The sequence below is a fragment of the Erpetoichthys calabaricus genome, chromosome 4 (genome assembly GCF_900747795.2).
Source record: "Erpetoichthys calabaricus chromosome 4, fErpCal1.3, whole genome shotgun sequence".
NCBI classification, from domain to species: domain Eukaryota; kingdom Metazoa; phylum Chordata; class Cladistia; order Polypteriformes; family Polypteridae; genus Erpetoichthys; species Erpetoichthys calabaricus.
In genome coordinates this window covers 253,790,440-253,847,453 of record NC_041397.2, presented here as the reverse complement: position 1 = coordinate 253,847,453, position 57,014 = coordinate 253,790,440, and the positions used below count along the sequence as shown (strand labels likewise).

Sequence of the window (57,014 nt, the reverse complement as noted above, 5' to 3'; positions counted from 1 at the left end):
TTCACGTCTCCGTTCATTTATTCTGTCTCTTCGCTCCCTTTTTTGTATGTCTGATACGCGAGCTCTTTCGGTTTGAAATCATGCTTCTTTCGATGCAGCACTTTGACACGCGTGCTGAATGCGTCAACGTTCATTGTGTCTGTCCATTTGGGCACGTCTCTGTAACGGTGTCACTTGTGCTTTGCGTTTTTTGATCCGAGACATTTTTTCTCCCCACTGTTTCAGAAGCGCGTTTTATGCGCCGCCGTCTATTTTCTTGTTTCTTTCGTGTTCGTGTGTTTGTTCCCGTTATCCTTTCCGAATCGTTTTGTACCCGTGACCGTGTATTCATGACTTGTTTCTTTCTCAGCATGCGAAATATGGATAAGTAATAAGGAGGATCGCACTCACTGTTAATATGTATCCTTTTCTGCAGTTGAACGGTTAATAGTGCTTTATTGAAAGGACATCCACCTATGCTGACACCTATGCCGACACCTATGCTGCCTAGTGTGAAGGTGTCGACGTTCACTTTAGAATATGTGGCTTTGGGTGTCACTTCTTATGGATGTGTGGGGGGGATTGTTGTTGCGCGAGCGTCTTCTTTCTTTTTGTGTTCCTGTGTCTTGTTTGAATCCCCCTCTTTGTGTGTGTCCCGTCCCTTGCTTGTAGGGTCTGTGGGGCGGTTTTGTGTTCTTTTTTTTTGTCTTCCATGGGCTTGTTGAATCCCCCTCTTGGTGTGTGTCCCGTCCCGTGCCTGTAGGGTGGGGGGGGGGGGGGGGTGTGGTCGTGCCTTGCTGTTGTGCGCTCGTCTGTTCTTTTTTCGGTGCTTGTTGCGCCTCATTTCTGTGACTCCTTTTTGTATGTGCTCACTCCTTTTTTCTGTGGTCTTGTCCGCCTCTCGCGGCCCCTCATCCGCCTTTGTCGCCCTCTTTTGTCCGCCTTTCTCCGACTCTCGCGGACTCTTTTTGCGCCTGCGCCTCTCGCGGACCCTCATCCGCCTCTCTCGCCCTCTTTTGTCCGCCTTTCTCCTCATCCGCCTCTCTCGCCCTCTTTTGTCCGCCTTTCTCGGCTCCTCAGCCGACTCTCGCGGACTCTTTTTGCGCCTGCGCAGTACGTCTTTTTGCAGCTACGGCCCATTGCCGGATGTGCCTGCGTCCATCATCCGGTTTAGCATTCTCGGTTAGTAATATGGATATGTTAATGGTTAAATCTCTTGGCAATCTTGGTTAAGTCTTGTCTCGCGGGACAGGTGTTCTTGATATTTTTTAGTTTGTATTTTAAAAAACCAAATAAGAATCTGAAAATCTAACAACATCACATTAAAGTTCGATAAATTCCGAAAAGAATGATACCAAACATATACAGTATATGTAGGTATTAAAATAATCCCAATTTAAAGCGTGACAAAAAACATGACTTAAAAAAGTCACATAAAACCATTGCACAAAATCATTGCACTTTTAGGCTTAGGATTTTATATATATAACATATATATATGCCGTATATATGTACCATTATGATAAGAGAGGTTCCTGGCTTAAGAAAGTCCAGGTGTGTTTAGACTCCAGGCCCATGAAAACATGCACATGCCACTCAGGGGTTGATTGAGGTACTTGACTGATCATGTATTCAAGTCCAGATGCAAGTGGTTCAGTCAGGGGCCTTATTCACACCTTCGAAGATTGTGGCACCTGCACCCAGCCACAGTTTAAAAAGCCTGGGCAAGAGACACGAAGGATGAAAATGAAAAGGAAAGGAGAAAAAGGGGTCAGGGAATCTACTCAAAGTGGGCTCCCATGTAAGGCTGAGGAATGGCAGAGGGACAGGTGGAGCATGGCTCGGTGTGGTGCCCAGCAGATGCCAAACTAATGGGGCCTGAGCCAGGAATAGCAGTTGACTACGCCTGTTGGTGGATGTCTCCTCTTGCGACAAGGATCCCATCAGAGGTATGCAGAGGAGATGTCGGCTTGAAAAGGAAGCACTGTGGCTCACAACTGTTTTTAAAAAGACAGATTCTGCATGGGATTAAAAACCTAGTTTTAAGCACTATTTGCTATATTAATGGATTTTAACCTCCACATTTCACCATGCTTTTATTAGATTATTTATTTGTTTATAAAGGATTGGCTGTGTAATTTTTGAACAATGATTTGCAACTTTGTTTGGATGTTAATTAAAGGCACGAAGCACTTTCACCTAACTCTTGACTGTGTGTATCTTCATTTGCCCTGGCTCATCTCAGTTATGACTATCGATGGGTCTGTGTTCAAGCTGCCAAGGAGTGTGAAGCCAACCCAGAATGTCACAACCATGTACTATACTGTACTGCAATAGTAACATACAAGGTGTTTGAAGTTGTAACAGCGCATTCATGGATTTCCTGCTTCTTTCTTGTTATACTTTACTGTCAAGTTGTTAAAGGAATACTCCACCCAAAAATGATAGTTTGTTGTGTTTTTTTTAGAGAAAGTACATCTTGAATATTCAAATTCAATTCAAATCGTATTGACTAATTCTGGACAATGGCAAACGATGAGAAAAACATCCATGAAAAAAGGAAAAAACTCTTGCTGCATAATCCACATGTCCAAAATCCATTCACATAGTCACAATGTGCAAAATGTGTGCATTTCTTTGCTAAAATATTATTAACAGTTACTTCCTGGAAAGTCAGCATTCACAGTAAACAGGAAAGATGTTGTTTCTGCAGTGCTGTGCGTTTCACTTCAAGATTTGCTTCTCCCACTTATTCATTTATTGAGGGTCCTCTCTTCAAACACACAACACTGTGGGAATGACATCTCTTCTGTATAATACTCACAAAATTTCCATTTAATTATTGAAGATAAATCCGCAAATAGGCAGATCCATGAATCGCAATGGCCGATTGTATACATATTTTACACACAAACACACCTACACACATATATATTTAACAGGCAAAAGGACAAAGAAAAGATTTTCAGTGTTTTCACTGACAAACTTGATTCTATTTGTTAAACAAAAAAAATTTGAGACTGATGCCTGTAACACATTCCAAAACATTGGGACAGAGGCAAAGTAAGACTGTAAAGATTATACAAGTAACATTTTGTAAGGTTCTTCAATTAGCAGGTTAACTGGCAAGAGGTGAGGGTATCAAGATTGCATATAAAAGGAGCATCCACCAATGTCTTAGTCATTGCAAGCAAAGATGGATCGTAGCTCACAACTTTGTGCTGAACTTCATAAGAGAATTATCGATCAGTTTAAAAACAATGTTTCTCAGCACAGGATAGCAAAGAATTTAGGTCTGTCACCATCTACAATTAATAACATTGTGAAAAGATTCAGGGAGTAATTCTGTGAATTTACGCACAGTATTCTGTGCGTAAAGCCCAAGGGCGGAAACCACTGCTGAATGTGCATGACCTCGAGCCCTTAGGCCTTGCTAACCGTCATGCTACCACAAGGAATGGGAGTAATTTGGGAAATCATTGCTACTTAACACATTCAAATGCTGCATCAAGAAATGCTCCCTGAAACTGTATTATGCAAAGAGGAAGCCATACATCAATTTTGTGCAGGAACATCGGTGAGTTCTCTGGGCCCAAGCTCATCTGAGATGGACCAAAAAACAATGGAAAAGTGTTCTGTGGTCAGATGAGTCCATGTTTCAGCTTGTTTTTGGGAAAAATGGACGTTGGATTCTACGTGCCAAAGATGAAAATGACCAGGCTGTTACCAACAAAAGGAGTAAAAAATAGCATCTGTGATGGTATGGGGGTGCATCAGTGCCCATGGCATGGGGGATCTGTATTATATGAAGGCACCATTGATGCAGAGGCTTACATTGGAATTTTATAGAGACGTATGCTCCCATCAAGTTGATGTCTTTTCCCAGGAACTCCATGTATATTTCAGCAGAACAATGCCAGGCCTCATTCTGCACAAATTACAAAAGTGTGGCTTCGTAGACATAGAGTCTGTGTGCTTGATTGGCCAGCCTGCAGTCCAGATCTGTCTCCTATTGAAAATGTCTGGCACATCATAAAGAGGAGAATCAGACAACGGCAGCCACAGACTCTTGTGCAGCAATAATGGGTAAAAATTCCACTTACTTTCTTCAGTTCCCAAACGATTAAAAAGTGTAATTAAAAAAAAAGGGGATGTGACCCAATGGTAAACTTGCCTCTGTTCCAACTTTTTTGAAGTGCGTTGCAGGCATCAATTTCTAAATTTGTTTATGTTTAACACATAGAACTAAGTTTGATTGGTGAAAACACTGAAAATATTTTCTTTGCTCTTTTGCCTGTTAAATAAAGGTTCAAATTTACCAAATTATAGATTTTAGTTTTTATCGCATTTTTAGAAAGTGTTGCAGTATATGCAGTATATATACAGTTAGGTCCATAAATATTTGGACAGAGACAACTTTTTTCTCATTTTGGTTCTGTACATTACCACAATGAATTTTAAATGAAACAACTCAGATGCAGTTGAAGTGCAGACTTTCAGCTTTAATTCAATGTGAGGCAACTAAAGCATTTTTTAACACAATCCCTTCATTTCAGGGGTTCAAAAGTAATTGGACAATTGACTCAAAGTCTATTTCATGGGCAGGTGTGGGCAAGTCTGTCATTATGTCATTATCAATTAAGCAGATAAAAGGCCTGGAGTTGATTTGAGGTGTGGTGCTTGCATGTGGAAAATTTTGCTGTGAACAGACAACATGCGGTCAAAGGAGCTCTCCATGCAGGTGAAAGAAGCCATCCTTAAGCTGCGAAAACAGAAAAAACCCATCTGAGAAATTGCTACAATATTACGAGTGGCAAAATCTACAGTTTGGTACATCCTGAGAAAGAAAGCAAGCACTGGTGAACTCAGCAATGCAAAAAGACCTGGGGTCTCATGTATAAACGGTGCGTACGCACAGAAATGTTGCGTACGAACCTTTCCACGCTCAAATCACGATGTATAAAACCTAAACTTGGCATAAAGCCACGCACATTTCCACGGTAACTCATACCTTGGCGTACGCAATTTCTCCGCTCGGTTTTGCAGACTGGCGGCACCCAGCGTCAAAGCAGTGCTACTGTGTGATCATCCTTTCTTTCTTAAATCCACATTCCTGGCGCGGCTTTGTAAATACACTGAAATTAACTGCATATTGTTTATTAGTGTAATGCATCTGATTGTAATTAACCTGCAGCAATATAATGGTCCAGGGAATAGCCATAGTATTCCAAATACCATAACTGCTTTAGCGTTGTAACTCTCACTGCATCTTCTTTCAGCTGATCCCGTTATGGGTTGCCACAGCAGATCATCTTTTTCCACATTACTCTCACTGCACCACTCGGAGTATTTATATCACTGTATCTGAGTGGAAAAGCACAGCAGCAGCTGATTGGAAAGAGAATTATCGGTACACAGCATGAAGCAGATGCTGCCTGAGCCACAGCAAACGCTTTAGTCCCTGTACGGACTTCGCGGTTTAGAAACAGTTTCATCCCAAGAACTCTAAAGGCACTAAATCAGTCCATCAAGTGCTCCTTGTAGAACTGTTTGTACTTATATGTACAATTACCCCACTGTAAACTTGCACTACAGTTATAATATTGCACAACCTGCGCCACTTTATAAAGCGCGTATTTACATGTGATGACGGTATTCATTTCTAAGACGAAATGCAGCAAAACATGTTGAATATATTATACAGATAAAACTTTAACTTCATTTAAATAATCTGTATTGTTAATAATTAAACATGTGAGGACACGGTGCCGCAGTGCTAGCTAGTTCAGTAATTGTTCCTGCCTTGCGCTGTATTCTTGCTGGTGCTGACGCGACACTGGAAAGATAGACGGATATAATAATTAAACACGTACTACTAAGATATTTCAATGTTCCTTAAAAGTTTTGAAGAATCGAAGTTCTAAGCTTACAGATGGCTTCACGTCTATTACATAGCTTATTGTGTGGCGATTGAGTTTTTGGAGAAAGAAAAGTAAGGACAGGAATTGGAGGTTAGTACGTTTGAAAGAGACAGTACTGCTGTGATAAATTATTTCATTGAAGGTTGCGCATGGCGCAGCAAGCCTCTTGCGTGAGACATGAAGAAGCACTGCGCCACCGTGTTCCCATGTTTAATAACATGCTTTCATTCCTATCATCATGAAAAAGATATCACGTATACATCTCAGTATTTTAATTATTCAGAGAGCTGTAATATCACGAATGTAATGGATTATGTGTCCTGTCGGAGAAAGAGAAAGCCCGTTTAAAAAGCAGGTAGTGATTCATACACATAGAGCACATAGAAGATCAAATACAGAACAAAGCATTTAACATGCCACTTTAGTTACAATGGGATTTGAGAAACTAGTAAATTAAACGATTTTAAGATGAAGTTTATGATGTTCTACTTTAATGGCAAAATAAACTACGTGATTAAAGTGGAAATTTCGAGATTAAAGTTGACATTTCGTGCTTTTTTCCCCACTGTATGCCTTTTTTTTGTCTGTACCCTAATAAGCTTTCATATGACATTCAGACGGTGGGCTACGACTCGCTTTTTCACGGTGACTTTGATATGTGATTTCTTTGTGAAGTTGAGCCTTCGAGTTTCTCCGACACTCTGTCACTCGATCAGCTTCCTTTTGTTGATTATACCACTGTTTAAACCAACAAATAGTACGTTTTTCCTTTGCCTCCGCTTGGTATTCGCTGAAATTCTTATATTTTCTCCCGTGCTTTTCCCATTGTCTTTTCACAGAAGGCTATTTATATTGATTTGCATATTCAAAGAGGCGTAATTCTGGGAGGAGTTGGGGCGGGACAGAAGGCGCGTGCACGTGCGTTACTTTTCACGCAAATCAGGATTTATGTAGTGGAAGAACGTGAAAGTATGCGTGCGCACAGATTCCTGCATCTGGATTTTTCTGTGCGTACGCACAATCCCGCTTTTGTGCTTAAGCCATGTTATAGTGTGAGTTCTACGCACGGCGTTATACATGAGGCTCCTGGACGTCCACGGAAGACAACAGTGGTGGATGATCGCAGAATCATTTCCATGGTGAAGAGAAACCCCTTCACAACAGCCAACCAAGTGAACAACACTCTCCAGGGGGTAGGCATATCGATATCCAAGTCTACCATAAAGAGAAGACTGCATGAAAGTAAATACAGAGGATGCACTGCAAGGTGCAAGCCACTCATAAGCCTCAAGAATAGAAAGGCTAGACTGGACTTTGCTAAAGAACATCTAAAAAAGCCAGCACAGTTCTGGAAAAACATTCTTTGGACAGATGAAACCAAGATCAACCTCTACCAGAATGATGGCAAGAAAAAAGTATGGAGAAGGCATGGAACAGCTCATTATCCAAAGCATACCACATCATCTGTAAAACATGGTGGAGTTAGTGTGATGACTTGGGCGTGCATAGCTGCCAGTGGCACTGGGACACTAGTGTTTATTGATCATGTGACACAGGACAGAAGCAGCCGAATGAATTCTGAGGTGTTCAGAGACATACTGTCTGCTCAAATCCAGCTAAATGCAGTCAAATTGATTGGGTGGCATTTCATGATACAGATGGACAATGACCCAAAACATACAGCCAAAGCAACCCAGGAGTTTATTAAAGCAAAGAAGTGGAAAATTCTTGAATGCCCAAGTCAGTCACCTGATCTTAACCCAATTGAGCATGCATTTCACTTGTTGAAGACCAAACTTCGGACAGAAAGGCCCACAAACAAACAGCAACTGAAAGCCGCTGCAGTAAAGGCCTGGCAGAGCATTAAAAAGGAGGAAACCCAGCATCTGGTGATGTCCATGAGTTCAAAACTTCAGACTGTCATTGCCAGCAAAGGGTTTTCAACCAAGTATTAGAAATGAACATTTTATTTCCAGTTATTTAATTTGTCCAATTACTTTTGCGCCCCTGAAATGAAGGGATTGTGTTAAAAAATGCTTTAGTTACCTCACATTTTTATGCAATCGTTTTGTTCACCTTACTGAATTAAAGCTGAAAGTCTGCACTTCAACTGCATCTGAGTTGTTTCATTTAAAATTCATTGTGGTAATGTACAGAACCAAAATTAGAAAAAAGTTGTCTCTGTCCAAATGTTTATGGACCTAACTGTATATATAGTGATAGAAAGCACTTATGGGCTGGCATCCCTTCCAAGATGTGTATTTGTCCATTACCTGGCCAGGATGCCAGGATAAAGAGAAGACAGAACAATTTCTGCCTTTGACAGGGAGTTGTCAGAAGATGCCAATAATATGAAGTGTGTTGGCATCTAGGCTAGGATGGAATGAGGTTGTGTCTGGAGTTTCGGGGGCTGCAATACCCCTTAAAGGTCACTATATATAAATTTTATACTGTATATATATATATATATATATATATACTCATGGGTGGGCAAACGTAGGTTTACAGTTGTTCGTATGGAAAAAGACATGCAGGTTATGACTGCTACATTCAAGCACACTTTAATAATAAGAAGATAAATACAAAGACTAATAATACAAATAATACAATAATTAATAAACAAATACTGATACAAGGATAAACTGTGTTTTGTGTACTCACAACTGTAACTGTAAATCTACTTTTGCTCACCCCTATGTGTGTATATATCTATATATATATATATACAATCCTAAGCCTAAAACTGCAACGATTTTGTGCAATGATTTTATGTGACATTTTTATGTTACGTTTTTGTCATGTTTTAAATCGGGCTTATTTTAAAATCTACATACCGTATATGTTTGGTATCATTTTTTTCAGAATTTATCAAACTTTAATGTAATGTTGTTAGATTTTCAGATTCTTATTCCGTTTTTAAATTATAAACTAAAATATCAAGAAAGTTATGGGGCGGCCTATTACGCCACAACTGGGGGATGGGCGCCATAAGCGCCAGGGGGGCTTGTACCATATCTTTAAATACAATTGCTTTCTCTAACAGAGCGGCTCAGCTGCGGGATAGATGGGGGCCCAGTGCCCACCCCGTGTTTGGCGAGTGAAGCTTTATCAATGACCCCCTTTAAAGTGTGTTTTATATTGTAGTACCTTCGCTATACTACTGCACATGCCTCATACATGGTTAGCACAGTGCTGAGATGAGACTTTGAAAGAGACAGCATGAACCATCTGCTTGGGCATGGAAGACAATGCAAATAGATAGATAGATAGATAAAATAAGACAGCCATATAAACATGGCATAAAAATTAGAAGTCTAAAATCTCCATTCTTTGACTTACAAAACACACACAGTTCAGTAGTTGAATTTCATATGTAGGGAAGATGGGGGACTCCCCTCCAGGATGATAAAAAAATATGCTTGGTCATGGACACCAAGCATGGGCTGGTGTCGTGGCTGGGATGGTTCAAGGTTCCTCATCCGATGAGGTTGCCAGCATAATGAAGGAACAGAGGGACACAACCTGTATGGACTATTTGCTCCCCTGACACAATAGGTGGCAGCCTCCATGGTTGTGCAATACCTACATGGTAACTGCAGGGCAGACGAGGAACTGCAGTCCAGGAGAAAGCTACCCCTACTTCGAGGTACTTCTGTTTGATCCAGGAGTGCTTTCGTCAGGCAATGTTCTGGTACTGGAAGCTCGCCCAGGTCCAGGATAACAGCCTTTCCTGTTTTGGGGAGTCAGCATCAGGGGACAAAGCATGAAGTTAATCAAAGGAATTGGAGGAGAGAGAAGAATCTGTAAATTACAGTATCTGTGGTTGTGGTACTTTGGCTGTGCTTGCATTTTCTTTAAGGTACTATGCTTAATAAAATGAACTCTACATGAACCCATGACTGTTTTGGGTAGGATTATGTCTGGAATTTGGGACTTAGTGGTGCCCTCTACTGGTTACAGGAGGAATTCCTTGACTTTGGGGCATTTCAGCATAGGGTTTATAAACTATGATATCATCATCATGGGCTACCCGATTAATCATGTGCACATACTAAATTTATTCACTTCAGTTTATGTTCATTAACTGAAAAATAAACAATGTATAACACCAATACAATAAAACCAACCAATATTATATCATAGTTATATAATTCAGTGAATACCAAAATAATTTAGAATATTTTCATTTACAAAAACTCCTTAAAGCTGCTTTTATCACAGAAAATTTTCTGCCAGGTATGTGACATTTCCTGTTGTCAGATTTCTGTCTGAATCAGCATGTGGGGGAAACATTAACTGGATAAAGAACAAGTTCCATGTTTTTCAAGTTGACACTATTTATTCACAGTCATGATATATATGTTTGCCACATAAAAATTGTGCTCTATAGTGATGCATATTTTATAAATAAAAAAAACTGGCCCACTTTTGCATTTTATAATGGAGGTGGAGGGTAGTGGGGTTCTATTATAAAGAACAGCCTTAAAACTTGCCAACTACGTCTGCTTTGAAGTAGCAAAGGTTTTGATTTACAGAAACATGCCTTATTCAATGCATTTTCCTATTTTCTTTGAGTAAGGATGCATTTCTTGCTTGTTTGTCAGCTAAAAATAAATGTAATCTTTTTAGTTAGCCAATAAAAGTTGTTTGACTTCTTATTACAAACTTACATATTGCTAAGTAATAGAAATGGTAGAGTCCTCGAGTATTAATTAAATTGATAAGTAAATGGTGGGATCTTACCGAGAACAGGTTAAGGTGTGGGCCCATCTGGGATTATCCCACAGCCCAAGACATTGTTATGCTTTTGAGGGGTCTGAGCCAGAAATCAGAGTATCAGGATTAGTCAATTTAATATGTAAGAGGATAGGGGACATAGGTTAAATAAGGGTACTTGATCAGGCTACCAGTAATAGTTGATTGTTCTACTTTGCCTCTTTTCTTTCCTCACCCATCTACACCATTTTGTTTGGTGCACACCCTCCACTGCTGCCTTGAGGCAAGAGTTGACATAATTTTCCCTTTAAACAGGCAAACAAATCATTGCATCCCAAAGATCAATCGTGAGTTGCCAGAGCAACATGGAAGAAAAAATATTAGCTGTGTGGCTAGGTTCAAAGTACTGTCTTGATAAGCCAAGCTAAAGGGTGGGTCAGTTTTGCAAGTAGCAGAGTACTTACCCGCTGCAAGACAGCCGAGCTATCAGGAAGCATCTGAGGTCATGCCAGATAAGCTCAAGGTATTGAATTGCAATGTTCTCTAAAATTTGTCATCAGTTATTTTTTGGTTCAACAGGCAGATAAAATACTGGCTATATGGCTGGATCCAAAGTATTGCTGGGTTGAATATGCAGTATGGGGTGAGTCATGTTTACAATTAGTATAGGACTCACCCATGCTAGGATAGTCAAGAAGTCGGGAAGCAGCTGAAGACTTGCCAACTCAGCTGATGGCGGACTCCAGCATTTTCCCATTCTTAATAGTAACAATTGTTTGTTGTTAGGATCTACAGTCAGTAAGGATACTGGCAGTGCAGCCAGGTCAAAAAGTGCTGAACACAATGTAAGGGTTGAGTCGTGTTTGTAAGCTGCACAGTACTTATTTATGGTAAGACAGCAGAGCTGTTGGAAAGCAGCTGAAAGGTTGATTCAACTTAGGAAAGGGATGGATTCTGCAAATTGTTGAAGGGGGGCTGGGGTTCTCAAGTTCTGCTTTGTAACTAGTTGTCAAGTAATAATCAATAATGTTTAGTAAGTAACAGACAAATTGGGAGGGGGGGGGAGGGGGGGGGGATGATCTAAACAGATGAAGGTTCCCTGCAGCAATGAAGTGAAAGAAGCAAAGTTCATCAAAGCTTAAGGTAGTAATGTTTAACAAGTGCTTGCCTGGTGCTGTGGCTGTGAGTATAGTCAACTTTGCACAACTGATCCAATAAGGTATTTATTATATATTACTCCCCACTCTCATCTTGGTGGGTGCAGCAATGCACTATCAGCACATTCTCCCAACCTCTCTCTCTCTCTCTCTCACTCATCTACAACAAACAAACCAACAATTCCCATCAGCCACCGTGTTGCTCCTGACAATTTTATCAGTGCTCTCCATGTTTAAATAGCAACATTAATAAAAGTGGCATGTTATCAAAGGTAGCAACTGCTGCATTTTGTTTTTGTCCTTAACTACTTTGGAATAACAATTGCATTGTCTTGTTGGATTACAGTATTAATTTTAAAGGAGTGCTTCTCAACCTTTATGGCCTTGGGGCCCAATTTTACATTTTTAAGTTTCTTGACAACCAGCACACACAATTTGAAAAGCAGGGGTTTCCCCTTCATTAATTAAGTGTTATTAGAACAGCAGGAGGAGAGGAAGTTCTCTTGGTGAAACAAATAGTTAGAAACAGGGACAACTATCACACAGCACTGATGATTGCTTCGGCAGAGTGGAGGTATATCACGTATGACAATAAATTTGAGATAAACTGATTACACTACATTTTTTAATAGTGCATAGCCCAATGTTTTTGAAAAAGCCAACACCCTTGTCCACCTGCAAGTAGTCATTAAGTTAGCTATACCAATTAAAGATCAGCATTAAGCGCTTCTTGAATTAAAAAAAACAAAGAAAAAAAAAAACCCCTGAAAATTCACTGATGGAGCCAAACCATGACTGAAGTGTGACTTTTTTGCTATAGCTGATTGAGATGCTGTTTTTCAAAATATGATAAGAAGAGAACAGGCTGGTTCTTTTTTAGTGAGTAAAAGTAACTATTGGTAATAACTTTTGTTTTTTTGTTGGTAGACATTTTTTCAAACCCACTACATACACAATTTTGCCTGAAAAATGTATATATACCAAGTTTATGAAGAAATAACTTTGACTTGAAAAGCTCCAATCTTATCCCTTTAAAACGGAGTTCTGCTGAATTCTCTCTCATATCAACACCTCCAAGGACTGCATGCAGTATGTTCAGCACTAAGCAGCTAAAGTTAACTAATAATATTAGCCTCTTGTTTAAAAAATGCATCGCTTACTGAAAAGTACTTAAGTTACATAGTACTTCTATGTAACCAATGGCACTAAACTGAGCAACTAACTGAAAATTTCACAGGCGAACACAGCTAGTTAATTATAATTTGGATCTTTATTGTTACCAAAAAGCCATCAAATCCTGCATCTGAAATCAGTCTTCTAATATCAGGTCCGGCAAAAATATCCCCTTTAAACTTTGCCTCAGACAAACCCAGACACGTTTGGTATCTGTCTTTTGTTAGATTTTTGACAAACTACTTCATTAAACCAAGCTTAATGTGAATTGGTGGTAGCAGCACTTTATCTGGATCCACCAAACTAGGTCTGGTGATGAATTGGTGGTAGCAGCACTTTATCTGGATCCACCAAACTAGGTCTGATGATATTCTTGGCTCTAAACTGTAGTTTTTCTAGCTGACCATTTCTTCTGAACCTAATGTAAATTCTTGGCTCTGCAGTCCCGCTCAAAGAGGTAACAAGGGATTCTAACAGCTTACCAAGCTGCCGCAGTATAACTGACTGAGTACCGCATTCAATTCCAGCTACATTCTGACCTAATTATCGTATAAAATAACTGTTTTGCTTTGAATACAGATTTTAATATTAGAAAATATTGAATTCAAACAAATTACCATTCAAATAAAATTCTGATATTTAATATAGTACAAAAACTATAAAAACCTGTAATAGACAGGAAAATAAAAACTCCAGACACCCAGCCCCCACCGGACATTTTTCTATAGTCAAATATGCTTAACTGTTTAGTTATTGTTATAATGCACAGTTCTATAAGATTTTTAAAAATTTATTCTCTTTGTTTCCTCACGTACCATCATTCGACTTTTTGCGTATAATTCTGCCCTGGAACCAGCGTTTATTCTAAAATTTGACTCAACAGTTGCTTTTCCTTTCGCACACCAGTCGTGACGTCATCGTGGCGCAACCATCGGCTATATAAGTAAGTAAAGTGCGTTTCATTTTTAAACAACATTGTACACCGGTACACATTTTTATCTTAATATATATAGGATAGTTCAGCAAAATGTTTCTTTGAATACTGATATTCCTTCCGATAGCAACTGCATGAATTCGAAATTATATTCCCCTGCGAAGTGTTCAATATGAAATGACCTTGTGGACGCTAGTGATTGGCGCAAATACTTCCGCATCGGTTGGGAGCCGGGTTGCAGATGGAGCGGCGAGGGAATGGAAATTAAATGTATAGCGCCGCAGATGCCTTTGAGGCGTTTCATATTGTGTATATATGTTGTAGGGTTTATGGTAAGTTGGATTAAAATATGCAGGAGCGTCGGGGTTCACGTTCAGACCAAAGGTGACGTGCTGTCAGCAGTAGATGTTACCTTATGCGGCTCATTAAACCACCCGAGATGAGAGTCTCGCACGTCATTCCGAAATCACCTGTTTATATCGTCTGGTACACAACAATACAGTCTCTCCCGGACTCAGCTGAAGAGGGATATTTTGAGTAATATTTGCTGTAGAAAATGTAATTTTCGTCTAGTTTATAAATAATTTAGATCAGAAACTTTGCCACATGGGGAGTCTTCAGTTAAAGTGGTACGCATTCTTCACAAACAAGATACTTAACATTAATCTTATGCGATTGTTGAATGTTGTGTGCACATTTAGGATATGAGGATGTAAACTTCAACAACAAAATGCTGTTTTGTCATCCTTTCGAGCCCAGTTTATGTTATACAGGCTTGCTGAGATCCCATGATTATGCTCAGTATTTTAACAGCACCCAGGGCAAGGCTTGTTTTAATTTGGCTCTCTAAAGCAGACAGTATCTTTTTGATCAGCTGTAACATTTGAGCACAAAGCAAACTCGATAAAAGTATTGATGGGGAGTTTTGGTTCGATTTGTACATGCAACTTGCAAGCTCAATTTATAAACCAGAGGTTATGGCTTGGCTCACTATTTGATTTTAAAGTCGGATGTTGCCATATATATTGAGATTGGGTATTACTGTGTGAATTGTATTACTTAAACAAAAGAATGTACGTTTTTGTCGCAGGATTTCACAACACAGTTTCATTCATTATTTTTATTCATATCAGTTTACTCCAATTTCTTCTTTAAAAGAAAGCTTTGTTAATTATGTGCATGTAATTTCAGTAGTTTCTTTTGAAGAATGCAATTAACAACATATTAAGATTAAAGCAACAGACAAATAGGGGCTGGCTACTTTTTTACTTGTGTGTTCACACAAGTCAGTCTTCTTGTGATAAAATATGTTTTTTTAAACATACATTTCAATAACTGATTCATTTGATTGTTAATGATTTGGCAACACAGAATGGTAGTGACTGTTTTGGTTATATACTTGTATAAAATGGATAAATTGGTGAATAAAGGTAAATAAACTATGATTATCGTTGGATTATTACGAAATTAATACAAGAAGAAGCTGTCACATAGTGTCAACATGATAGATTTGCCAAATTTGGAAAATTCGCTCTAATAAACTAGCAACATTTTGCTTTTAAAACAGAAATATATTTTTAAAACAACATATTTTCTGTCCAGACACATGTTTTGATTTATTTTTGCTGCCGATTTTCTTTTTGGTGAAAGAAAAAAATATTTATAGATTTGCGAGACTATTTTCCTTCCAATATTAAATGCCCAACTGTTTTATAGTTAAAAATTGAAATTACTTTTCTTGGAATTTCTTGGTATATGTGTAGGGTTTTTAAGGCATGCCACAGCTGAACAAATCAATAATGCAAACTTTATTTTATATGGTAGACTTCCTAGCATCACAAGGTGCTTTATGAAAAAAAACAACATTACAATTAAAAAAAAAAAAGATAAATTGCAAGATCATCAATATGTGATAAAAAGTCAGCAAACATAGTAGGATCTATGTAAGTAAAGGTGAAGCTACAGTATGTGTGTGTAAATTGAGAGTAGGATGGAACCATTAATAAGAAAAGGATTATTATAGGAGATAGAGAAAATCCAAGAAGAATATAGTTATAAGTATGATGATTAAAATAAAAAATAGTAGCTTGATTTGAATATACCCACTGACAGAACTGAATATACGCTTAGTGGAAGAATTTTGTATATAATGCCACGTTGTTCAAAAAGCTAGTATAATTTAGCCAGTTGTGGTTTGTTGGCTGTGCTTGGTCATATCAAAAATCTGGTACCAGATCTCTGTACAAGTTGCAATCTTTTGACATTTTGAGCATAAAAGAACATTGAAATTGAACTACATTATTTCAGTTAAGAAGTGATATAGTAATGACAGAGTAGTTATACATCAGTGGAAAAGAAGACTAAGCTTTCGAAGCTGCCAGGGTTCCTTAAGTGACAAAAACATGTCCTGAGTGCTGCTAGAAGGTTGCAGTATGAACAATATGGAAAAAAGAATATTAAACTTTTTGAGGTGTAAGTAAGTTTGATAATTCAAATTTAGACTCTGTCTGACTGAACATACTACATGTCTGTAGTAGGTTGGAGAACATCCAGGAAGAGTATATACTGTACCAGCAAGAATACAGGAATTTTCCTGGCATTTTTTGCGAAGTGTCAAAATCAATAGTATTAAAGGTAGCTGAATTAGTAGCACAGAATTTAGCCCTAGTGTTTTTAAAAAGTTGTGTGAATCTTATTTTTTGAACAATAGTGTTAACAATTATCATGCCTGATTTTCATTAATTAAGTAATTATATTATTTAAAACCTTCAGAAGCATAGAATTGAATGTTATGCCGTTACTTTTGTATCATTGTTCTAAAAAATGTATTGTGTTCAGGTGGAATTTGAAAAGGTTTAATTTTACAGGATGGGGATTTTAGGTCATTCTTTTTATTTTCAGCAGCAGCATCCTGCATGGAACTTTTAACTTGAGCCATACTGTATAGTATTGTCAAACCATGTTGTTTGTTTTCCAACTTGAACTCCACTTAGGCTAAAAAAATCTGAATTTTAGTGCAAAGAATATAGTAGCCAGTTTTAACCATTTCTTCCTATTTTAAGTAATTTAGTTTTTGCATAAAAATAAGTCCTCATTTTACTTTTATTACTGTAAACTAAGAAAAACTTTACATTATTAATTTGTAGTACTTGGGTGTTGTACCGTGTTAGCTATTATGAATGGCTTTTCTCTGCATTATTAATTTGGAAATCTTAAAATGAATAGCATGTTTTTAACCAATTTAACCTATGCATATGGTGCTCAGATGAAGATGTATGGCATTGCAAATCATTCATTTATTCTAAGCATGTTTAATATTGTTTTTCTAAATTGTAGGATCTATTTGGTGTTAGTATGATCATTCCGTTGCTAAGCCATCATGTCAAGTCTCTTGGAGCAACCCCAACAGTAGCAGGAATTATAGGTTTGTACTGTTATAATTAAGTTAATCAATGTACCACAATTCACACAGTACTTGAAAACTTTGCAAAGTGATGGACATTATTAAGAAAAATAAGCAATGTATTAAAAAAAGTAGTTCAAGGAAATCATTGAGTGCTGACTGTACAGTTTCTCAAATTAACACAACAATATTACTTTAGTATCATTGAATGTAATTTTCACAAAGGTGATAAATTCATAACCATAAATGAATCATACATTAAATTTTAAACACATTTTATGAAAACACATTTGAACTCCCACCCATTTGTTGTCTTCTAAAACCTTAGTGAATCAAACCCAGCATAATGTGTAACAAATAATTGGTGATTTTAAGCTATTAATCAGGAGAGGATCTGCTGAATATTGCTTAAAACTGAACTAGTATGTTTCTGCTATTAAAGTACGCAAGACTGTGTTGTGTTTGAAGTTGTAATGTATGTGGCATATCAGAGCAGTAACAATAAAACTAGTCGATTACTGAGGAAACATAATGCAGTAGCCTGTGTAAATTCTAAAACAAGCGTCAAAGCTTCATGGCCTTTGCAGATTAGTTTGCCTAAGATAATATTTTTCATAAGGGCAACAAATGCTTTCAAATTGAGGAAAATTAACTTCAATCTCAGCCGTTTAATTATTTGATTCAAGGTATAATTTTCAATTTAATTTACTGCCGTGATTTTTTTTTTATTTTGATTTCTTCTTTAGAATGTTTTAGAGAATTTGTTTAAAATTTCTAAATTAAAGTATTATGTAATTTTGATTTGGTAGCTTATTAATCTTTTATCACTTATCTAGGTGGATAAACATGCTAGGTACACCTTGTATGGAATTATTTTGCTTTAAGCAGGTGTAAACAATAAAATTGAGTTTTGTAGAGACATATGTGATTGTTGCTGTTGTTGTCAGTCTATATGCTTCTCTAATAAAGCAAAATCTTTAGTATGAAGAAGTTGATCTCTTGAATACAAAAATGTAGCAACAGAATAAAGTTAACACTTTAATACAACATTTTGTGCTACCTTTTGCCATGAAATATATTAAATACTGTGTACTGTATGAAATGTAAGTTTATTATCTCATGGATGGTATATTTATGTAATGGTTGATGTTCATGTGTTACACCTGCAGACTTGTATTTTTAAATCTTGGCAAGGTGCCTAGTTGTGGAGCCAAACTGACAAGGTAGGCTTCTCCAGAGTTCTGCCTGTGCCACGCACTGGTCCAGGTACGATTGAGGAGACTGGAAGGGTTAATGCCTAGCTCAAATCTTAGTGTATGGTAGAATGATATAGATTTATGGGGCATTTGAACTCCTTTTGGAACAGATTGGTTCTGTTCAGCCGCTGTGGATTACATCTGAAACGGAGTGGCACCAATGTGTTGGGGAGGAACATGAGTAAGGTAGTCGAGGTTTGTTTAAACTAAGAAGGCCTTGCAAATAGCGGAGTACAAGAGCAGTTTTTAGATATAATCAGTGACTATATTTAAAGCAGTATCTTAAAGCACTAATGCAGGGGAAAGTCTGTATAGATTTAGTGTTTTGTAATAATCACGATAGAATTCACAATGTAGAGGTGATTGAACCTCTAGCTTTAAGTCACCATAATATAATACCATTTTCAGTGTTTTGGAAGAGCAAGGATGCAAAGACCAAACCTCTAAGTTTATATTTGATAGGGCAGAGTTTGAGCAGCTGTGCTGCAGTCTAAGGGGATTTTCTGGGATAAGCTTTTAAGTGTGGACCTAGTTGACTAGCAGTGGAACACCTTTAAAACGTTTTACATATGATGCAGGATAAGTACATACCAAAATTTGGAATTAGTTGGGGAAAAAAACTGTGCTGTGAGTTAATAAAGAGAAAACACAAAGGAAAAACAGCTGTATAAGGGGTAAAAAATAATAACTCCAGTGTGAATTGTAGGACGTATAAGAACATGAGAGCAACCATGAAGAAGGATATTAGGAAAGCTAAAAAGCTATTGAGAGCAATATGGCAAATAAGGCGAAAGATGGCCCAAAGAGGTTCTTTCAGTATTTTAGCAGTAAAAGAACAATAAAGGAGGAGGAGAAGTGTATTAAGAATAGTAGAGGGGAATTAAAAAATACAGACAGTGAAACAGCAGTTCCCCTAAACTTGCATTTTTCTGAGGTGTTCACATGTGAGAAGGTGGATAACCTCCCAGCAGTAAAAGGACCTACAAAGGAGGTATTGAGTCATTTGGAAATTGTAGAGGGAGAAGTACTGCTTAGATTAAATAGGCCGAAATCAAGCAAATCATGAGGACCAGGTAATATTTATCCTTGAGTTCTTAAGGGTAGCAAGTACATATATAAATCCTTGGCACACATTTTTTAGCAACTTACTGTGCACTGAGAAAATGGCAAATATTATCCTATTATAAAAAATGGGTGATCGGGCAGATTCAAGAAACTATAGGCCAGTAAACTTAATGTGCATCACAGATAAATTAATAAAAGGAATTTTTAAGGAAAAGATTGTGCAACACATGGCAAGAACAGGAGTTTTGCTGAACAGTCAGCATTGGTTCAAAATAGGGAGGTCATGCTTTACTAACAGGCTGAAATTGTACAAGAAGGCAACAAAGTATATATATGTGGTCAAAGTGCAGCATATAATATTATTTATCTGGACTTTCAGAAAGTATTTGATAAGGTGTCCCATGAGAGGTTGGATATCAAACTGAAATAAGTGGAAGCTCAGGGTGTAGTGTATAAATGGGTGCAAAAGTGGCTCTGACACAGGAAGCAGAAGGTTATGGTACAAGGAATCTTATCAGAATTGGCTGATGTTAAGGTCACATAGGGGCAGTGCTAGGGCTGCTGGTACTTTTAATATATCTAAATGATTTGGATAGGAATATATATACCACTGCGGTGGGTTGGCACCCTGCCCAGGATTGGTTCCTGCCTTGTGCCCTGTGTTGGCTGGGATTGGCTCCAGCAGACCCCCGTGACCCTGTGTTCGGATTCAGCGGGTTGGAAAATGGATGGATGGATATATATACCACATAGGAAATGAAAATTTTAAGTTTGAATATCAATGGAAGGTTCAAAAATTCGAAGAACACCTCATGAGAAGGATTTACGAGTCATAGTGGACTTGTCATTATCAACTGCCAGACATTGTTCTGAAGCCATTAAAAAGGCTACCAGAATGTTAAGTTGTGTAGCATGATTTTTAGTGTAAAATTCCAAGGAAGTTATGCTCAAACTTTATAACACACTAGTGAGATCTCATCCAGAATGCTGTGTGCAGTTTTGGTCTCCAGGCTACAAAAAGGACATAGCAGTTCTAGAAAAAGTCCAGAGAAGAACAACTAGGCTGATTTTAGGACTGCAGGCCATGTGTTATTAGGAAAGATTAAAAGAGCTGAGCCTTTTCAGTTTAAGCAAAAGGAGATTAAGAGGTGAACTGATTGAAGTGTTTAAAAGTATGAAGGAAATTAGTCCAGTGGATCAAGACTGTTACCATCCATCCATAATCCAAGCCGCTATACCCTAACTACAGGGTCACGGGGGTCTGCTGGAGCAAATCCCAGGCAACACAGGGCACAAGGCAGGAAACTAACCCTGGGCAGGGCGCCAGCCCACCGTATCAAGACTGTTACTGTAAAATGAATTCATCAAGAACATGGGATACAGTTGGAATCTTGTTAAATGTGAATTTTACATTAACATTAGGATGTTTTTCTTCACAGAAAACCATAGATGTATGGAATAACTTACCAAGTAATGTGGTAGACAATAGGACTTTAGGGAATTTCAAAACTAGACTTCATGTTATTTAGAAAGAATTTAATGGATAAGACTAGCGAACTGCGTTGGGCTGAATGGCCTGTTCTAGTTAGGATTGTTCTAATGTTTTAAAGACATTGTTTATTTTGCGCTTCCAAGATTTCCCCATGTACATGTACTCCTTTTTTTTCTCTACCACTTCAAGGATATGAATGTTTTGGTTTATTGGTGAATCTAAACTCTTGCTCTTTGTGTATAATAGAATTAGCCCTGGGCTGTATTGTATTCTTCAGGAATAGAAAGAATGAAAATAGATACATTGGCTTGGCAATGATAAAGCAATGTGAAGTTTTCCTCAAATAGTTTAGTAAGGTAACAATTTATATTCACCTAATTGTTTTGAAAAAATGTTCTGCCCCCCAGCTGTGAGACAAGGTATGGGGATGGGTGGAAAAACAAGAACCTTGGATTTTATTTTTTTGGTTTTCCTTTATTGAAGGACTTAGATAAGCCAAGACACAATTTTTACATGTGAATATCAGGCTCTGTATTTTTATTAGTGTCTAACTGACTGGTAATTGTAGCTTTTATATTTGTTTTCCAGAGTACAAGTAAATAATCTTTGAATACCTGAATTTTGTTCACACTCAATACCAGTATACCAATTACTATATTTTGTTGCTGTTGGTACAATGAAAACAGTTGATTATAATTGTTCTAACAGTATGGCAGCAAGGTAGAAACTTGTCAAAACATGAACAGAACTGCACTGAGCCGGCATTGTCCAAGAATGACGACAAAGATCCAGAAAATTCATTTCCTTTAAAGAAGTAATAGTATTTAAAAATTTTCAAGGGACCATATGAAGTCACATGCACATAATGATCACATTACTATTTAAGCATCTCTTTTATGAAGAGCCAGTGGCCTGGCCACCATTAAATTAAGGTACCTTACAAAGTATCTATCTATCTATCTAAAAAAATCTTGCTAAAAAGATATTAAAACTATAAGAGAAGGATTTGTTTTACTTTGAGATATGTGAGAAAAAAATTGACTGTTTAGTTGAGCTAATTTAATAAAAACAGTCTCATTGAATTTTAATGACAAAGCATGTCAAAAGTATTTTGAAGAAACACAGTGGTACACTGACTATAACCCATACCTTTAGTCATGAGGCATTTACTGTGACTTTGTTAAAAGTGTATGAATTGTTATTTTTATTCATTATTATTTCCATTTTACAGAAAATAGAAAGATTCCTTTCACAAATGAATACAATTTATGTATGAGGGCATTCTTTCATTAATTATAGAAAGTTTTTTTTTTTTAACTGAGAAATGTGTATGGCCTTAGTATGCTATTGTTAACAAAATTATCAGCTGAACCTTTGTCTGTTTGGATGTACATTTTAGGTTCAGTTTATGGAGTCCTCCAGCTCTTTTCTAGCACTTTGGTTGTAAGTATTATTTTTACTTTTTGTTTTTAGTATAATGCATCTTTAAAATAATGAATAAAACATTCCTAAAAATGCTAAAAGTAAATAAAATATGCAATTTCTTGTGTATATGGCACAAAAACAGTTTAAAAAACAGTTCTCATTTTCTGTGTTTAATTTTATCCCAGGTAGTGCCATGTATCTTTGTTAGTGGTAATATAAAATCTTGTAAATCACTTGTTAGCAGATTGTTTTTTGTTGCCTTGGCTAAGCGAGATCTTTGCAGAAAAAGTAATGAAATGCTTTTTCATACGAATGTTTCACCCCATCAAGAGAACAGCATTTATTTACCTTTAAGTGTTCCACACTGATTTCTAATCATTAGAAATGGGAGAAACTAGTTAAAAAGTTGTAAATTGCAAGACCAAATCACCAGCCTTGCCTTAATTGTTAGTATACAGTGCTAATTTCTTTCAGTGAGGCCCTACTTATTTGAAGTGTAAACAGCATTTCTCTCTCAGTCTGATGTTTAATTGCAGATTTTTGTAAATGGTCACTGTACAAGGTACAATAATTGCTTTAAATAAAGGAAATGATAGATTAAGTTACATAATATGTATTTAAATTTACTGGTTCTAGCTTTATTAAAAAGGAACTAACTAAATTTCTTTTTTTTTCCCTATTTTAATATATTACTGTTCAAAAAGTATGTTTCAAATTTAAGTTGAGGGCTCCCTTTAATGACTGAAATACTTCTTTATGTGAACACCTGGTACATGGTTTGCTTAATTATTAGATCTGAGTAAAATAAGAGGAAGAATTGTTTCATATCTTAAAGAATACATTTTGACAAAAAATCTTATTTGGATTTAAAATATTGTAATTTTTTCCTATTAACTATACCAAATGCAGTAGTTTGTTAAAATCGTTACTGAAAACCTTATTTAAATTATTCAAAGGAAAGTAGCCCTTATGATTTTTTTTTTCTTTTGACCTTTGGTTGTTTTAGGTGTAAGGCATCTTTTCCATCTTTTAACATACTGGATGAATAACTTCTGTTACTGACTGACTTATTTATACAAATAAGGTTCTCTCCTTTTTTACCTAGTGAAAAAATATTTAAGGATTAGTCAAAAAAATAAATAAAAAGCAAGTTTTATGTGGAGATGTGTATGAAATGTGGTTGCTGCTTTCTGTTTTTTATTATAGAAAGATTAAAAAAGATTGATACAGTCATGTACCATCTTCTGTTTAACTGGTAAAATCAAAGCTAAAGGGTAGATAATAACTATTGGAGTACAGTATAAACTCTTTTAAGTTCTTCTGTATAAAAATACTCCTGTATATACTATACATCAGGCATGTCAAACTCACTACCATTGGTGGTCTGCTTCGACTGCCATACATGTGTCAGCGGGCTGCACTGTAACAAATACTATTATACAAAGTTACTGTAGCTTTCTTTCCAATACTGAAAACTTTAAAAAAAATGTAACACTTGAAGTTTAAAGAAAAGCAATTTATTTCCATACAATCTCTGAACAACAGCGTAAAATTAAGAGTCTTAGCCTCTTAGCTAGGTCCTTATATAGGAGTCTTACAGTCTGAGATCTATTTCTTTTGTCCCAACACTTGGCATCTCCTGTTAGTAACCAGTTCGTCAATATCAGGCTTGAAATCTTGTGCAGCTGCAACTTTTATGAGGAATGAAAGATGCTCAACAGTGTCTTGAGCGGTGTGGGGTTTTGGTAGCTTTCATTAACGAAAACAATTGCTCACAAAGGTAAGTGCTTTCAAACATAGACAGTACTGTCGATACCAACTTACGGATCTGCACATACGAGGGTGGCAGGTAAGCATACAAGCCTGGCACACCAACTTTGTTGTATTTTGCCTTCAGAATAGAATCTGACTGCAGATCAATCAATTCCATTTGGATAGTCTCAGGCGCATTCTCAACGTTGTAAGAGTATGGTGACGTAAACAGCGCAAAGTCCTGTTCGTGTGAACTGAAATCACGAAAACGCTCACTGAATTCATTGCTCTGTAATTCAGATTGGAAAACAAACCCTCCAAAAATGAAATTGTCATTTGAATGCTTAAGACCCTGACATGTAGGAAAATGGACAAGATTCTCATTTCTTAATTGATGTGTCCACAGACAGATCTTGCCTTGGAAGCTTTTCACATCATTGTACATTGTAGTTACAAATCTGTATGTTCCTTGTAACTTCAGATTCAAGTCATACAAATGTCCAGTCAAATCCACAGCAAATGCCAAGTCCTGCACCCACATGTCGTCATTCAGAAAACTCACATCTTTTCCTTTCATCTCTAGAAACAATGTTATTTCTTCTCGCAGCAGGAAGAACCTCTTCAGTACTTTGTGACAACATAACCAACGTACTTCCGTATAATAAGGAACGTTGTCAAATTCACTTCCTACATCCTCCAGTAATGAAGTAAACTGTCGATGATTTAGTCAACGTGCACAAATGAAGTTGTCTGTTTGTCTAACTGGTTTAAGGACTTTGTCTAGTTTCAAAACCTTCGAACACAACGATTGTTGGTGGATTATGCAGTGGAAGTGAGCAAACTTGCAATCAGGTTCTTTCTCTCGTATTTTTGACAACAGCCTCGCACCAACACCATTAGTGTGTCCCACCATTGTAGCAGCCCCATCTGTTTCCAAACAAACAAGCTTTTCCATAGGCACAGTGTACTGAGAAAGAACTTCTTCAACCTTGTTGAAAATGTCCTCGCTGGTAGTCATGTCATGCAAGGGAACAATTTCCAACAACTCCTCTGTAATTTCTAAGTTTGTGTCACAAGCTCTTATAAATATAGCAAGCTGTCCGTTACATCCGTCGACTCATCAATGGCGATCGAAAAGCACTGTAATTCAATTGACTTATTTCGAAACTGTTCCCTCAAGTTGCCGGCCATGTCATCAATTCTATCAGCAACTGTATTCCGTGTTAGTGATATATCTTTGAAAGCCTTTGCTTTTTCATGATATACGATCTCTGCTGCTCTCACAATGCACTGCTTAATGAAATCTCCCTCAGTATACGGTTTAGCATTGCTCGAAATAAATTAAGCCAGCATAACTAGCTTTTGCACAAGCCACGCCTTCTTTATGCTCCTTGAAGGAAAGTGTCTGCTGTTTTATTAGATTACTTTTCATTTCTCGCAGTTTATCTTCTCGCAATTTTCCCATGTATTTGTCATGAGTTTCACGGTGGGTTTTGTAGTGATGTTTAATATTGTATTCTTTTGGTACAGTAATGACATTATTGCAAATCAGACAATGAATTTTGCCATTTCTTGTCATACAAAAATATAGCAGTTCCCATTTCTCTTGAAAGATACAATGCTCATCTTGTAGCTTTCTTTTCACCTTGGTCGAGGTCATTGTACCCTTCATACTGCAATGCAAATATTTTGTTTTAAATTAAATGACAAAGACATAGGCCTATCAATTTACGCATGTTTGGCATTGTGCAGCTCAAAATTTTACTTTAGTAAATTTACTTCAAAGCTTATATTGTAAAATAAGCCGATATGCAAAAAAACCCCTGGCCTACACTAATTTTACAGACTCACAATCATAAAAATTTGTTAATAAACAACTCACCAACTTGTTGCGTCCACTTCAGGTCTTCAGCCGTAGTCTGCACTAACTGTTCGTTACAATACTAGCACAAAATTACATAAAACTAGAGCAAAAAAATGTGAAAATATGCAAGCTATTACTATTCGTGATGGTCAGTTCTGCCCAGTGGCCAGTCTCAGCAGCCCAGCCAGTAGTGTAACCTGCCAGGCTGCTGCAGCCTAGCACTTCAGTTGCGACATCGCGGCTCATTAACTTTGGTCAAGGCGTGTAGGGGGGTGGGGGTATGTGTCATGCCTAGGGTATCAAGGAGCTGACGCCGCAGCTGCAACTATACTAGCAGATGACGTTTCCGGTACCGTAATGCCATGGGAAAATACGCTTTTGTCAGAAGGTGGAAGTAAGAAAAGTCAATAAGTAACGCTGAAGATGCAGAATGATTCAATCACAAACGATAGTAATCATTTTGTACAAGTTTAGTGCTAACTAGGATCTGTCATGCGGGCCGCACAGATTTCTGTTGCGGGCCGCGTGTTTGACATGCCTGCTATACAATCATCCATTCATTTTCATACATTTTTCCTTTATTTAATAACAAAAGAACAGAACACAACTGAAACAATTAATATCAACACAGCAATTAAAACAGTATGCTTCAACATTAATCCCAAGAAGAGCATTCATTGCATGCCCAAAAAGAAAAAAGAGAGCTACACAAATAGATTTAGAGCTAATATACTTCTTTATAATGAGGCTTCTCCACTAACATAGAATTTAATCCATGCAGATATATTAGTGCCAAAGTCAAATTTGTGTATTTTCCTACATTTTTATTCCAGTTACAGAATCCCATGGTACCTGAGCCTATCCCAGCAACATTTAGAGCAAGGCAAGAATCAGTGCATTGCAGGCCTCCCTCACCCATTAACCTAACCTTGCACTCACAGGACAATTTTAAATTTCATATGTAATGCAACACACACGTATTTTGAAGAACAAACACAGGAATACCTGAAGAAAAACACGCAGGAACAAAGAAAATGTGCAACCTCTACACAGACATTGACTAAGACAAAATTCTAAATCAGTCTTTTATACCTAATAAGGCAGTAGCTGTAACCCTGACCACTGTGCTGTATATAATTATTATAAAAGGATTATTATTATGGAAAAAAAATAATTGATATATTAGTACATTGTTCTAGTCTGATATACAGTAGAGTTTAAAACAATGGACACTTTAGTATTTCTTTATGTTGAGTGGAGAAAAGTATTAATGATATTTAAATTAGTTTACTTTTAGAGCAGTGGTTCTGAAGTTGAGTCTTGGGGCACCAACCTGAAAGCATAATAATGCAAAGAACATATTTAACCCAATCTCAAGATCAGAAGATAATGTGCAAGGATTTCCCAAAATAATTTTAACTAAAGTAGCTACCAGGTAAGAGGAAAAGAGGAAGGCCTAAGAGGAGGTTTATGGATGTGGTGAGAGAGGACATGCAGGTGATGGGTGTGACAGAGCAAGATGCAGAGAACATAAAGATATGAAAAAAGATGATCCGCTGTGGCAACCCCTAACGGGAGCAGCTGAAAGAAGAAGAAGTAGAAGATTGTACATACTCTGAGACCTACCTGTTAATCATTAAGTCACCAAGTGTTTCTTAATCTGGCAACCCCTTGCACCAACTGTAGTAAAAGATAGCAGTTTCCAGGCATCAGGTGTATGTTGTACTGATTTCATTCTGGTGTTATTTTCATTACAAGTTAGCAAGCTCAATCATTGAAGTTAATATTTTTTTCTCATGGAAATTCAGTGTAGCCATACCATATAACATAATAATTCTTGATTAGCCAGGAAGTAACATTCAAACTTTACATTGCTAGTTAGCTAGCAAAACATCCTAGCTGGCAGAAGTGTCTGCCAAAATTTCTTAAGAGGGAAATTGATACCAAGAATCATCATTTTAATGATGAATGAGCTGAGAAGTATCTCTTATATATATATTTCTCTTCTGGTTCGTCCTGCTTCCACTTCAAAACAGTCCCGCCCACACGCAGCCAACACGGCATTTGTCGATTCCTATTCGTCCTCTTCCAAACCCTTCCCCACGCTGCCTGCGGCTCCTTTTGAAAGAATACAACTCTTCTCTATCATTTGCTTCCATGGGTGCACAGATAACTCAACCTCCTGGCCACGGACAATACTGTTTTAAAATACACGGGCAAATTTATCACCAAATCTCTCCAGGATATGGACAGTTGTATGTTTTTGACACAGCGCAAGCTACTGAAGTACGCTTACAAAATAAAGCAAACTCTGCTTGCAGCGAAAATTTACTTCTCCAGCTAGATTCCATGCTCAGAACCATCAACCCCTTCGCTAAATCATACAAACACATGCATGAAATCACTCAGTCCAATCCAACAGCATCTGTATGAATGGTTTTCAAGGAAAACCCTGGGCAGGATTTACGAAAATACAATGCCCTGACATGTCATACCGATGTTGCAGCGATTTTCGTCGGAGAAGGTGGCGAACTGCCTGCCGAAAGGGCATTTGCATCTATCCCATAGGCAACTCCTGTAAACAGATTTCCACGCTCAATATGAATTGCGATCCTATGGTTTACCCACTTTTATTCCCTTACGGAGACATTGGCTGGCACAAAGATTTACAACATGTTCCCGATAAAAGAACCGGCAAGCAAATAAGGCTTACTCAATGCCAATGTTACGCGTACAGATTAGCAATGAGGAATACATTTAGTATTTTGCACTCCAGCGGCAAACTATTCCAACAGTACACTGTAGATGTGTATGTTAAAACAGAGGGCGTGCGTCTCAACTATCTCAGATTACATCAACAAGATCTGCGTGTGGAACAATACAAAGGACTATCAGACGCACTGCAAGCAAACGCTGAAAATAACAATGTGCGTGTAGGCAAAATGATCATATTACCGTTCACATTTCCAGGAAGTCCAAGATACATGCAACAAAACTATCAGGATGCCATGGCCATGGTACGTAAATTAGGAAAGCCTGATTTATTTATCACTTTCACATGTAATCCTGCTTGGCCGGAAATTCTACATGCACTGTCGGATACCCAAAGACCAGAGCACAGACCTGATATTGTAGTACGAGTCTTTTGGATTAAGCTGCAGGAATTACTTAGAGACATTCTACAACAACATCTTTTTGGGGTTGTTATTGATTATATTTATGTAATCGAATTTCAGAAGCACAGCCTTCCTCATGTCTACATGCTGTTTACTCTTCACAATAATTCTAAAATAAGAACCAAAGATGACATTGATAAATATGTCACTGCTGAACTCCCTAACCCTAACACTGACCCTAAGTTATTTGTAATTGTTACTAAATAAGAACTTGCTGCAAGAGCAATACTGAGCGTCACAAACGACAATTCTCTACATAATAACAACAAAGTTCTTGATCTTATACACGGTGAAAACGTGACCTTCAAGAGTGTAGATACAGTAGTCAGTGACGATCCTAATGATCAACTAACGTACCCACAAGAGTTTTTACACACCCTCACACCAACTGGCATGCCTCCCCATATCCTTCATCTGAAGGTAGGAGCTGTAGTTATGCTCCTCCGAAATATTATGCCATCAAAAGGTCTTTGCAACGGAACAAGACTCATCGTTACCCGAGTACATACAAATATACTGTAATTGAATGCAAACTGTTCGCTATCCAAAATTCTGAAACAATCTTCATTCCCAGAATCTCTCTCCTTCCTTCCGACACCAATCTCCCTTTTAAATTTAAATGCACACAATTCCCACTCAGACTTGCCTTCTCCATGACTATCAACAAGTCCCAAGGACAAAAGTTTGCAAAGATTTGCGTTAATCTACAACAACCAGTCTTCAGCCACGGTCAGTTGTACATGGCTTTTTCTAGGGTTAGATTTTTCGACTCATCTGTTAACTCCACCAAAACACCTATTCACAACTGTGTCTTTCAAGAAGTATTTATTTCTTCTTAATTTCTGAATTAGTTTCTCACTGTTTTCCGTTCCTATTCTTACATCGCCGTATGCTACGGTGGGTGTCGGCTAGTATATTTATAATGGCATCATTTGGAAATGCTCAGCAGACCTGTCTTATCTGCAGTGAAACAGTAACTATCATCATGCAAGGTGCTACAGTTTTCAGAATCATAACACTTTCAATCAATCTTATCCACCACATTGAGACCAGACTAAGGAAAACTGAGGTCTTGAGAGCAATCCTATGAACACTTAGTGAACAAGTGCTTCCTGGCAGGCATCATCGTAAGCTGGCTAAGCACAATAAAGCCTTCACTGATGCAGATGCATTAACAGAGTGTATTATGTGCATTTATGTTAGCTTGCTAGTGACAGTATTATTGAATCTGTGAAATTATCTTCATTACCAGCATCTGCTGGAGATAGTTTTCATGTTTTGTCAGAGAATATCCAAAGCTGAATGATAGAGGATGCGAGTCAGTCTGATCATAAAGCCCCACAGCAGCTGTTGAATTGATCGGCAACACAGACATGGCACAACTATACTGTTTGCTATTTAAATGGAGTAGAATCCCGAGTGGAATAGCAGGCACATGTGGGAAGCCGGGGGAAGAAGGGGGTACCTGAGCACCTGCCACTTTTGCTCTAAGTGCTGCTTTCAAGCCTCGATTTTTAGAGACTTGTCGCAAACAGTTTCTAGGTGCTGACTTGTTTTTCCTACCAAATGCACTTTATATTTATTAACAGACATTTTCTGTTCAGCAACCAAAAAAAACTGCATAAATTATGTGATTAAAAAATAAAAAAGATTCAAACATTATATGAAAGATACTTAAATTGATAAATATCAAGATTATCCAGGATATTTTAATTTACATAAACTCTTTCACATTTGTTTAAGCTTTAAGGCAACTTCTGTGAAATAAAACATACCAATTAAAGATTAATTCATTATTTTACAATCCCTGTAAAAGCTATTGTTGTGCCTGTTAAAAGGTGCTACACATAATTGATAAGATATCATTGATTTAGGATGGACATTGGCTAAACAGAGTTAGGCATTGGACAGGATAAATTGTACTTGCAATCATTACCGGACATGGCATCCCATTCCCTCCAGTATACTAATCAAATACATTTGTCACATTTTATGTTGTAATGCCGTTGAGCATTACTTTAGCTTCAAAACCCTAACAAACAGCACAAATGTAGTTTTGCCTATTTAAATATTCTACTTTAACATCACTGTGAGCCACATATCTCAGCGTTTAAGCGCTTTTGTAAACACATTCCATTGTCGTATGAATGTCTGGCAAATGTGAATGTAAAAACTTAAAAATACATTTTTAGTTTGGAATGGACATATGGGGGAGCTAATTTCATCACTTTTGTTTAGTGGTCACAGTTACAGATAAGCTGGTTAAAACGTGGATGGAAATTTGGATGGATAAGTGTAACCAACTCCATTTCACTGCTCCATTACATTCAGATGAATGCATGACCTTCTTTTCTTTATTGGGGCTATGTGTGGTGCTGCTTTAAAAAGTGTCTGACACTGCTGTCATTTGTAAATCACTAATTTGAAAGTGTAGTGCAAGTTAAAGCTATTCCAAATCATTGCACTCTCAATGCAAACAATAATCATGCATTTAATTTCTGAGCTAATTCAGGTTGATATAAATGTGGCAATAACAAAATCCTTTACTGCTTTGAAAGAGCATTGTCATAGTATTTTTCCCGGGTCCTCCCTGTGTGGAGTTTGCATGTTCTCCCTGTGTCTATGTGGGTTTTTCTCCAGGTGCTCCGGTTTCCTCCCACAGTCCAAAGCCATGCAGGTTAGGTGCATTGGCGATTCTAAAATTGTCCCTAGTGTGTGTGTGTGTGTGTGTGTGCACGTCTTGCGGTGGGCTGGTGCCCTGCCCGGGGTTTGCTTCCTGCCTTGCACTGTGTTTGCTGGGATTGGCTCCAGCAGACCCCTGTGACACTGTAGTTGGGATATAGCGGGTTGGATGATGGATGGATAAATCAAACATGATTTTAAAATAATAGGCACAATACCTGTAGTGCAGCGTTGAAATTCAAGCACTGTAGAAAAGTAGTAGCAAACCTGTGCCTTGCATGTTTTGTTAACCAGAGTAGAGCACCTGTCCCTTTTACACACTCAGCATGTACCTGATTTTATAGATGTGTTTACAGACTATAGATAATTTTAATAATAGTGAAAAAAGGAGGATGACTTCGAGTTGACGAAATCTTGCACTTGGCCAGATTTGGGCTGAGAACATTTTTCAGAACTCTTGAGGATAATAAACTCAAGTTAGTAGTGCATGGACAACAACCTTAGTGGTCAACAAGCAAAGTGGACCTCACAATTATAAATTTACTAGAAGCTCTGCTTACAAAATATCTATTTACCTGGTAATGATATCAGTGCTTGTGCAATATTTTTTTGAGATCAAAAAAAAAGTCAATGAAGAAGAGCAATGGACAAAGTAACAGTTACAGTTAGTAAGAACAAAATCTCCAACTGTCCCTACTTATTTAAATAGTAAATAAGCAAGCTCCCTACAATTGTGAACTTTCCATCAATAAAAATGCTTAGATTAGTGACAAGTGTCCAGTCATATAACAAGATTTGTTTGAAAAAACACACAATTTCAAACAATCCTCAGGGTTCAAAAAATGTTCTAATAAATTGATTTGACAGGAAGACAATTACGAAAGGATTATGAGGCTTTACATATAATGTGGTGTTATACTGCTGTTAAACATAAACATGTGGAGGAATGATCACCAATGATTTGTCATTACAGGTTGGTAATATCCAGGAACTTGTCTGAGGTGCAGGTTGAGAACCATTGTTCCAAGTCCATTTAGGGAAGCTTGAGGCTAGCATTTATTTTGTATTCATTCACACTCTGCTACTTTACCATGGATCCCATTTTTTTCTTAATATCTTTTGTTTTTAATTATGAAAAGGCCTACAACACCATTGGTTATGTTCTAGTATTGGGACTTCCCAGAACCTTTTTATGGCTTCTTCTGGGAGAAATTTTCTTTTCCAGGATGATCTCTCCTTTTACAATTGCGCACTTTTTCATACATTTAGCATTTAGGAGTATCACTGTGGTCAGTAGTGCCACTTAGAAATGTATTTTTTTGCCATTTACAGTTTTTAACAAAGGTCTTAACGAATGAAATTTTTGAACATTGTATGATATGGGTAACAGCACTAGTCAGTGACAGCTTGCATTTTTGGTTATTTTTCACATAAATGAAAAAACATCAAAATTTGGTGCCCTTTTTTCTTTGAATTTGCATACTAATATAGCCTTTCAGAAAGATATGAACAATATCAATGTGTAAACAACAATATCAATATGAACAATATCAATGTGTAAAATTTAGCATAAAAATTTGTTGCCCTTTTTTCTTTTCATTTGCATACTAATACAGTCTTTCAGAAAGATATGAACAATATCAATGTGTAAAATTTAGCATAATTCAGTTTTTTCATTGCATAAAGCTTAAGCATTTTAGCAATACATTCTTTTACCTGCATTGCTATCTCATAATGATTTATTTAGGGAAGTTGGAGTGATGTTATTGGAAGAAGACGCTCATTGTTGATGTGTGTTACATTCAGTGCTTTGGGATATGGCCTTCTTGGTGTTTCCAGCACACTGATTTTATATATACTTGCAAGAATTCCAGTTGGTAAGTGCCTGCATTATTAGAAGTATTTTACAATATTAGAAGAATTTAATTTCTAAAATGCCAATCCTTAATATTTCAAGGGTTTGTTATGATTTAACACTTCTCATGAGTTGTTGAGCACCTTCAATCTTCTAATCACCTGATTGTTCCTCATAGGTGACATTCTGCAGACCTCAAATTAGCTTGCCTGTGCTTCTCTATGCTTTCTCTAGGGCTATTGCAAAGGCCAAAAAGCACATTATATAATATTAAATAGTATACAGTGGCCCATGAAATCCTATTAAATTTTTGAAAGTATTTCTGTAGGCATTCTAGTTTTGGAGGTAATGATCTACCAGTACTCACAAGTATTTTTTTTTTTTTTACATTCCCATGTGGCAAAGTTCACATTTATGTTGTTACATTTAAAGGTTCATTTTTGGGATCTTGTTTCTTCTAGGGTATTTGGTAATTCATTTTATAGAATGTATTGTGCAGAATTAATCATCTAGTTTGTTACATTTTTATCCACAGTGGCAACAGTACAGATCACTGTAGAACACAAGTTTTAATATCAGTTCAGTCTGAAAAAAATATCTTTGCTTTATGACCTATTTCTTTTGTTTTTGTTGCTCTGTTTGTTTTCCTATGGTCTGCCATTTGTATTATTTACATATGATATAAATTAGCCGAAGTGATCAGTTGAAATTACTAGACTGCATAATCAAGGGATCAAATGAAAAGAGATCAATCGCTTGTAATCTTTAAACTTTTTTTTTTGTTGAGTACTTAAAAAACACTGTCAATAGGAAGCTTGATAGAGTGCATGAGAACCAGAGCTTGATTTTTTTCCATATCAAAACAGAAGGTCATGCTCACTGACATTACAGACCTAAAACATCATTTACTATATATTATTACTGTGGAACTTACAGGTCAAGTTAAGCTAACTAATAAGTCTTAGTTGTCATTTGAAACATAGATAACATACATCAAGGTTAGCATTTATGACTTAAGAAGTGCACTGTTCTGGACCCAGACCGTGTGTGCATTCATATATATCAATTTCAAAAATAGCAGTGATATGTGTACTTTGTGTCATTTCAGAATCTTTATGCAAGATTTCATTTCTAAAAGTCGTTTCATAATTTAGAGAGAAACTTAATAACAGCTTAACTATAGTATACCATGAGTTTTACAACATAGTAAAAGACATCAAAATGGGAAAAAAGCCAACTCTCAAATGAAACTGACAGATGATTTGATTTTCATGCCGTGAAAGATAGAGACTAGAGTATGACATCCTGGTTAAAAAATGGTTTGAAATGAAAGGATTGTGTTAAAAAAATGCTTTAGTTGCCTCACATTTTTATGCAATTGTTTTGTTCACCCCACTGAATTAAAGCTGAAAGTCTGCACTTCAATGGCATCTGAATTGTTTCATTTAAAATTCATTGTGGTAATGTACAGAACCAAAATTGGAAAAAAGTTGTCTCTGTCCAAATATTTATGGACCTAACTGTATATATATACATACATACATACTAGGGGGCTCGTTTCTGAATGTTTTTTTTTAATCCCCATGCCCTGATCCCTCTCTGATAATGATGAGATACTGCAGGCATTAAACAAATGAGAATGGTCTTTATGTGTGAACATACATACTTGAAAAGTGTTTGAAACTTTAAAAATCTGCTTATCCTCTAATTTGCCATCAGAGTACCACATTCGTCTTATATCCATAATGGTCAGTCACTGTAATAAAATTTGCCTTTCACTTCTGTTATTCCCTAACATTTGTCATAGGTGAGTAGCTTTACAAGTCCCATTTCATGAAAATTGCAATGGCCAGATATCCTCAAGCAAAGAAGAAATTAATTACAAAAGATGTTCTTTTTTGGTTTTGTTAATTTTTACTGTGTGTGAATATGGGCAGAGAGAGAGAGAGAGAGAGATCCCTGTCATGGACTACAGCTAGAGCCTTGTCTGGGTCTATTTTTCTGTTTTCAGCCTTTTGCCTAATCCTGGTGAGATACTCTAAGGCCTCCACGAACCTGAAATGGATTTTGAGAAGATTCTGGAACCTACGTACTGAACTCAGTTTATTGAAGTGTACAGTGCCTGTACAGCCCTCCAATGAAATTACTTAGACAGTAACAAAAACCTGGCAATAAATATATACCTGGCAATAAATAAATATGCTGTAGATAAAGATACGCAATAAATTAAGTTCATTATTTAAAAAACAAAAGCAACTTCAAAATGATGGACGTGTGCCTTTTTTAAATATGAGAGAATTTAAGTCTGTGTAAATGGTGGATCAACTGCATCATTGTCAGTTTAAGTAGAAAGCTGTATACAGAAGGTTGTCATAAATTTCTGTATATAACTTTAAGGCTATACCAGAGAGACAAGTTTAGGTAGGGATGATAAAATAAAGGGAGTTTTGTATTTGCATAATTTATACTTATCTTTTTTTCATTACAGCCAAAAATTCCAAAGAATAACCTAGTTCCTATTGTTAGTAAATAAGCACCATAAATTGAATTGCTTTGTGTTTGCATGACACTACCCAATAGTTGAAAGGCGCCCATTACATTAATTTACAGTATATGAATCATCTAGGTAAAGTGCAAATAAAAGCTGGTTAACTTTAAAATAATGATACTAGACTAGGTGTGTATTCTAGAGTTAATAAATGAGAACAGGAAGACCTGGACAGATTTGTACACAAAATTGTCCTAGATAACTTGTTACTGCCTAGATAATAACAAGCCAAGAATTTTGCTTATGATATAAGACCACATCTGCAGTATGAACATAAGATTTTTCATCTTCAATGTTTCAAAAAGGCATAAAAAACTGGTAAATGTACACTATAACACTATAAAAGGGAGTACATAAGGTGGATACTGTTACTTGAAAATTAGGTCTTCTGTACTTTAAAAATTAGATCTACAACATGAAGATGAACACAGGAAAAAATAATTAAGGATACTTTTCGCATGAATGGTTTAAACGTATTTCTGTACACATAGAGCTGTAGATACATTGGCAATACTTAAAGTGTAGCTTTCGATTGTGCTATAGGGGACAACAAGTGTCATTTGCAGAACATTGCTGAGCAGAGTGGTTGTCCTCAATTTATTATTCTTATATTTGTAATATCAAAGGTTTGCTAAAATAATAAAATATGAAAGTCTATTACTATAGAATGGTAGTTTCACTGAAATAAATTATATTGCCTTGGAGATCCATTCAAATATTCCAAAAAATTTTAAATGTTTCTGCATTACAAATGATAGCTATACATCTTGTCGCCATCTGTATTTTTACAGAAAGATTTGACTTTTTTTACTTTCTCATATATGAAGTATAGGGAAAGTATTGTAATCGTCCAAAAATTAGACCTCGAGATTTTGATGAATCTCGATGTTTTAGACCTCCCCGAGTCCGAAAATACCATTTTTGGAATTGTGTGTGTGTGTGTGTGTGTGTGTATATGTAAACTTATATAACTTAAATAACAACTTTTGAGCTATTTCCACTAACTGGAAGTGGTACTTTTGTATTCATGCAGCTGCTGAATCCGATTTATTCAACATTACTTTTATAATGATTGTTCAATATATTATTAATTTAATTTGATTTGTTGAAAAATATAGTCATTGTCTTGCGCTTTACTCCTCAAATATCCATCCTCATATCTGTGTGTACGAGAAAGCTTAGGGGAGACCACTCCTAATTTTTGTCAGTAGGTACCTTAAAGTCAAAATTGTAACATGTAACCTGTGTAGTTATTCAGATCAATGTGCTCTGGCAGCTGTAAAGTGTCTTTTGTGAAAGAACTTATCCCAATCATAACACAGTTGTAATACCACTGGTGTCTATATATTTAGTCTAAAGTCTGTGTTTAAATTTCTTTGTATAGCTGGTGGAAAAATTAATTTAACACAGTAAGAAAAAACCTTTCCAGGAGTGTTTGCTTCATTTTGCTGAAAGACTAACGTTTGTGAGAAGAGTCACGGTTTTGCAGGAAAATGATCACAAGTACAGAGCCAAAACAATATTGGAGTGGCTTGAATTAAAAGATGGATGCCGTTAGGTATTCTAGTCAATGTCCTGACCTGAACCACATTGAGAATCTATGGCACAATTTATAAATTGCACTGCAAAGTTTAACCATAGGAATTTAAATTAGCTCAAGTAAATCTGCCAAAAATGGGACAAAAATTGTTCCCCTTCGATGTACAAAGCAGAAAAGTGGCAAACACAGTAAGTTTAAAGTTTTAAAATATTAACCTTTTGTGGTCATAATATATAAGCAGCATATATCAGTTTTTTGGGGTTTTTTTTATTAAGATATTTGCTCACAAATGAGTAATTTTTTTCTTCATCTTGGTGTTCAATAAAACATAAAAAGATATGTAATATGAAGTAATATTTCTAACACCTTGAAGGTTTTTAAAGAATCTGAATACTTTTGTAAGGCAATGCAAATGTATACAGGTTTTAAAATTTTCTTAAGATATTGATAAAAGTAAGGCTTTCTTGAATTTAGTTAGTCATCTAAAATACTGTTGGTGTAGGTCATCCCAAAAAGCTTTTTTTGAAAGTTAAACTGTCGTCTATAAATACTATTTAATTATTTATAGTTGTTTTTTTTAGCTAAAAAGTTGGAGTACATTTTTCTTTTTATTCATACATTGTTTATAGTGTTTAAGTGATTTTTCTGGTTATTTTTCTACAGGTATTTTTAAACACTCACTTTCAATTTGCAAAGCACTTCTGTCCGATCTAGTCTCTGAAAATGAGCGACCGCTGGTGATTGGCCATTTCAATGCTGTTTCTAGTGTGGGTTTCATTCTTGGACCAGCTGTTGGCGGTTATCTTACTGAACTTGAAGGTGGTTTCTACATTTCCTCCTTTATTTGCTGTTCACTTTTTATTTTGAATGCAGGTATGTGGACGATTGTGAATGTCTAACAACTTTATAAGAATACTTTTAATGCAAGCCAATATGAACCACCTTTTCCATTCTTATACTATATAATTTTGTCAATATATAGACAATACAGTATGAATAATGTATTATGTCAGAGCAGACTGAATGGAAAACCTGTTAATTTAATGTCATCCAGCTGTTTTCTTAACTTGTATTATTTAGTACAGGGTTAGAGGATGCCACAGCAGTAACAGGTTTAAGGCAGGAAGACTTTGGAAAGGATATCATTCTAGATTAGAGCACAGTAAGACAAATTCCCTGATTAAGTATTTTTGTACTTTAAGTATACCTTTTAAACAGCTCCTTGACATTGCTTTCTTTTATTCAACCTATTAAACATATCTGCTAATAAAGTGTTAATAAAGTGAAAATACTATGTGAGAACTGTTGCGTGGATCTAGTCTTTCCTAACTATTTAAAATCTTAATCATTTCAATCAATCTTATATACCTTACAAAGGAAGGGGAATTGCAAATTAAGTTGTATAACAGAGTTTTGCAGTGTAGCGTAAGCCACAAACTAAGTGTAATATGGACAAATATTAACAACAGTATAAAGCAATAAAGTTGCAAACAAAAACGTTAAATTTTTTCTGGGAAAATGATGCAAGGATAGTTTTCTGATAGTTATTGTTTCACAGTTGCAATGCTATTTTAAGTATGTACCAAGCTTTGAGAAGTGAAAAAGTTGTGAAGGTGTAATGTAACAGAATTTGCTATGCATTACTAACAATTGTCAAGCACACAGATAACACAGTTTCATTTTCAATTTCAGTAAAGGAGTTACTGTCGTACTTTCTTATAGAAGGAGATGTCACATTGTCCACACTTTCCATAGTACTACACACACACAACTTTATTTTGTTTTAAAAGTGTTTTAAAGTAACGTAAAGATGCAGGACAACACTGTATATACACAAAAAGCTGCATGCCTGAATAATATAGAGTAAATTGTGAATTTGTTATTTCATGATGTACTAACATCCTACCCAGAAATATTTTTTCCTTCATGTTTAATATCTGATAGTGTGATATGCTTTATCTTCCTGTGAATTTATAATGTAATAAGCAGGGTTCAAAAATTAAAAGGAAAGATGAGAAGTAGGTCACTTAAAAAAAAAAACATAAAACAAACAGTAGTAGTCTTAATAGCCATCTAATTTTTGGTTTCTGCTTTATTAACTGTGGTTGGTTATATTTTTGTAGTTTTCTTTTATGAGTAACATAATTAAAAAATGTAATGATTGTATAACTTCTTAATAACTGAAAAACTGCAAATTGTTAAGTTCAAAAAGTCCCTTAAATCCACCAAGCGTTTAATCCACCGTTTTTATTCCACTTTGATATTTTAATAATAAAGTTAATACAAATATAAAAAAATAACTTTGAAATTAGATTTGCCATGTTTATACTGTAATTTAAGAGCAATGTGCAGTGAACCAATAATAAACTAAGAAAGAAATTGCAAAAGACAAAAGCAGATGTATAATGCATACGTAAGTTATTTCAGCATTAACTGTATAAGGACATGAGGGCAGTGATTCAAAATGGTTTAGAATAGTCCAGGGGGATGTTAAGTATGTTAGAAACATTTAGAATGAAATAAAATATATACAGAAATAGACAATGCCTTAATTCCTTTTTTATGTTTTCACGTGGGAAGAAACAGAAGTTTAAAATATTCTATTAAGAGCTAAAGAACTACACAACTTCAATATTTTTGAAAATATAATACAGAACATAACAAGCACAAAGTCTTTACACATGTTTATACTTACTGTAGTTAAACAATAACCAGACAAGGAAACAGAACAGAAGTCAGTCATCATCCAACCCGCTATATCCTAACGCAGGGTCATGGGGGTCTGCTGGAGCCAATCCCAGCCAGCACTGGGCGCAAGGCAGGAACAAATCCCTGGGCAGGGTGCCAGCCTTCCGGAGGGCACACATACACACTGTTACGGCCTACTAAAACGTCTAGGGATATATAAATAGGCCACACACGAGAGAGAGAGAGGGAGACAAAACACAAAAAAACTAAACCAGCTAAATAAAAACAAGCTCCATTTATTGTCAAAAAAACCAACTCACAAAATATGGAGGAAATTACACAAAACAAACAAGGCAGGAGAACCACACTAACACAGCTGTCTAATTTCACAAAGTTGTATAGCTAGATACAAACTATCTGGATTTATTACTTAGATGGCTAGCTTACAATTACATTTCTTTAATAAGCAACCCAAAGCCAGACCATCCAACCCTAACTCTCCATACCTTCTCCTCTCCCAGACTCTCTCTCTGACCTAATATATCAAAAAAGCTTAATTTATAAACCTACACCCCACCCATAACCTAGGTGAGTTAATTAATAAGCAACTTAAGTGGATAAGTAGGGCAGGACCCAATTAAGATAAACACCACATTAGAGTATAAAAACAAAAACTAGAGTAGGTCTTAACATACATGCACGCACGCAAGCACACACACATTAGGGACAATTTAAGATTGCCAATGCACCTAACCATCATGTCTTTGTACCGTGGGAGGAAACTGGAGCACCCGGAGGAAACCCATGCAGACAAGAGGAGAACATTCAAACTCCACGCAGAGAGGACTTGGAAAGCGACCCCAGGTCTCCTTACTGCGAGGCAGCAGCGCTGCCACTGCGCCACCGTGTCGCCCGCAGAACAGAAGTAAAAATATTATTTCTTTCTTACTTTTATTAGTTTAACTTAATCATAAAAGCAGTAAAAAAGAAAACTGTAAAGCTTTGCAATTTTGTTTACACAATAAAAAACAATAATTACACCCTTCTTTGAGCTGCTGTTAACTTTCATCTTTTAGTGTGTTGGCATCTTTTCGCTGAAATTTTGCTCTACCTCACTGTCAATCATCCTGATATTATTGGGACATTTTCATCCCAATGCCAGTTTTCCAGTCTCACTGTTTGATTTTAATAGGATTCTGATAAGAACTCATTGCTGATAACTTCAGAATAATCTGCCTGAGCCATTCATAGGTGATTTTGGATTTATGTTTGGTATTATCCTGCTGGATGAACCAATATTTGATTCAAAAACAGATTGGAGATTGTGCACTATAATACTTTTAATAATCTTCAGGTTTCATTTTCAATATTTTCAGTACAACAGACAGCATAGCAAACTACTAAACACAGCATCAGAAGGCCCTCACTATTTTTAATTATTGATATAGGGTGTTTTTTTTTTTTTTGTTTTTTTTTAATCCTTGTTTTGTTAGAAGTTTAAAAAAAAAAGTAACAAAACAATTCTTCCAGGTCTTTCCTGGTCAGACTTTAGATTTTTGACAGTTTTTCTGTCAGTATAGTTTCACATTTTAACATATAGAATTAGGAATGACAAGGTCTTAAATTTAACTATAAATTATACAACTTTACACTAGAAAATTGAACCAGACAGAGCTGGCTGCTGTTACCACTGCTTTTTGCAATTTCTAATGAAGCATTTGTCATCCATTTTCAGCAAAAGGCAAAAATAAAGAAAGGGGGGAACCTTTGAATAAAATGTATCTCTCAATGTGGATGATATGGTGCTATTCATCCAAGTTCTTCATAGATGGTTACGCTAAATTAGTTTTATAGGACCTGTAGGTTCAAAGTTAGTTTTTTTTGTCCTATTCCCTGTCAACCTGCTCACAAGCAACATGACATAGGAGCATTTTCTGTTGATTGTCTCAGAACAGTGTTACAGTTTGGGAGTTACAGTCACAAATAAATTTAAAGATCTTTTTAAATTCAGATTTCACATCATATTGGGAAACATTTAGAGACAATATAAAAGGTAACAGGAATGCACCTTCCTAGTCAGCCTTATAAAGAAAGTTTCTCAGATTCCTTGATTTTTTTTTTCTCCAGTCAATCAGTAGTTATTGTCAGATCTTATATTAGAACTCTCCTTATTTTATAAAGTACTTAATATAATGAAGTCATTAGATATTTGATATCTCGGAGGGCTTTATATAGACACTGTACTTGGACCTTTTGATCAATGACTCTCTGTGGTCATTAAAGATTCCTGGGAATGTTTTGAAAAAAGTAGTATTTATCCCGATGTCCTGGCTAAATTTGCCCATCACAGCCCCATCCATTCTGGCCCACTAATTTTCCTCTGTCTCTAATTAGCTATCTCTCTTAACTCTTTCACCACCTAATAGCTGATGTGTTGTGAGTGTATAGGTGCAATAATGGCTGCCGTTGCATCATCTAAAAGGTTGCTGCACATTGGTGGTGGCTGAAGTGGTTCCACTCTGTCTATGTGCTTTGAATATTGAGAATGACACTATATAAATGTAATTCATTATTATTATTATTATTATTATTAACTGTCCCATAAATAAGTAATTCTGTTAACACATTATTTTTTTCTGTTCAAGGAATATTTGCTAAAAGGAACTGACTAACCTCCCAAATCTCCCATCCACATCCACACTTAAATATATTTTAGCTATTGATGAGGAAACTACTGGGACATGAGTGATGAGGTATGGGCCACTGGGTAATCTTAGGCAACACTGAGAAAATTACCTCTCAATATCTCAGACACTCAGTGGAACTTAGTTGTTTATAATATACATTCTTAATCAGGCTGTGGAAAACTATGGAAGCCGAGAGAGGACGTACAATATCGTTATTTTTTTAAATTGTCTCCTCGAGATAATGGAATAATTTTATCGAGATGATCGAAAATTCGTTTTCTTGAGATAACAGAATAAGTTTAGAGATAACAGAATAATTTTATCGCGATCTCGAGAAAATGAAAGTTAACCTTTGCTCCTGGGATCAGGCTTGCTTAGATTGCGACGCCTACAGCTGAAGCCTTGCTAACCGTCTTCTTAAATGATGGACACTAACGTTATTATTTTCTAAACTAAGGCATAAACATATTTCAGCCTGCGTCATCCCTTGATTGAACAAAAATGTGATGCACTGATCAATACAGTTCTGCTCTTCTGCCATTTCAAACAGGACGTGGCTTCAATAAGCTTAAACAGTTAAATGTTAGATACAATTATTTCATAATTTCGAGACAACAAGATCTTTTTTTTTTATCAAGATCTCGATAAAATTATTCCATTATCTCGAAGGAAACAATTTGAAAAAATAAAAATATTGCACATCCTCTCTCGGCTTCCGTAGAAAACATTACTGCAATTACAATAATATTACTGTTACTGTTCACTATGAGGAGAACCCTGTGCTGCCTGATGTGTAGTAAAATGCAAGTGCAGTCACTAAATAAATTCTCCAAGAGGGAAAAATTGTATCCTCAGTCCCAAATTTCACCATCTAAACACACTATGGGGAGCAATATTGCATACCAGTGCCAAGTTCCAAAAATACCTGCTGGGGCACATACTGTACCTAATAAACCGCAGGTGTGGTCAAATTTTGGGACAAAACATAGTCTATGGTCTTTCTCTGTACAAATGAGAAATCTATGCAAAATTTGGCAAAGACATGTTCAACAAATAGATATGCATATGAGCCAAGTACACATACCCACATTAAATTTTATATATAGTTCATGGTCATGTTGAGTGGAGCCTGTAGTGACAGCATCAAGCCTCTTTTTATACAGGCGGTTATACATAATTTATCAAGTGGATTAAATGATACCTTAAGTGAAAGTAAATATAATGGAGGCCAAATGCATTAAAAGTAAAAAAAAACAAAAAAATGTGCGAAATCAAAATAGTGTAACATAAAACTCATTTAATTCTTTAATTCTTTAATCCCAGAATGCTCATTTGCAAATGCATTCTAGCTAAAAAAACAAAGCACAGTCAAACACAGAAGAACTGTATTGAACAAAATTAATATAAAATTGTACAGGTTATGTTTCTAGTCTTGATCCAACATATTAATCAGAGCTAATGTTATAAAACTCGTTTTTACTATCTAGTTGTAGTTTGTCTTTCAACCTTTAAATGTTAATGAATACGTCTGTGTTTTTTTTCTCATTTTCACAGTTTTAAAGGGCATCATCCACATTTTAACCTGTTTTATTTCTTCTTCCTAGCATCTGTAAACTATTCTGCACCTACTAAAATACTACAGTTTTTTTTTTATTGAAGTAACATGAATAAATTACAAGTTGAGCTTGTGAAGATCCCCTAAAAGGCTAAAATGTCTAGCACACATTACATAAAGCTTGGTTTTTCCAGTATGTAGTAGAGCCAACTGCTCTAAGACAACAAGGGAAGCTCTGCCTCCTCTAAAATGTCAAAAAAAAAGTATCAGATATGTACTGCTGTATTTACAGTGTTATTACAAAGAGTGTGTTAGAACGTGTTCAAATTGATGGGTAGTTCATTCATCAGCAATAATTTCTTGCAAGTTGTTTAACATAATTTTTTTATCTCATACATTCCTGTAGCAGCACGTTCCATTAAAATCTATTGAAGTGCAGCTTCACTGGACTTCAATGACACTTCAGAATATGCTTTGTTTTCAGTGCAGCAAAGTTAGATGATTATTGGACAGTTCGTGATGATTGTTATTGGATAGTTCTTGTCTAGGCCTACTTAAATGGCTTTCTCATTTCAAAGACATTCATGCTATGTAGTAGTTTTTAAGCTGTGTGCTTTAGTGTGTATAGTGGTGGACTGGCACCTCTTCCAGTGCTGGTTCCTTCCTTACACCCAAAATTTCTGGAATAGGCTTTGATCCCCAGTGACTTGGAATAGGAGTAACATTCTCAAACCTTCTTAATCTAATTCAGCGTTGCAGTGGGGCCAAACATACTCCTACATTCATGCTGGAGCCAATTTGGAATTGCCAGCTAAATTAATTTACATACCTGTGGGGGTGTGGAAGGCAAACACATGCAGAGAGGGAGAAAATGCAATCTCCGAATGGACACTCTCTGGTTATGAGATTTGATCCTGGGATGATGGATCCATGATGTGGCAGCAGCAGATTTAGAAAATGGATAGAATTATTGCCATAAGCTATTTTTATGCTGTTTTTGTGCTGATGCTTAACTAAAGGAAGCTAAATAGAGTACAGTTGTATTTTCTTTTTGCAGTGCCAGTGTTAAGCCACTGAAGTACATTTAAATTCAAAAGTATCTTTTAATCTTAAACACTTTCTGTTTGTATTGTTTACATTTCCAGGTCTTGTATGGATCTTACCCTGGGATGACACTGCTGTTGCTCAAAGTCATTTTTCTAACAATAAAAAAAATCATCGCAGAGATAGAGCACAACCCTGGACTTCAAATGTGGAAAACAGTCTAATCTCAATGGCTTCCATTAAAACACATTTTAAACCTGCATGGAATGAGTTTACCTCAGTTCTTCAGAAGATCAGTATTGTTCTTAGTTCAAACCTGTGGGATGTTTTTTCAATCCGTTTTCTAATGACCTTAGCAGTCATGCTTTATTATAGTAACTTTGCACTGGCATTGGAAGAGAGGTTTTTTTTAAAACAAAAAATGACAGGTTACCTCATAAGCTACAGTAGCACAATTGGAGCTTTTGCTGGCTTCTTAGTTGGACCAATAACAAAACTCTATCTTGGCAATACATATTCAATGCTGCTGCATTCAAGTATTCTCACCTGCTGTCTTATATTTTTTTATGCTAGTGCAGTTGCTTTTTGGCAAGTTTTTTTGTGTGCCACATTTTTTTCCATTTCTACAACTATAGGACGAACATGCATTACAGATCTAGAACTTAGGTGTGGTGGAACACAGGCCAGTGGGACCTTGATAGGAGCTGGACAGTCAATAGCTGCTTTGGGCCGTGTAGCTGCCCCTATACTTTCAGGATTTGCTCAAGAATTCAGTCCCTGTGGACCTCCATGGCTTGGAGCAATACTAGCATTATCAGCTGTGATGCTAATGCTGTTCAGAATACCACAAGAGAATGAAAGTAAAAAAATTAAAATATAGTAATAAAGCCGTTCTGTGTTTTGTACTTAAAGTGGCTGGTTGAGAGAGTATTCTCATTGGTATTTGTATTAATATAATTTCATGTCTTACCTAATTGCCATGGAAAATTAAGTTTAACAATTTACTTCCTGGATGAATTAATCTACATAGTTTGTTTAAAGGTAAGTAAAAGCACTGTGTTGTGAATTTATTCATAGCTTTTTATAAAGGTGTAAATCTGGTTCCTACCTAACACCAGAGAATGAGCATTAACAACTACCAAAATCTACACCTTTCTCACATGCTACTGTGACACTACATTTATTCAGAAAGGAAAGAATTAAAAGAAAAAAAACATTTTGTAGGATTATAAGTGCAAAATAAGACCCCAGATGTAAAGCTTAAAGAAAACTTTATTAGCTTTGCAAAAACTAATCAGGAAACCAGTTGTACAGTTGCAGCATTCTTTTTTGCAAAGGAGTGAAAACACAATTATCCAAAGTTAATGAATTTGAAAAGGCAAGCCCTAAATACCGTTTAAAAAAAAAAACCAAAGTATAAATCTGTCAAAAGTCTTCTTGACAAGTTCGTAAAACCAATTTCCTTAGTGTATATTAATGTTCTACCAGTTAGATAATTCTACAGTATAGCCAGCACCTTTTTTAAACCTGTTGCACACCCCTGTGCACTACCTAATGCCACTGATAATCTTGTGAATACACTAATACATGTTTCATTCAAGTTGTTTTGTTCTTCATTTCACAGCTACCTGGCATAAATTTGTGATTTGAAAAATCTTGTTTTTAATGTAGTTACAGCTACAGTTTTTGTTTTACAATAATTACTTAATGCTTTCAACTGTCTGATTTTCTTTTAAACAACAAAATTATTTAACATCTTTATGAAGAAAGAAACACTGAAGCTTATCATTTTAGATTATTTACATTCATTTTTATAATAAATGTTCCTAATTCAGCAGCTGATATATTTTGAGGTTGCATTATGTGTTAAAGTGCTCTCTCAAAACAAGATTAGTTTGCTGGAATTATGTATTGGACTTTTCTGTTTAAAATAGATACAGTATTGTATATCCTGAAACTTCTAAATGCCCACTTATACATTCATTTTTTTGAACCCATTTCTCAGGACTCCATGGAAAAAGACAGTTCAGAAAACTGATGTATCTGGGATTCAAACTTGTGCCACTGCATTGCACACCAAACTCTTGCAAGCAAATACACATGTATATTTATTAAGGGAAAATTAAACATGTTTTTCGTTGGCATGTGGAAAAAATTTGGTGTACTATATTTTTTTGGAAAATATTTTTTTCAATTTCTTTATTTAAAGCACACTACCAATTATAATATCAGTGCACAAAGGGTGAGGGCATAATTATTTGGTCATGGAAGTGTATATTTCCATACTGTAAGTGATAGTTGCTTACTCTATGTATATAGTTATTGGATGTTATACATTATATAGTGTCAGTCATGTGATACTAAGACTTTTATTTTTATTGGGTTTTAGTTTGAAATAATACTGTTCACAATTATTTGTCCAGTTTTGGATGACACTTTTAATTTTAGTTGTCTACTCTATTTTAATTGCAATCAAGTGATAAGTTAACAAATCCTTGAGTTAGTTGCCCTGCAGTTTGTTATTTTTATTATAATTGCTATTGTGGTTTAAGCATTATTTAATTTGGTAGGTCAGCTATTTAACAATAAAAATATCTCTCAGTCATATTTAAGGTATCTATAAATAATTTGCCTGTACCATGAAATGCTTTACAGTTGTTACTTCTTGTTTTTTAAAATGTCATTTTCTTTCTTTTGTATAACTAGTGTGGCAGTATTATTTATGTGTCATATATTGTGTGTACACTAACCATGGTTTGCATAAAATAAGCATTTTTACTTTAAAGCCCACCCCCTATAGTGACCAATAGAAAACTTGCATGATAACTTAATGAGACAAGTTTTATAAAGGCATTTGTAGAAAGCAGCTGTGCTTCTTCTTAAGCTTTAACTGTTCTTAAGTTATGTACTTGGTACATGCTGGTGAGATCTTTTACTTTATAATTTTTGTGAATTAGCAGGAAGGCAGTTACAGTTATAGAGTATTTTGAAAAGTAACTATGAATATTTTCTGGAATGTGAGTGGGAAGTATTTTCAGGTCTTTTATAATTTTTTTTTACATTTTGAATAAATACAGACATGTTTAATGCATGTTAGGTACTATTACAAGGCTGATTTAAACTGACAAAATTACTTTCAGGCAGACAGATAAAAATAATCATTTGTAGGTGTAAATTAAAAAGTCTATATATTTTTAGAAGAACACTGAAAGGGATAGAGTAAATGGCATTTTTTGGGGTATAAATGCAAAATATGTGATATAAACACAAAATGTTAAACACTAAAAATGTAAAACTTCCTACTAAAAATCATTAAATGTGTGAAAGGACTCTAAAATCACAAAATTATGTACAGTATGTTAAAACATGACTTTTTTAAACCTTTTTTTTTTTTTAAAGAGTTAGGCTGAGAAATTCTACAATAGACCTAAATACAGCAAATCATGAGAATGTATTGGTAAAATGTCCAAATTTTATATATAGAAATGAGAGTCCTGTTCAGAGCTAATTTCTCCCTATTTAAAAACTGCATTATGTCATTTAATAGTTTCAAATCACGAATCTGTGCTATTAATTTCCCAAGTATATGAATCATCACTTTCAGAAAAGGTTATTCATTCCTTTATCATATAATGTACTTTTATTCTTTGTGTTTTTTCTATTTTAAATATTATATTAATTTTGCATTGTAAGTTAAGATTATTATGGCATAGCAAATACAATATATTTTCATAATTTTAAATGCGTATATATTTTTCACAGGCAGTTCTAAAGTTGTTCTGTCATTGCATTAAATGATTTTGGTAGACAAAGTTACCTTTGAGTGATGAATTTGATGTTTAGACATTATTTTCATTTAGACGGTAAGTATACATGAGTTAGTAATTATAACGATTTCTGTAAACTTTTTAAATATCTTATTAATGTGCACACTATATGTGAAATACCAATGTAATTTGAGTGGATCTAATTAAATTGGTGTGTGAAGGAAAGAGAAGTGCCATAGGTCTGAACTTAGAAGTTTTCTTTCCCTTGCTTATTCAGAAAAGCAAACTGCACCATATCAGATTTTAAGCTGCACTCTTTTGTAAGACTGTATTCTTCAAATTCTAAAAGTATTTAACAGCACCTCAAATTATGTCAGCCAAATTCTTACCTCAATTTGTGCTTATGACGTATGCCATTTGCGTTTGAGCTATAGGTTTATGGGTGAAAATAGGATTTTCGTATTTTAAGTAAAGTTATTATAACCATATCAAATGTTCTTTTTTTAATTATATATTCTTTCTTCTCTTTAACCTTTAGAATGGTTCTCTATAACTAAATGCACTGTACATTATCCAGATGAATTCTCTTAATGCCACGTATTACACATTGGCTTTTTTTACCTTTGTTATTTTAAATTAATAACAAAAATAGACACAATGGCATTCAGTATTGTATGTGGTATATATTTATGGATGTACCGTCAGTTAATATTGGATGATTTAAACTATAAACTGATTTATTGACAATGTTATACAAACAGATTATATAGTACTATTTATGTATGTACTGTGTGCATGTTGCATGGTGGTTTTCATTCAACTTGTGTTTTGGTGAATGTAATTGTTACTACAGCACACTGTATTTGTAATAGGTTGTGTTGTTCTGGGCTGATAAGTCTAATTCCATTTTACAAGAATAGGCAAGGTTAAAGTCTTATGAGAAGGCCTTCAGAACAAAGAGAGAGCCATAATGTCCACAACAGAAGTCTTAACAGATGCATGTGTGTTACCATAGAGAACGGTAAATCCTATGCATATGCATATGGCGCATGCCCCACCAAAGGACAATGGGCAGAAACACCAAAAAGGAGATGAATGAGGTGTTTTTTGTTCTTCATTTGCTTAGTGCACCTTCAGACCAATGGGGTAACAGCATGAGGTCCAAGTAAATGGAAGCAGAGTCATATTGCCTTTCTTCAGAGTGGGGACTGGCAGGAAACCAGAACTTCCAGACTGTAACACAGAAGGACGTTAGCATGAACTAGAAGGGCTGGGACTATATTGCCTCTTTAAATCAATTGTATGGAGACAGTCTGAGAGATTTGTCTCTTTAAGGGTACGTGAAGGTGTGAAGATGCAGGAATGCAAGGATCTGGAAGAAAGCTCAGACCATGGAACGTGATTCTAAGATATGGCCAGAAGTGACCCTTTGGAATTTGGAGAGAATTTAATGGAGTACCAGAGCCATTCTTTAGTCTGGATTAGAAAAAAGTTAATACTGAACTAATGGGGTGAAGAGAGGCCAGGTTCGAGAGATACCGTCATGTAAACAAGTAACACTCCATGAAGTGTTTTGGTTTTTTTTTTCTTTTTTTTTTTAAACTTTTTTAACATATGTGGACATATCAGATCTTTATTTAAATAATATCTTTAGATACAGCTGATTCAATTAAGGGCAAAAAACAAAGTTTGCAATATTTTTTTTTAATGAAAATTGAACAGATGTGGCATTTCTGTTTGTGGTACAAGTAAGTAAGCCCTTGTCTCTAATAGGTTGTATTGCCCCCTTCAGCAGAAACGACCTCAAATAGGTGTTTACTGTAACTGTCTGTCAGTCTCAGACAATGAATGGGAGAAAGTTGCTTCTCATTCCTCCATAATAATAATAATAATAATTCTTTACATTTATATAGTGCTTTTCTCACTACTCAAAGCGCTGTCCACACAGGGAGGACCTGGGGAGCGAACCCACAATCTCCTTACTGCAAAGCAGCAGCACTACCACTGCGCCACCTGTGAGGATAATGCAGAATTCTTTTGGTTGTGTGAAGTTTGATTAGTATCTTGTACACATAGCCTATTTAAAATCAATGGCATTCAGACCTGGGCGTTAACTTGACCATTCCAGAACACTCAATTTCTTTTTAGCTGTCTAAATTTAATGGTATGCATAGGGTCATTATTACTGTATATTGCAAGATTCACATTCGGTTTACCTTCAGTCTTCTGACAGATGGTGTTGCATTATCCTTAAGCACCCACTGGTACAATGAAGATTTCATAGTGAATTCTGTGATAGTGTACTGCCAAGGTCGTGATGCTACAAAACAGCCACATGCCATTTCCACCAGCATGCTTTATAGTTGGTATCAAGTTCTGGTTAAATAGATTTTTGCCAAACATGTCTTCTGCTACTGTGGCCAAATAACTCTTAAACATTAGTCTGGTCTTTGCTTTGTTCATGGGCAAACTTTAGTCTTGTCCTGATGTTCTTTCTGGGCAGCAAAGGTTTCCTCCCAGTAGACCTCCCATGTACAGTAGATCTTATTTGTGCTGTGTGTTTCTAATGGTAGACTCATGCAATTTGACATCAACAGTAACAAAAGCTAACTGTAGGTCCTGTGATGAAATTCTGGGGTTCTTAAAGACTTCTTTTAGCATCTTGTGTTGTACTGTTGGGCTAAACGTACTGTTGCAGCCTGGCCTGGATATGTTGGCTGTTGTCTGAAATCTTCTCCACTAGTAGATGATTTTCCTGACAGTGAAAAGGTTGTTTTCCAATTGTTTGGAGATCTTTTTAAATCCCTTCTCAGACTCATAGACTTACAGTATATACCCTTCTTTCTCATGTTTGCAACAATGAAGAGCAAACACAAATAAAGAGGTTTAAATAAGACTATTTCCAAAACCATCTCTAATGATGTTTCAGTTATTTGCAACCTGATCTGGTGCACCAGATTCTCATTTTAGATGTTGAAGGTACTGATAAATGTAGGGATGCACCAACTTCTTCCATATGTGAAATTTGCATTTATGTTTGTTTAAGTGATACAATTGACTACAAGATATAAATGTGGCATGATGTTTATTATATCACATTTATCTATCGATTCTGTTTAAATGATGATAAAATCTTGATATGTCTACATATGTTTAAAAAAAAGCACTTCATGGGGTGTACCTACTTTTCCACATGACTAGTTTATGACTGGGTGTAAAAATTAGTTTTTTGGTGAACTTGGCAGGTGAGTGTGTCACCCCACCAAAGACACAGACTTAAGACATGTTTAGTAATGTCCAAAGGGGCAGTAGGTGTTCCTGTTTTGACATTTACTCTGTACTTTCGTGTTCAACCCTGAAATTCTTCTTTGTGTGTTACTGTTATTAAAGTTATTTTTATATATATTTTTGTCCTCTTTGTGTTTTTCTAGGTATTTATGAGGGTTCAGTGCCTGCTCCCAACCTCTCCTCTCAGTCCTCTCCTCTCTTTTTGAGAATGTAGCTGGACTGTCCAGCACTGGTAAATGGGAAATTATACAAGTAACTTGTGCTTCCAGAGGAATAAGCAGATATAGAGATATCAAAGTGTAAAGTGGATAAGTGCAACCAGTTTTAAACATGTTTTTGGGTGATACTCTGGCAGTCATGGTGTTTGCTTGTTAGGTACACTCTAAGGTACTGTATACTTAAAGAATGTGAATTAATTTTCCTTAGTGACTAGTGTCACTGAACTAAGAGCAGATGATCTTTAATAATTATATTAAATCTTTCCATTTTATGTGTCTGTTTTATCTAGTTCAAATTCACAGTCTAGCCTTGCATCATCTGGTACGATACAGAAACCAGCCCTGGATGGGATAGCACACTTATATATGTATATAACCATACTTGATAATATGGGTCCTGTTTAGAGACACTAACTACCCACATGTTCATGACTTATAGAAAGCCTACATTGACAGTGGGAGAAAATACAAACTCCACATACAGACAGTGTTCTGGTTTCAAGTCTTGGACTCTGGAACTGTGAAGTAGCACTAACCACTGGCTTACTGTGCTGCCTACCTTCCATGTTATATTAAAAATATTTTCAAAAGAGACAGATTTGTCAGGTCCTGCGGTGGGTTGGCACCCTGCCCGGGATTGGTTCCTGCCTTGTGCCCTGTGTTGGCTGGGATTGGCTCCAGCAGACCCCCGTGGCCCTGTGTTCGGATTCAGCGGGTTGGATAATGGATGGATGGATGGACAGATTTGTCAGGTTGCCAACCACTACAGTACTCCAGGAGTTGGTTTGCTTATTGCTATTATGGACTTGCTGCTTTGTGACTTTCTAGTTTTTAGGAACATAGAGTACTGCTGTGAAATATCATGCTAGTTTTATCTATCGCTACATTTACATGCATGCTGTAGTACACTATTGCACTTGTTCTGAAAAGACTCTAATACTGTATACTGTATGTTTTATTTTACTATAATAAGTACACAAGATGTAAAGTATCTTTTGATGCTATAATACCACCTTGAATTGAAATTTTTTTGGGTGGTAATTTAGTGTAAACTGGCACAATCTTGGATAACTACTGTAAATCTCCCTGCAGTGCTCCCACAAAAAGTCAGTAAATATCTGTTTCTCACAAGGGGCTTTATTAAAATATAGAAGTGCTTTAATGGAATACTGAGGAGGTGACAATTTTTGACTTAAGGGCTCATAACACTTGGAAGAGCTTCTCTCAAGGCCCAAACTGGTTTATGCCTTTTGCTCATTCAGAAGTGTATAATGCCCTTAAATTGTCCATCACCCATCCCCTTAGAAAGTCATCAGTATCTACACCTATTTTCTATTTTTCATGAACACGCCTTACTTTTTTCCTGTGGCTGCAATAATAAATACTGTAATAAAATCTGTGAAAGGTTTTTTTTTCTCATAAATGATTTAATTTTCTTTAGTTAGATTCCTATGTCTAGTTGCTCTCTTTGTGGACTTTATACCTTCTCACATATTAGTAATTGGAAGATAAATGTGAGTGCACTTATGTGGGTCATGCAGTGGACTGTCACCGTGGCTGATGGCACATGAATAGAATCCAGCCTTTGTAACCATGGGTTGGATTAAGTGAATGTAAGAATATTGTTATTTTTCTGAAATCAGTTACTCCAGTAAAGGGTCACAGAAGACCAAACCCATTCTTATAGTATTATATTTACAGAAGGAGTAAATCCTGAGCAAGACTTGAATATGGAAATTCCACATGAATATTTGAAGCAATGGTCCTAAAGCCCTGGTGCAGAAGCTCTAACTACTACTCCACTGTGCTGCATTTCTACAGTGTAAAGGTACATCTTTTCATTTTTTTAACATTTTGAAATGTAGGAAGCAACAAAATATTACTGTCCGACTTCTAGTGCGTGCATGTTATCTGGAAAGTATAAGTCTAACTATACTCCAGTGACCTACAGTATGTTTATTTTCTTTGGAGAGCATTAATAAAACATGTAACTTTGAATAGTGATAAAGCAATTTCCTTGTAGAACTTGTAGGTGGAAGTAATTTGAATAAAGCAGGTCCAACCTGTTGTGTCCACAAATGGAATGTAATACATGCTGATGAAAATTTGTCATTATTTCTTTAAAAGTCTGCTAGTTGATGTCACAAGAGTTGGAGTGATTCATCATTAGAGTGTTTGTAACAGAATTAATCATTTCTGTTGCCGAGACCTCATTTGCAGATGGAGGAGTATAAATATTAATCCTTCCATCCATGCATCCATCTTCTAAACCTGCTTATCCAGGGCAGAGTTGCGGGGCAGCCGGAGCTTATGGTTATCCCCCTTGGTAGATAACATGGACAAATTTGGACAGCTAGTAAGTCAATGTCTGGAATGCACATTTTAGCTTTAATTGTAATAAGTAAGGCGACTTTGAAAAATCAGCAGTTAGAAGAAAAAAATGTAGGCTGTTAAAACTGAAGCAGCATATATAACAAACTTTTGGATAATAACACAAGCCCTGCAAAATTTGGTAATGACATTATATGGTAATGTAGATGAATTTCCTTTCTAACCTGATGGAAAAAATATTTTTGAAAAAACTTTGCTGATGACTTGGTACTGTATACACATTTGACTTAAAATACTGTAAACATTGAGCTCTTGCTCTATATTTTCCCTTTTTTGTTAGTTTTTGGTATTTTATATGTATGTCATTTTCCCTGTTGAGCATCTCTTAAACAATCATCAATACTGTTTATAAAGATGAACAAACACATCATTTCTTTCCAGTTTCTAACAAGGAATTTTAACCTAATGCTGCTTTGTATGTTTTATGTTTACAAAGTTATTCAAGAAACTAGTTAACATATTATTATGTTAATCGTTATCATTATTACTGTACTGAAAACTGTATTTAAAATGTGCGTGTGTGTGTGTGAATGAGGCTTGCAATGGACTGGCACCTTATCCAGGGTTATTTCCTGAGTGTTGTCTGAATTTCATTTGGCCCTCTGTCCCATACAATTGGATTAAGCAGGTTTAGAAATGTTAAGTTTTCATAAAACGGGGTCGGGGAGGGGTTTCTCTGGCTTTTACTTTATTATAATTACTAGTACACATGACCAATCTTGTCATTCTTCATACGTAGTCTTATTTTGTAAAGCACTGGCAAATGCTTCACAAACGCCTGGATTTCTGTGTAAGAGGAACGAATACACGATCTGTCCAGTAGAATTATGCACGGGACATGAAATAGTTTGTCCATTAGATGGCAGTAAAGCATCAAGTACAGTACCAGTAAAATGTATACTCGGTAGTCATCCTAAGCGTGTGCAAAACCAAGCGTTAGTATTAAATCTCATTTTCAGTTTCACAGTTTCTTTTGCTGGAGCATATTGTAAGCTATAGGAATGTATTCTAGAGTAACGATATTAAGAAAGTGCTAAAGAAGGAACGGAATTCGCTAAGTGTGCATTTGCAAAAACAATCCTTATGTAGGCTATATATTATTTTGCAACAGAGCAGGCTCGGTTCTGCCGGTACTGTAGTGCAAAGGGGTGCATGCACGAAGGCGGCCGAACATTGAGGGAGGCCGCCGTCAACAAAACGCAGGCTCGGCGCGGTGCTCGTCTTTTCCCGTCGAATGTCGGTAACTTGCTTCAAAGGCAAGTTACAACACGTGAATTGTGGCAGCTCAAGTACGCAGCACATCAATCAAAAGTTTTTTGTAGAGTAAATCGGAATTTTACTGATGAATTAATTAAACTTGTTGCCGATTCGTTAAATGCGTAAGTCAAGTTTTCTTCTACCTACGAAGAAATTTTATTTAATTTTTTTTTACATTACG

The 57,014-nt window shown here is 36.0% G+C and overlaps 1 protein-coding gene across 1 annotated transcript; it reads left to right on the top strand.

The window, feature by feature from the left end:
• Window positions 1-14,091: 14,091 nt before the first annotated feature.
• On the top strand, window positions 14,092-47,171 carry mfsd9 (major facilitator superfamily domain containing 9). The gene is made up of 6 exons (XM_028800650.2): window positions 14,092-14,212; window positions 17,217-17,304; window positions 22,496-22,539; window positions 33,743-33,872; window positions 38,602-38,811; window positions 46,014-47,171. Exons 1-6 carry the CDS (start codon window positions 14,138-14,140, stop codon window positions 46,790-46,792), a joined length of 1,326 nt encoding a protein of 441 aa, XP_028656483.1. The 5' UTR covers window positions 14,092-14,137; the 3' UTR covers window positions 46,793-47,171.
• Window positions 47,172-57,014: the final 9,843 nt, after the last annotated feature.

What these genes read in the sequence shown, in the direction of transcription:
- mfsd9 (XM_028800650.2), top strand. Translation starts at nt 14,138, where the DNA reads ATGGAAATTAAATGTATAGCGCCGCAGATGCCTTTGAGGCGTTTCATA. An exon ending in AACAGTAGCAGGAATTATAG is followed by an intron (nt 17,305 to 22,495) that starts GTTTGTACTGTT and finishes TGTACATTTTAG; the next exon opens with GTTCAGTTTATGGAGTCCTC. An exon ending in ACTTGCAAGAATTCCAGTTG is followed by an intron (nt 33,873 to 38,601) that starts GTAAGTGCCTGC and finishes ATTTTTCTACAG; the next exon opens with GTATTTTTAAACACTCACTT.